Here is a 72,089-nt window from a genome sequence, read left to right on the forward strand (position 1 = left end):
CACGTGAGGAATTTGATAATTCCCTTACAATATTAAAATAGTCTCTTAAAACCTCATTCAAAGGAATGCTCTTCTCTCATAATAATAAAGCCAACATCACATTGGCACTTGCACCTTTAATGGCTCAACCTGAGTTATACAAGGACATAATGAACTTCATAAAACAGGACTGTGAGGATTCACAAGTTTCCAAACATCCCTCATTAAGAATTGTCAGAGGGCCAAGTGTGCTAGTGTACGCATTGGGTACTCTTGAAAAAACTGAGACAGATCCAAACAGAGGATGAAAGTGAATGGGAATATGAAATAGAAACAGGATCTGAAGCTGAAATAATAACCGAAACACCCATGGTTCCTTTGGACGATTCTATCATGGTATGGTTGGATTTTCCTACAGGCAATGATGTTAAGCGCAAACGCCATTGATTAGTCCTCGAGCTAGTCATAACATCATGACAATAGACACTTGGGTGTCATTGGGACAACCTAAACTCATCCCTGCAAGCAATAGTATTGCAAGAGGAGCCAATGGACAAAACATTACTTTAGATACACTACTCAAACAATCGATGGCGATATGGAATTTACATTCCATGTTACCCTAGAATCATTTGAGTATTCTTTGGTGGACCTTAGATAAGTGAATCGTTGTATTCACTAGATGCAAACAGTCACCTTGAACACTCCTATAGGCAATGTACAATTGCTACGGGAGGAAGAAACCTTGCAGGAGCTAGAACTTCCAACATATCTTACTGAAAAGATCCCTAGAATTTTGGTTGGATTGGAAATTGTAAATAAAATCATCACAGCTCAAGCACAGCTTTATCCCCAACACGTGAACACAATCTCATGGCCCTCGAGCTATGGGATTTGTTAGGTCAACCAATACTCACGGCACACTCTGAAAGGATTACCTTTACACAAGACTTGAACATGCCATGTCTGGGGTACGAGAAAATCACCACAGCTCATGTAAATAAAATCACCACAGCTCAAGCACAGTAGCTTTATCCAACACGAGAACACAATCTCATGGCCCTCGAGCTATGGGATTTGTTAGGTCAACCAATAATCATGGCACACTCTGAAAGGATTACCTTTACACAAGACTTGAACATGCCATGTCTGGGGTACTTTGAACATACAATGTATATTGAAACTAACCCCCTCACTTTTTGTAAGTTTTTTGTGGTTGAGTATGTGTTAGAAGTAGATTTGATCTTGGGGCATAAATGGATTGCCCAAGCACCATTGTGCTTTGCTATAGTGATAGAGTCATCATGATGGTCAACGATAAAAAGTTGACAATACCATATTGCGAGAAAGAGGATCCAACTTTAATGGATTTCTATGATGTTGAACGCAAAAGGATAAAAGCCTCTTCCACAAAAGCCCCTCTACACAATGACCTACCATTTGCACAATGACAGACTCCGATAAAGCATCTACTTCTTCAACCCCATCCTCACCTATGAAGTTTGATGCCAAAACCTCACAATCAGCAACTCTTCCTGAAGAAATTCCCAGAGCCAAACCATCTATCTCTAATAGGGAACTCAAAGGAAAGACCCGAAAGCCTATGCATTTTCATCCAAACCTCAAAAAAGGAGATAACCACATGCTCAAAGGAGATAACCACATGCTCAAAAAAGGAGATAACCACATGCTCAAAGGCCTCGTCCATCGATAGATACTCCACAAGAGACTCAAACCTCATCCTCCTCCTCAACAATGCCCATGAGTCTCAAACCCATAGCCTCAACACTAGCCAAAGTCAAGGAAGGCCCCAAACCTTTCACATCACCCTAAAGAAAACTACACGAAGACTCCCACAATCACGATATCTTAATAGTATCACAATGTGGGTGGAGAAGGAGCTACTTGTAGCTCAAGGCTACTATGAAGGTGCCAATCAAATTTGGGTGCCTCGACAGTCAAAACCTCTTCCTCAACGAAGCACTCGAAAGCCAAGGAAGAAGAAGAGTACTCCACAACACCATCCACCAAAGCTTATGCGAGTTCCTCAAAGAACTCCACCAATACAACAAGTGTGGGTACCAAAAACACTGTTGCGCACAAGGGTACTACCAAAGAAATACCAAAGCTTGGGTCCCCAAGCGCATCACAAAGTCCCCTAAGCTTGCACACAAAAAAGAAAGCCTCAACACCAAGCACATCGGCAACCAAATTGTAGTGTTCGTCAAAGATGGGTGCCTATGCATGTACTTCAACAACAAGGATACTATGATGGTAATTCCATCATATGGTTGCCAAAATCGAACAATGTGAAGAAAACCTCACCACCGACTTCAACCCCAACAACTTCACCTATAGTTCGACAAGAATGGAGGCCCAAGCAACAGCAAACAAATCCCTCAACAACCACTCTCGTGCATTCAGCACCAACACACGAGCTTGTATGTTCAAGCAAACAATCAGTGGTCTTCCCTATTGCCTCAATAGCATTTCAGCCAATAAATTCAAGAAGAAATACAGAGACTTAGGAGAACATCAAGAACATAATAACAATTCCCTTGTCACCCCTCTGAAAGTAAGAAATGAGCGATAAGAAGCTGTTGCCTACAAATCATGATCTAGATGACCTATTAAAAAAAAAAGAAAGAGGGTCAAAATCTACAAATTCATGGCATTCCATCTCACGAAATCACAATTCAAGGAGTTCCATCTTACGGCTTAAGAACCTGCACTTTCATGATTTAAGCCTCATCACAGATTAAGCCATATCACACAATAGCCACTATATATTTGTTAAGCTTATTGCTTACTATTCTTTTGGCTAAATTAATGTAGCAGCTACTCCATGAGTACATATCCATACTCATATACTGGAGAACATTTGCACCAAAAGCCTCACCATCGACAACTTCCAAGTATATCTCTGGGACCATGGTGGGTGAAAGCCTAGTCAATGGTACAACCCATCGCCTGGAATTTTCCTTCAAATCACAAACCTCTCCAAATGATGCCACCATATTCACAAATCAATAATATTCAATTCTTAGTGAAGATCTCTATATTAGCCTCACAAGCCGACGTAATTCTTTCAATCCTCACCCCAACAAGTGCCTACTTCAACACAGAGCAGTTCAATAAGAGTCTATATGACTCAATTCTTGTACTTCATGAAAATCTACTTCTAAGAGCACTTAAATATATAAAAAAACATAGAAAGTACATGCCTGATGATTAAGTCTACGCTCCTCTGGATCCTTCTCTCTATTCTCTCCCATTATTAACATCTCTTAGTTTCCCCATTAACAAAAATCACATGTAACCTTGCCGATGATTGCAAAAAACAAAGTGAGCCACAAAAAAAACAGGCTCACACAAATATAAAAATGCAATCATTCGCAAAAAACCCCCACCCTGTTAGGAATTTCCAATACACCACTAACTTCTTTATTCATTAACTAGATTTTCTTATTCCTTCCGGAGGAACAAAGACCATTGAACGTCATTCAACATCAAAGCCATTGACAAAGCTTATTCATTCTCCCCACACAAAGGTCTTTAAGGCAATCACGTGGACATGATCGTCATCACATAGGAAGGAGGGAATGTTAATCCAATTCTAGGATCAACAAGAGCCACCGCCATTATCTTACATCAAGGAGTCACAGTAGATACACCAAAGGGTCATACATTCATGATATGAAGCAATAGTGTCCAAAGCTATAACTTGGACAGGTGCCCGTAATGGTGTGACAGAGTATTTATGGCGATTCCCAAGGTCTCTTATGAGCCTAAGGTGCCCGATCGGCCACAGTTTAAGTGAGTGTGAACACTTATGGCCATGTATATAAGTGAATTTCTCTCATAATACAACAGACTCTCCCATTGTGCAATTGAGTCTTGCTCTTGCTAATCCTCTTGCTAATCTCTCTCCCTAATGCATGCTAGCGAGTGTGTGTGAGTGAAGTGAGGTGAGAGGAGGGACGAGTACCTGTAGTGCAATGCCACCGTGTGACAATGCTCGAGGGAGACACGGTGGAATTGCTTCTCAAGGAGTTGTAGAGCTTGGAGACCTCAAGGGTTACGAGATCGACCATCGACAATTGCGATTCACGAGGTAATCTCTTTTTGGATGTGTTTCAAGGAGGGTTAGGGTGAGCCATAACAGATGTCCAAAAATTTTAAGTTGTTTTTATCTACAAAAAAGTTCATTAATGTAATATTAGCATGAAAGAGATTATATAAGGAAGCCTAATGAAATATTTTAAACTCTTTCCATGCTTGTTCTAAGCATGATTTATGGGCAAGACATTGCTTTCAATCTTGAAATTATCCATGCACTATTAGCAAGAAAGTGATTATGGAAGGAAGAATAATCTTTGAAATTTTGCAATGCTTATGCTAAGCATAAAAACATGCATTTGGAATTTGAAATTAACTTAGATTTCTTAAAGGTTCACCATAAATCTTTTTAGTATGCATAGACTAAAACATGTGAGAATGAATCAATAAACAACATCGTGGTCTTTTGTAGCACTTTGCTACCAAAAACATGTAAAGTTTGGTATAGAAGAAGAAAGGAATTTTGGACTTGCGTAGATGTTTCATTCATTATTTCCACATGGCCATGTTTGATTTGCTCTTTCCACATGGCCATGTGTCATAATGATATCTTAAATTCAACAGCATGATAAATTATTATGTGTAACATAAATCATACAACCCTTTATAAAAAATAACCCATAATGCAGCTTCGCTTTCATAAGCACTTGGATGAAGTACTTGGATTCACTCTCCTTTTTAGATAAGTATTCAGGAAGACTTCTTTTTTTAAGATAAAACATTATCAAGAACATGGTCAAAATATAAGATAAAAAAGAATAACTCAAAAAAGGTGATTTGAGCACTATGCTAGCTCATTCTTTTCTTAGTAGTCAAGTGGTATATTCAATCAATTACTATGTTTTCTAATAAATGCACCGTATTTGTTTTGTATTATTTCTAGTAAATGCACCATAAATGGGCATTAGAATGTCATAAGTCATCAGTACAAACACATGTTTTTTAAGAGTATACGAAGACCATGCATAATAATGCCTATGATTTGGTGTAACATAGGACAATTTATACCAAGTTATATTTGCAATACTTGAAGAGTATTTATATACATAATTAGATTTAAATTTTAAAGTTACATTATGCATGAAATATTTTTATTTACCTATATGTCACATCAATATTTTTTTCTTCAAAGTCACATTAAGCCCCCCGTGGTTACTGTCCAAGTGTTTCATTAGCCGCCAATAACACAGTCCATGGTTTCTCTAGTATTATATAACACTATATAACGTGCACCGCTTGTATATCGCTTCCCTGTCTCATGTACACGTCTATGATGACAGACAAAGCGCCGCTAGTTTGTACAAACCGCCGAATATCTATGGAGCCTGGTTTTACTTAATCATGATCTTAGCCCCCTTGATTTTGTTAAAAATGAAAGGTGGTTGTCGGGCTCTTGGACTACTTACAATATGATTACTTCATGGTAGTGGGCTTCAAGCTTTTAAGAATTTGCTATTTGCCCATCCCTGCTTTTTTTAATCCAATCCACAGTTCCTGGTCATGGAGGGAGTGGGATCTGAGGAACAGGGGTGGAGTAAGGTAAGAGATAGAACTAAACTTTAACTGGGAAATAATCTGAAGTAGGTTAAAGGTGAGGCTTGGAAAAATCAAACCAAAACTGAGAAAAAGGGGGTTGGGGGGTCCAAATCCCTAGAAGGGTTGAGTCCTCCTCTTTACTCCAATCTTTAAGTCCACTAGGAGGAGAGGATAGTGAAACGTCTTCTACTACTACTACTACAAGAGCTTCTATTTCCAACACCTAGTTTCAATGGTACCCGTGTCGTCAAAATAAACATCGAAAAAATCGTCTATGCTTATGTCAAAATAAGCGTCAAAATATTTTTTGTTTTTTTGTCACTTCTAAAAAAATTCAAGTGTTTTTAGTTCTCACAGTCCTTATCAACCCAGTTTTTAGTCACTTTTCAAATAAATACAAAGATGTGTAACAATATCTATAAAAATTAATATGTCAATATTTGTCTGCCAAATCTTGTAATAATAATCCCAAATACAAGGTTATATGTAGCAATATTTACAAGAAATTATGACAATTATCTACTAAAGCTCCCATTAATAGTCCCAAACAAGAAAACTATGACAAAAGCCAAGTATTGCTTAGCAAATAAAAATGAAATATGATGTTATAGCTCATCATTGACTCTTTAGATCCATGGCTCCAAATGCATCTATTTCTAGAAAGGCCTCTCCATCTGCATCTTCGTCAATGGTGGGTGTAGCCTTGTTTGTTGGAGTAGAAGGTAGTTCATCCGTATCATCCTCTTCTATTTCAAGCATTAGGGGTGGTTGTGTTCAAAGTTGTTCTTTTATTTTATCTCGAATTTCGGATTAGCTGTTGTGTTTGCTTTTGGTTCAAGTTCTAGTTGTTGAATTACTATACCTTCATTTGATCCTTCTTCTCGTTGTTCGGCTAGATCAATATCTATTTCTTGTGCTTCTTGAGTGGGTTCCTCGACCTCTACTTCATCTGATATTTCCATATCTTTAAATATTTGTTTACTACGTGGATCAATTTTGGATTACAAACAACCACCTATGATCTCTCGGGTCCACCTTGAAGACGACCTACTCACAATGCTCTGGTAGCACAAATGTGTTCCTTTGGTTTGTCCATATCTTGGTGGAGTCTACTTAAACAAATCTGCTCTTATCTTTGTGCATGGTTGCTTGTGATCCTTGAGTCACCACCTTGAACCACTTCACATCAAAAATAAACATAGAAAACTTTCTAAACTCAACCTTGATAATGTCTTGTATCGTTCCACAGTAATCAAGCATGCCAACTTCACTACTTAGGTCACTTGCACTTGAATGACTTTCTTGCATGAAATTTACCCTGACACCGCAATCAAATGTTATTCTCTTCTTATCTATTCGCTCCACTCAAAAGTGATGACCGCGTGATCAAAGTGCACCGAATTTTCGAGACTACAAGCAAAAGAAGATCATGAAATTGTATCAAGAATAAAAACTTATACAAGACTATGTCTTACGGTTTCTTATGTGTATATATAAAAACTCACTTACATGGTAATCACAACCATATACAAGATCCTCCTCCTCCTCAATGCTCATAACCTCACTACTGTGTTTTACTTGTTACATATGGTTTGTTGAAGCCATCTACTAGAAGAAAATTCTGGAAGTTGAGCAAGTGAATCTGGGTATGGCAATGCTCTTGTTGTTCAACTCTTTCTAAAATTCATATGATCTCAGTCTCTTTCCCTCTTTGCTAGGTTATAACTCTCGATCCATTTCTCTATAGTACATGAGTTGAGAATGCAAAATTTATTAATCTTCTCTCACAATGCCATATCCATTGTTCTTTGAAGGCCTTGTCCTTGAGGCTCTTCCCCAACAAGCCGATCATCCTCTTCCTGTGTCCACAATCATGGCATATCTAGGTCTGATGTACTAAGAAATTCTATTATGTATACAAGAGATTCTTGAACAAGCCATCCTATTGCTAAGATGCCCTCGAGGGGGAGAGCTTTTTGACGAACAAAAAGTTTCAGTGTCTTCATAAATCTCTCGAGGAAAAATATCCATCGGCTATAAACAACACCTACTATAGCAACCTCGTCAACCACATGAACCAGTAGGTGCAATTGAATGGTCAGGAAACTTGTTGGGAAGAATTTCTCTACCATTCTAACTGCTGTAATGGAGTTTAGCCGAGTTGCTTCCAACATATTTCTTCTTATCTCCTTCTTTGATATCCACCATACCACTGCACTAATCTTGTATATTGTCGCTCTTCATCTTTAATGGCTATTGGCAGCACAAACTGTAAGATTTTGTGCCAGTCTCATGAAACTTCAAGCCACTAAGCTCTTCATCCTTTGTGAATGCTCCCTTCAAGCAATGCATACAACCAGTGGGAGTACGAAACTCACTAATGCAATTCTTTACACACCGCTGCTCTTCTTTTAGTTTTGAGACCCAAGGTGCTCTAGGGAGAATCACCTTCCCATCAAGTCTCATGCGTGCCCATAAGTGCTACATACGATCCACCTCTTGTAGATCATCCCTTTGTGCCTTGCTCTTTAGTTTGACGTTTTAGGGTCAAGAAGATGATTAACTAGAAGATCACTCTAGTATGGGAGGAGATGGAAGATGGATAGCCGCTTTATTCCAGGGGGTGGACAACTTGGATCCACTTCCCATGTCCTCCTCCAATCACTTGGCTTTAGCACACGAGGAGGCCTCCCTAGAAATATCTCTCGCAACTCATGGTTGTCGGGGAGATACTTTTTGTGGCCCTTGTAAATAACTTTCCTCAAAGATGTTAAGTACTAGGCCTTTAACCCAGGCCCACATATAGGCATGCATTATTTAACTAGATATTGAAAGCTCTGCCCACAAACATTCTAATCATTGTGATGAGATATGCAAATAATATAGAAATCGTGAAATTAAATATGATTAAGAAATTGTAGAATAATTAACTTACCATAGCACTCTCCATATCCTGAAAAATCATGCATGGTCCACATATGTATTCCTCGCACTATTGCAACCCTTTCTCCAAACCACTTAGATGCATCATGAACTTGGATACCATCCCATAACATGTGTAGCTCGTCAACTAATGGAGCCAAGTAGACGTCCATGTTCTTACCTTGTACTTCCTTAGAACTATCAAGAAAAGTAAAAGGTTTCCCTTCTTTATCGCTAACCATGGGAGCAAGTTATAGTTAACTAGGCAAACGGGCCATGTACTCCATGATGAACTTCATAAGCCAAATGGATTGATTCCATCCATTGCTAGTCCGAGATGAATGTAACGAGGCTCTTCGCCAAAGTCCACCCACTTCTCTTCGATATGCCTCCATGTTGGAGAATCAGCAAGACACATGCATAATGTCATCTGTAGATTGGTGTTCCGAAGCCAAGTCATTAAAGATGCAATCGCGATTTGCATCTAAACATTTTTTGAATATGTGGAATAATGGGGAAGTGTCATAAGACTTTAGCAAAGGACCCTTTGTCCTTGGCCATCTTGCCTATATCTCAATGAACCACATTTTGGACACTTGTGAAGATTGGCATACTCTTTCCAAAAGAGAATACAATTCTTCGGACAAGCATGGTGTGTGTTATAGTAGATCCCTATGGAGTGCAACATTGATTTTACTCGTGCACGGTCCGAAGGCATCTCATTGTCTTCTGGTAGAATTTGATCCTTTAATAACCTGTATGACATAAGAGAACGAATAGTAAAGGAGAAAGTCTTCAAGACACTCATGCAAGCATGTGAAACATAGAGAGGGGAAGGGACACATACTCTATAACTTTTTAAACGCTCGTATATCAGACCACCCATATATTGATTGCAAGTTCAATATGGAGAGGAAAGTGTGCAAAAATGAAACACATGCTCCACGGTAAAGTGGTAGACGGGCAAGCCTACATAGCTCTTTCTCCTCTTGAGAAGCATGCTTCACATGTCATCTGATGTCTTCTATTTCTTGGGCCACTACATACTCCAAAATCATGATCATCTACTCCACGGCTTGTGTCATGTAGGGCATCTATCATGTTGTCCATGTCATGTTCTAGAACTTGATGGTGGCGAGTTCGTCAAAGCTTGCTTGGGTTCCAATCCCATCGAAGTTGTCTTTGCCCTTCCTCTTTTTCTTTGCTCAGGTTGGATATCCATGTGATCAACCGATTTATTATTGTATGGGCAAACATTAAGGCCACTAAAGGAGCCACTAAGTAGATGTTGCAAGTGCTCCACTAGAAATACGCCCCATTTTTTGGAATGCTCGTTGCAAATTCTTCGATGTCGCGACTTGGTACTTGCAAATGACTACATGGGCACAATGTTTTCTACTCTAAATCGATAAATTTGAAAGGTTCATAGCATTCACGGGCTCCATGTATGTTGAGTATGTATGTAAATTTGGGTATAAATGAGGGGGAGCTGGAGTTTCTTTTATAGTTCATGCTTGGGCTAGTCGATATATTCTAATTTTTAATGGAAAAGTGTTAGGCTGCCAAAAAAATTAAAATTTTAATGAGAATTTGCATGAAAAAGTGAACTAAAGTGGGCGTCAAAATAAACATCGAAATAAGCATCAAAAACACAAGCCCAAACTTCAACGTCTTTTTTGATGCTTGTATTGACACTTATTTTGACTCTGGGAAATTTTAGAACTGCGGGACCTCACTTATAGCATTTTTAAAATTTTGGCAATTTCTATTCTCTCCCCCAAATTGATGTTCTCTCCTCTCACCTCCCCCATCCCTACACCCTAAACCTAAGCTCTTCCCTCAACTCTTTCTTGCTTTTGATTTTGTGTATGTGTGTGGTCTTTCTTCATTTGCCAACATGCTATGTTTTTGTTTGTTTTGTATCTTCTAATTGGTCTCATGTTGCAAACCCCAAACCTTTGAGATTCCAGGTAGCCTTTCTCCTTTTCCCTTACTTTTGATTTATTTTCCCTTACTTTTGATTATATGTGTGTGTGGTGTGGGGTGTGTGTGGTCTTTCAAAATTAGCTAACATGATGTGTTTTTTTTGTTTTACAGGCTCATGTAAACCCTAAATCTTTAAGACTCTAGGTAGGCCTTGCTTTTGATCCCTTTACCTTTGCTTTTGATTATATGTGTGTGTGTGTGGTGTGGGGTGTGTGTGCGTGTGATTTCATTTTTTTTGCTAATATGTCTTGTTTATGTTTGTTTTGTAGGTTTTTAGTCATTTTCTCTTGAGGCACAAGATCTCTCTTGGTCTCTCCCACTCAAGCTCTTCTCAAGACTCCAATTAGCTTACAAGTAAGTGAATCTCTCCAGTAAGTGCCTAATCTCATTGTCTTTGGGTTTTTTTTAAAGCATCTTCTTAATTTTGATGTTACCCTCTCCTTATTAGTCATGGCATAAGCATGGGCATGTTCTTGGGCAAACCCATAAGCATGCACATGTTGTGATGGTATGTGTGTGCACACCAGACGACACACCCACATAGAGCCCTAATCTCTCCACCACGCCTACACCACAGGCAATGTCCTCGGGCTAGTTTTATCATTTCATCTTGTAAATGAGCCCCAAGCAAAGGGCTATGGCTCAAGCCTACTTTGGGGGAGGCTCACGAACTTCTGCATAGCCATCACAGCCCACCACCACATAAGACGCACCCTCGAAAACTCCACAGCACGTCACACAAACCCTTCCCATGGCTCGCTCGACTAGTTCTAGTCATAGAAGACAGGATCGCTCGACGGGTTATTGCTGTGGCAGTGGCTTGATAAATGCATCTTCCCCTCACCCACGAATGCCCACCCATTGTTGCTAGTTGTGAGGGGACACCACGCTCACGCTCATCCCACCACTTGGACACAAACCCCTCTACCCCCAATCTGGCTTGTTCTTGATACCAAGTAGAGGCAAAAATGTGATCCTCAATGATGTTGGCAACAATATGAAGTCTCGAATCCATGAGTTATGCCATATAGTCTTTGCCCACGACTTGATGACTACATGGCATAAACTTGATAGCACAAAGAAGGATCTTGTCATTAAATCAAGAGGGAGTTTATGCCAGCACCATGTAGTGAAGAGGTCCATCCTAGATGGATTAAAGATCACATGATGAATATAATGAAGCACTGACGCAGCAACGTCACACGCAAGGTAAAGATAGGGGGAGAAAAGCCTTGGCATTGTACACAAGAGATTTGAGATGAGGAGTGCAGAAAGCACAATGCAAATCCCCGTAGGTATAAGCAGGAGGGGAGGCCATAGCGAAGCGAATAGAGAACGTAGGAAGCTCCCATCTTGGAAGCGGTGTGGGCTGGGATGCTTTCCACACGTACTTTGAAAGTATTAATAGTACCATCACTCACTTTTTTTAGCATAATGATCATTTCATTTTTATTAAGTATTCATGCTTCATGCTTCTAGCAAAGAGTGGTCGGTTGTGCAGCAAGTGATGCAGAGGAAAGGTACATCCTAAAGCATGACACGTATGCCCTCCTTGAGCAACTTGAGCGAGAGGACATCAACGTGAACTTGACGGATGTGGTCAATATGGTAAGCCTCTACATTTTGCACCCATCAAATATTGTTTGCCTCACTTTTCATTTATGAGTTTTTGTGTTATGAATACTCTTGCAGGACGTGCCAAACTCTCAGGACATTAGGTTTAGCCTTGCGTCCAAGGCACTATATATAGGATCAATGCCTCTAAATATATTTTTGTCAGCTCCATGAGCATATTTTGTAAACATCATTTTGTCAGCTCCATGAACTATGTAACTTCTACTTAATAAAGATTCAAGTTTTGTGACCTTTGAGTACAAAATAGGAAAGTACTCTTTAAAACTGGCATAGTGGTGCATTTAGGTGTAGGACTACACCTAGATGTACCATTATTCAAAAAACAACATGTATCCATCGAAATAGGTGTCGCTATGCACATCAAAATATTAGTCGAAATAACAATCGATATCAGCATCGAAAAGTACATCGTAAAAAGCATCAAAAACTATGTCGTAAATCACTGTTCGGATATCAATTTTTTTAACTTTGTTAGCGACATCTACAATAAGGAAACAAATTTATAAAATAGATAAATATTAATAAAATGATACCTCAATGTAAGCCATTGGATTAACCAACATGTCAAAATTATTAATTTTACATTCATAAACTAAACTAGCAAGAGACTGAACTTGATTATTACCTTTTTGCCAGAGTCCCAAACAATCTCTAAACCAACAAAACTCAGAGGTTCAAAACTGCAAATAGAGAAGAGACAAATTTCAGATATTATCAATATATTACATTATCAAGACTACCTATAAAGCAGAAAATAAAAAACTTACCATTTAAAGATTAGCAGACTTTGAATAAAAAGAGAAAGAAAATTTCTTATTACCTTTTCCTTTCCCAAAGCTTCAAAAACTTCACACCAAGAATTTTGAATTTTCCATAGCAAAAGAACAATATATAAGAGAGGATGCAACCTGTAAATTTTTGCCCAAAAAAACAAGAGAAGAAGGACTAAATATTGTGTTATTGTCTCCTTGAAAATTTTGGTTGTTCAAGATGAGAAAATTAAAGGGAGAATGGTAGTGCTGCCATTCTCCCTTCCTCCCTAATCTAATCCAAATTTAATGGGAGAATTGCACCACTGCAATTCTCCCTCTTGTATAAAATGGAGGAAGAATGGCAATGGTGCCATCTTCATTATTAAACTTTCCAATTGAGAATGATAGTTCCGACATCGTCCCTACTTTGATTACAATGAAAGCATGGTTTTGTTTGGTTTGGTGCATTATCATTTTGGGGAGAATAGTAGTGTTGCCGTTCTACCCCCAATCATAATGTCATCTTATCTAGACTTTTCCAAACTCATTCCTCATTAAGGATCCATTCCCCATTGAATATTTGGTTGAGATGAGAAAGGCAGTGGTGCCATTCTCTCTCTTATTAGCTTTGGCTTAGTTTGGTGCATTATCATTGGGGAGAATGGCAGTGGTGCCATTCTCCTCCGAACCAAAATGCCAAACCACTACCGTCCCCTTCTTGGATAATTAGAAGATGGTAATGGAGGAGAAAATAGTGGTGCTATTCAAGAATGACAATGGGAAGAAATGATACATTATCACATTCATATAGATTTTCCTGTCCATTGGTAAAATAATCATGTCTTTCGCTCGCAACACACAAATAAAAAGGACATAAAGTAGAAACATTTGAACTAAATTTCTTGGATTACTTACATATCTCAATTTAAAAAAGACATTTACGAATGGAGTCTTGTTATTACTTCACTATCTCAAATTAAGCATAACAGAGATTCACATGTCTTCAATTGTAACATTAAAAGAAAGACATCAAAGGATTTATATAGAGATATGAATGTGAAAAAGTCAAATTTGTATATTAATAAAAAAATATTCCATAACTCCTAAATTACAACTTGAAGGATAAAAAAGGAACTATTTATGAGCACTTTCAATGTTTGCAATGAATGAAAGTATTCCTCACACAATTAAACATTTTGTTGAAAAGACACAAAAGCATTTATATTCAAAGTGTAAGATTACATTGGCACACAAAACACAAAAAATGACATTTGGTAATGAATGAAAAAGTATTCATAGTGTTATGTCTCCTCACCTATACAAATATCATCTATGGTTTCAACATAAATGTAACCATATTCTACAATGTCTACATTATCCATAGAGATGGACCAAGATGATAACTCATGAGAAAATACCTAACATACATTGGAATTGATACTTGAACTTCTACTACTATTGATATACCCTATCACATTTCCATTTCTAACATCACCAACAATGTACACCATCTCCGTCGATGAGACTTTAGGGTCTTCTACGATGGAATACTTGTTTATCCTTGGATTGAATTTACACATCTTTTTCCAATATTTATATGAGTGTTTATCCCCTCTATAATGAAGGATGATTGTCCCTCTCTTGATAAAACTATGTGAAAAAAGACCAAGTCTAGCGCCTATTATGGTTGACTCCTGGACCTCAAAATTTATGCTTTGGATTTGAAACACTTGCATGACTGGAATAGGAAATGTTGTTATTCGAAGTGGATCACATGACAATATATATCTACTCAAACACGTAGATCTCCACCCCTTTACATTTCTATCATCCCAAAAGTAGCACCAAGAATAAGATCCCATATTCAACATCAAATAAACATATGAGATATAAATAGATAAAAGAATAAAATATTTATACCATGAGGAACCATGTGCAATCCTTAAGGACTTTATGTAATCCTTAGCAGTGTGTGGCTTGATAAATTTTCCTTTGAATCCTAGTTGCTCAACCAGATGAACAGCTTGAATATCTTTCATCTTGGATACTGGAGGTGAATCCCTTAAAAGTCTTAGCTGTGATGAATTGAGTGGAGGACCAAATGTTGCACCACCTAAATCTTTCTTATTGGTTAGAGGATTTCTTATTTGGGATGCAATAGATGTTGACCATTGATGATTATGCTCAACCCATTCCTCAACAACTTCTTTGACACTACCCCAATCAACATGGCTTTCAGACACAGGTAATTGTCCATATTAGTCTCTATGACACTATGCACATCACTAGATTCATTAAGATGTAGCAAGCAAGGTAGAAAATCCCCTAGAAGTAGGGTATCATCCCTATCTTAAACATTAAAAATACAAGGAATATGCAATTTGATGGCAGACAAAGGCAAGCCTTGTATGGAGAGTCATCAATAAGTATGGTCCTTCTAGCATCACATCCAAATAATTTTGAGATTTTTGCCAAGGGCTTGAACTGTGCCTCAACACCACGCTTATTAGGTCAGATGATTCTCTTCTTACTGTACATGTAGCAACCTTCTTGACTCTATATCACAAATAATGGAAGGCTCTCCTTTGCATAGAGTTGCAAGTTTTCTATCATCTCAAAAACATTGTGCTCTTCTACTGTTGACCAAATATTGACATTAAATCTTTCAAGCAAGGCTTTTAGAAATTCAATGCATCCAGGCCGAAGAACCATATATCTTTTGTTGTGACACATTACGGAGGGGTGTATTTGTGACTTAAACCAACAACGTGTCAATAGTAAGCCATTTAGGTCCAATATTATAGACATTTTTATCGTATTAGAATGTAATGGAATCGGAGGTGGATCTTGATTGTCTTCAAAATTTTTATCTCTTGACTCCTCCAAAGATATTTCTTCATCTATCCTTATAGAGTAGTGACAATACTCTCCAAATTACATGCATCATGTAAGCCCCTTGCTGCTACATTATCTCCTATACTTGTAGCTCCCATTCCATCTCTGTTTATTGTATCAATAGCATTCCTCGCGTCCTCCATTTCTGTGAAGTCGAATATTAAAAGTAGTTAGTTAATTACACTTTTATAGAAATACTCACCAACTTTCTATTATCATAACTATCTACACTACATTTTGGTTTAATGGAAGTATAGCACCACATCATTTTCTCCCTTGACTTTATCGGTTTGGTCCACTATCATAGGAGAGATTGGTAGGGTGTTGTTTTCCCATCCTTAACTTGGTTTTGAGAGAGATTGTCATTCTCCACTTTTCCCACTAGAATGGAAGGGTTTAGGATCCTCTATCATTGTGGAGAATGAAAGTGGTGCTATTCTCCAATTCTCTTGGGAAATTTGATTTTAGGGATCAATGATGGATTTGGTACCATTCTCATCTCATTAAGGGGGGAGATGGTAGCCCCATTACTTAGGGAAAAATGGCATCGTGTCATTCTCTCCTTGGAAATTTTGGTTTGAGATGAGAAAATTAAAAGGAGAATGGCAGTGCTACTATTCTCCCATCCTCCCTCCAAAAATAAAAAATTGATGGGAAAATTACACCATTGCTATTCTCCCTCTCGTATAAAATTGAGGAAGAATGGCAATGGTGCCATCCTCAATTTTAATCATTAAACTTTCCAAGGGAGAATTGCAATTCTGCCATTCTCTCTACTCTCAATATAATGAAAGCATGAAGCATGGCTCTGTTTGGTTTGGTGCATTATCATTTTGGGGAGAATGCTAGTGATGCCATTCTATCCCCAATCACAATGTCATCTTAGCTAGACTTTTCCAAACTCACTCCTCATTAAAGGACCCATTCCTCATTGAATATTTGGTTTAAGATGAGAAAAGAAGTGGTGCCATTTTCCCTCCTATTAGATTTGGTTTGGATTGGTGTATTATCATTGGGGAGAATGGCAGTGGTGCCATTCTCCCTCAAACCAAATTGCCAAATCACTACCATCCCCTTCTTGGAAAATTAGTTGTAGTATATGGTAATGTAGGAGGAAAGAGTGGTACTAAGACAATGGAGAGGGATGATGGAGAGGGATGATACATTATCACGTTCATATAGTATATGGTAATGTAGGAGGAAAGAGTGGTACTAAGACAATGGAGAGGGATGATACATTATCACGTTCATATAGATTTTCTTGTCATTGCTAAAATAATCATGTCTTTCGAACACACAAATAAAAAAGAACACAAAGTAGAAACAAACTAGATATTTCTTGCAATATTACTTACATATCTCAACTTAAAAAAGACATTTATGAATGGAGTCTTGTTATTACTCCACTACCTCAAATTAAGCATAACAAAGACTCACATGTATTCTATTGTAACATTAAAAGACATGAAAGGATTTATACAAATATACGAATGTGCAAGAGTGAAAGTTGTATTATAAAAAAAAACATAATCCAATACTTCTAAATTACAACCTGAAGGATAAACAATGAACTATTTGTGAGAACCTTCAATGTCTTCAATGCTTGTGAATTGTGGAACTTTAGCAATCTGCTCTTTGGTTAAAGGCTCCATGGGGTATCTTGGTGGAGATTCTTGGTCAAAATCTTCATTTGCCTCTTCTGCCACATCTCTAGGTGAATCAACCTTCTTGATGCCAACCCACTCCTCAAGGTCTGGATCTTCTGATACAAAATTCACACAATTTTTTTGCATCTCCTTGGCTTAATGATTATTGGTCATTAAAGAAACCACTTTTATGTGGTTTTCCAAAGACCTCCACCCACTTAAGATATCAACAACATGCTGATCTTCTCTACATAAGTTGTTGATTGCAATCACCTATGATGTTATCATTTAGATGACCTTGTGCATTCTCCATATCTTTTATGCGGTTTTCCAAAGACCTCCTCAATGAAACCCACCCACCACTTAAGATATCAACAACATGCTGATCTTCTCTACATAAGTTGTTGATTGCAATCACTTATGACGTTATCTTTTAGATGACCTTGTGCATCCTCCATATCTTCAATATTGAATTGCTATTATATTGTATGGCTAGGTGGCTTCTAGCATGTGCTTGTATCCAGCAAAGCTTTCTTATTGGCTATAGAAGGTAAGCACATTGAATGTCTCTATCTTTCCCATGAAGGGGGACTTGTCTGGATTGATTATTTCCACAAATCTTATGGACCATCTTGCATGTTTACTTACAACATCTTCCAAACTTATAAACTGCCTCAAATTGATAAAAGACAATAGAATGATTTGTTTTGGGACTAATGTAGCCTCCATCAAGCCCTTGATTAACATTCCAAACCTATCTTGATCCCATTCCACATCATTGGTTGGACTCATGGAGGTGTCAAGCACACACAACCCAATTGGAGAAAGCTCTCCATGGAAGTGACGTCCAAGAAACACTTGACCCTCCATCTCCATATTTACCATACAAACCTTCCATGAAAAACAAAATTCGGAGGCAGAGATACCTTCTCTTACATTAATGATCCATTCCACATATTTTACAGTTGCAAGAGGGAACTCGGGTGTTGTCTTTCCTACTTGTAATTTGGCATTAAACCAAGGTTCACAACATGCATGCAAGCACTCATATTGTTCCTTGCCAATTTGATAATATTCTACAAGCTCGCGCCATTGATTGGACACCTTCGATGAGAATTTTGTGTTGAAGACCTTTAGCAATTCTTCTTGTAAGACCTTATCTTGCTTCATTGTCATTGCCCTCTCTGTAATGTCAACAACATTCCTATCTTGTTTGGAATTGAATAATACGATGGTTCCATTCTCGATTTTGTCCTGGATGCACTTGACATTCTCTTCACTCAAGCCCAATAGGCACCTCATATTAGTTATGGTTGGCAACCGCCCACCAAATTTCCTCTCCTTTATTGCCTTCAAAATGTTGATCCACCTCTCATATATGTCGAGAGGATACGTGACCATGTGTGTATCCTTGGTCGCAAAGTCATTACTCATGGATACACTAGCCACTGATATAAAATTCTACAAAAAACAAAAGATATATAAGATACATGCAATCTTAATACCTTAAAAGATTTAGAAGGATAATGACACCATTGTCATTCTCCCTTAGTAAAAATCCCAATGGCACGAGAAGAGAATGGCATCACTGTCATTCTTCCCTTAGTAATGGTTTTGGGAAAGAATGGTAGTGGTGCCACTCTTCCATATTACATTGATTGGAAGGTAGAATGGTAGTGGTGCCACTCTCCTCAAACCATTCTTACCAAGAAGAAATGGCACCACTTCCATTCTCCCCTCATACCATTCTTACTAAGGGATAATGGCATTCTTACTACTAAGAGATAATGGCATTCTTACTACTAAGAGATAATGGCAGTGGTGCTATTCTCCCATCCAAACAATGTACGCAAGGGGATTGGTAGTAGTGATGCCATTCTCCCCTCAAACTATTACTAACCTAGGGAGATTGACAGTGGTGTCATTCTCCCCTCAAACTATTACTAACCTAGGGAGATTGATAGTGGTGTCATTCTCCCCTCATACCAATATTACCAAGGGAGAATGGCATTCTCAGTAAGGGAGAATGTCAATGGTGCCATTCTCCCATCCAAACAATGTAGTCGTAGGGAATGGCAATGCTTTCATTCTCCTTTAGCAACATGGCACCATTGCCATTCCCCTTGCCTACATTGTTTGGATGGAAGAATGGCACCACTGCCATTATCCCTTAGTGAGAATGTCATTCTCCCTTGGTAGGAGTGGTATGAGGGGAGAATGGCACCACTGCCATTCTCCCTTAGTAAGAATCCTATTCTCCCTTGGTAAGAATGGCACGAGGGGAGAAAGGCCCCACTATCATTCTCCCTTAGTAAGAATGGTTTAAGGAGAGAATGGCATCACTACCATTCCCCTTTCCTACGTTGTTTTGGATGGGAGAATGGCACCACTGCCATTCTCTCTTAGTTAGAATGACATTCTCCCTTGGTAAGAATGGTATGAGGGGAGAATGGCAGTGGTGCCATTCTCCCTTGGTAAGAATGGTTTGAGGAGAGAATGGCACCACTGCCATTCTCCCTTCTTACTATACAAGAGAATGGCAGTGGTGCCATTCTCCTATCCAACCAATGTAGGCAAGGGGAATGGAAGTGGTGCCATTCTCCTTTAGCATGGAGAGGAGATCACTTTATAAAAAAGAAAAGATATCAAAATATTGATATAGAAAGGTTTCTACTTACATCCCAATTTAGTGGATCTTTGTGACCTTTCACTAAGCCTTGTGGTGCCTTTGGTGGCCCTCCAAATGCCATCTATTATGCTCGAAGATGCTGCAAGATGTCGATATAGTCTTGATTCTTCATGATAGTTTGTGATTCTATGTTGGCCATGGCTGATATCTTGCAACTTGCCTCCACGAGAGCATCCACCATAATGCGAGCCTTTCTTCTTGTATAAAATGCCCTTCACTTAGCCCACCACTGCTCCCCTCCACAATTCTTCAAGAATCCTTTTACAGCATATATAGAATGTTACCCAACAAGAATCTAATATTTGTATTCCTTTAGTTTTTCCTTCTTCACCTCATGATTAAGCATAGGAGTTTTTGATCCCTTTTCCTTATGGAAAGGCATGAGGTATGCACAGGTGTATGGTGTTTTAACATCATTGTTGCAAAGCTTTGGACAAGTTCATTTATGTAACTTACTGTCAAAGTCCTGTATACATATTGAATAGGAGCCTGGAAACAATTAAATATAGGAAGCATCACCTCACTATCGAGGCCAAATGGAAAGTATTGACCATTCTCCATTAATCCTGTCATGCCTGCATCTCCTTCTTCTCCAACTCCTTCTGGATTGCTTTAAAATCCACTTCATGTGATGATGGTTGATACACAATCATGGCATGCAAAGATCCTACTTCTTCCACCCTTGTATCTTCTCGCTCTTTTCTTGCCCCTCCTTCTTGTGTTGAATCTCCACTTGTCCCTGACTTCTGACTTTAGTCATCACCTGCCTTCATAACTTTGTCACCATTAGCATCCTCATCTTTCTCCTCATGCTTCTTAGTCTTCTATGGTATTTTCTTTGATTTCTTGCCCTTGACTACATTCTCAAAAGTTTTTAGAAGTTGATCAATGTTATATGTATCTAATGTACACCACCCTCTACTTGTCATGCTATCTTTCTTGGAGGAGTCCATCCTCACACCTTCATAGCACTAAGGGTCTAACTTGTATATTGTTCCTCTTTTTGCATGCACAATTATGCAATGTATATCTAATTTTCCTACAACATCACCTTCTTCTAGTTAGTTAATTGACTTGCCTCACATTGCTATACTTACCATGTTGATACACAAATAAGTGAATATGGTGTAGTTTTGGAGAGCACTGTTGTAATTGTCAAGGTACCACCCTTTAGGATCTTAGACACCATCTACATAAGAAACCTCTGTGGATTTTTCTCTTTGCTTTCATCGTCTTTGACATATCTATTCAAAAATGGAAACATAAAAATAATAAGATCATTGTAACACTTATAAATTAAAAATCATTGAAATATAAAGTAAGTGATGCATTGGCAAGATGGGGGTTAGGCAATGATCTGGAAGCTCATGTCTTGGCTGGGCAAGGATCTAGAAGCTCATGTCTTGGTTGTGGTCCCGGCTGTGGTCCACCCCACCTATATTGGAAGGTTAATTTTAGAATTTTGTCATGCAATGCAGTATTCAAGTTTCCCTATGAATTACACTATACCCCTCCAGATAGGACTGGAATTGTTGATTAAAGAGTAATATCCCCCTTTTGGGGCGAGTTCCAATGGCCCTTTTCCCACTTTCTTGCTTTTGAAAATGGTGGTCAAAATCCTGTAGGCTAAAAACCTACAAGATGTCCCTCCCCCTGCCTAGACCCAATATACTCCTCTACGAGTGTGTATACCCAAATGGATGCAAATAATACATCCATAGATGGTGGGTGGACAAGAATAGTCAGGTTTTTGATAGGTTAAGAATTATGAATTTAGGAGTGCAGGTAGTCCATGGGTATTGATTTCCAAACCCATGCGGTCTCGAAGTAAGGAGCTTGTAACACTATACAAGATTTTGCATATTGTGGAAAAATTTGGAAAACTTTTGGCAGTCTCCTTTGTATTTTGGACGAATTTTTAATTTTGACTTGACAAAGTAGCATAAATATGTAATAGATCACAAATAGGGAAAGAAAAAGCTTACCCATTTGAAGAAACTTACCAATTAATTGAGGGGTAGAATGGCACCACTACCATTCCCCTTTACATTCAAGGAAGACTGGCAGTGGCTACAATTCTCAAGGCCCCCCATCACCTTGATTGATGGGGAGAATGGCACCACCGCCATTCTCCCCTTTCGTTCAAGGAAGAATGGTAGTGGTGCCATTCTCAAGGCCTCCCATCACCTTCAAGGGGGGAATGGCACCACTGTAATTCTCCCTTACATTCAAGGAACAATGGTTGTGGTGCGATTCTCTCTTACATTCTAGGAAGAATGGTAGTGGTGCCATTCTCAAGGCCTCCCATCCCATCACCTTGAAGTGGAGAATGGAACCATTGCCATTCTCCTTTACATTAAAGGAATAATGTCAATGGTTCCATTCTCAAGGCCTACCATCTCCCTTATATTCAAGGAGGAGAATGGAACCATTGCCATTCTCCTTTACATTAAAGGAATAATGTCAATGGTTCCATTCTCAAGGCCTACCATCTCCCTTATATTCAAGGAGGAATGGCGGTGGTTGCCATTCTCAAGGCCTCCCATCATTCTCATGGGTATAATGAAACCATCATTATACCCATCATCCTCATGGGTATAATGAAACCACTGTCATTCTTCCTTACATTCGAGGAAGAATGACAGTGGTGCCATTCTCAAGGCCTTCCATCACCTTGAAGTGGAGAATGGCACCATTTTCATTCTCCCTTACAATCAAGGAAGAATGTCAATGGTGCCTTTCTCAAAGCCTCCCATCACCTTGATTGAAAGATATAATGGCACCAATTCCATGCTCAGGGCACGTGAAAGGGGAGATCGGCACCACTACCATTCTCCCTTACATTCAAGGAAGAATGGCAGTAGTGTCATTCTCAAGGTCTCCCATCACCTTGGCACCATTGCCATTCTCCCTTACATTCAAGGAAGAATTGCAGTGATGCCATTCTCAAGCCTCCCATCACTTTGAAGGGGAGAATGGCACCACTGCGATTCTCGCCTACATTCAAGGAAGAATGACACTAGTGCCATTCTCAAGAACTCCCATCACCTTACATTCCCAAGACCTCCCATCACCTTGAAGGGGAGAATGGCTTGGTTGCCATTCTTCATTACATTCAAGGAAGAATGGCAGTGGTGCCATTTTCAAGGCCTCTCATCACCTTAAAGAGGGGAGAATGGCACCACTCTCATTCTCCCTTAAATTCAATGAAGAATGGTAGTGGTGCCATTTTAAAGACATCCCATCACCTTTAAGGGGAGAATGGACCACTGTCATTCTCCCTTACATTCAAGGAAGAATGGTTGTGTTACTATTCTTAAGGCCTCCCATCACCTTAAGGGGAGAATGGCACCACTGTCATTCTCCCTTACATTCGATCAAGAATGGTAGTGATGCCATTCTCAAGGCATCCCATCACCTTAAAGGGGGAAATGGCACCATTGCCATTCTCCCTTGCATTCAAGGAAGAATGGCAATGGTGCCATTCTCAAGGCCTTCCCTAACCTTGATTGGGGGGAGCATGGCACCGCTGCCATTCTCAAGGCCTCCCATCACCCTAAAGGGGAGAATGGCAATGTGGCCATTCTCAGGGCCTCCCATCCCATCACCTTGAAGGGGAGAATGACACCACTTCTTTTGTCCCTTACATTCAAGGAAAAATGGCAGTGGTGCCATTTTTAAGGTCTCCCATCACCTTGAAGGGGGGAATGGCACTGCTGTTATTTTCCCTTACATTCAAGGAACAATGGTAGTGGTGCCATCTTGAGGCATCCCATCATTTTGATTAAAGGGGAGAATGGCACCACTGCCATTCTCAGGGCCTTCCATCACTTGAAAGGGGAGAATGGCACCATTGCCATTCTCAAGGCCTTCCATCCCATCATCTTGATAGGTAGAATGGCACCACTGCCATTCTCCCTTACGTTCAAGGAAGAATGGCAGTGATTGCCATCCTCAAGGCCTCTCATCACCTTGAAGAGGAGAATGGCACCACTGCCATTCTCCATTACATTCAACAAATAATAGCATTGGTGCCATTCTCAGGGCATTCCATCACCTTGAAGGGGGAGAATGGCACTATTGCCTTTCTCTCTTACATTCAAGGAAGAATGGCAGTGGCTCCATTCTCAGGGCATCCCATCATTTTGATTGAAGGGAAGAATGACACCACCACCATTCTGAGGGCCTCCCATCACCTTAAAGGGGAGAGTGACATGATTGCCATTCTAAAGGCCTTCCATCCCATCACCTTGAAGGGAAGAATGAAACCATTTTTATTCGCCCTTACGTTCAAGGAAGAATGGCAGTAGTGCCATTATCAAGGCCTCCCATCACCTTGAAGAAGAGAATGGCACAACTGCTATTCTCCCTTACAGTCAAGGAAGAATGGTAGTGGTGTCATTCTCAAGGAATCTCATCATTTTCATTGAAGGGGATAATGGCACCACTCTGCCATTCTTAGGGCCTCCCATCCCATCATCGTGAGGGGGAGAATGGGACCACTGCCATTCACTCTTACATTTTCAAGGCCTTAAAGTGGAGAATGGGCCTCCCATCCCATCATCTCGTGAAGGGGAGAATGGGACTACTGCCATTCACCCCCCCTTACATTCCCACCACCTTAAAGAGGAGAATGGCACTACTGCCATTCTCAAGGAAGAGTGGTAGTGGTATGATTCTCAAGACCTTCCATTACCTTGAAGGGGAGAATGGTACCACTGCCATTCTACCTTACATTCAAGGAAGAATGGCAGTGGTGTCATTCTCAAGGCATCCCATCATTTTGATTTAAGGGGAGAATGGCACCACTTCCATTATCAAGGCCTCCCATCCCATTACATGTAAGGGGAGAATGGCACCATTTCCATTCTCCCTTACATTCTTTGTAGAATGCTAGTGGTGCCATTCTCAAGGCCTCCCATCACCTTGAAGAGAAAAATTGGCACCATTTCCATTCTCCCTTACATTCAAAGAATAATGGCAGTGGTGCCATTCTCAAGGCCTCACATCACCTTCATGGGGAGAATGACACCACTGCTATTGTCCCTTATATTCAAGGAAGAATAGCAGTGGTGCCATTCTCAAGGCCTCCAATCACCTTCATGTGGGGAGAATCACACCATTACCATTCTCTGTAGCATTCCACGAAGAATGGCAATGGTGCCATTCTCAAGTCCTCCCATCCACTTCAAGGAAGAATGGTAGTGGTGCCATTCTAATGGCTTCCCATCACCTTGAAGGAGGGAATGGCACCACTACCTTTCTATATTACATTCAAGAAAGAATGGCAGTGGTGGCATTCTTAGGGCATCCCATTACTTTGATTGAAGGGGAGAATCACACCACTTCCCATTACCTTTCTATATTACATTCAAGAAAGAATGGCAGTGGTGGCATTCTTAGGGCATCCCATTCTTAGGGGAGAATCACACCACTACCTTTCTATATTACCTTTGATTGAAGGGGAGAATCACACCACTTCCCATTACCTTTCTATATTACATTCAAGAAAGAATGGCAGTGGTGGCATTCTTAGGGCATCCCATTACTTTGATTGAAGGGGAGAATCACACCACTTCCATTCTCACTGCCTCCCATCACCTTAAAGGGGAGAATGGCTCCACTACCATTCTCAAGGCCTTCCATCCCATCACCTTGAAGGGGAGAATGGTACCATTTCTATTCTCCTTTGCGTTTAAGGAAGAATGGCAGTAGTGCCATTCTTAAGGCCTCCCATCACCTTGAAGGGGGGAATGGCACCACTTCCATTCTCCCTTGCATTCAAGGAATAATAGCAAAGGTGTCATTATCAAGGCATCGTATCATGGTGATTGAAGTGGAGAATAGCACCACTGTCATCCTGAGTGCCTTCCAACACATTAAAGAGAAGAATGGCACCACGACCATTCTCAATGCCTCCGATCCCATCACCTAGTGGGGTTATGGTGGCCGACGTTGGTCGGAGATGCATACAGATTTGTAAAGCAGTGCAAAGTGTGTCAAAGTCTTGGGCAACTGACGGAGTGGGACATAATACTGCATAATCTAGTGCTACCTTTGGAACCCTTTATGAAATGGGGCATGGATTTTGTTGGACCATTTAAGCCACATGCCAGATGGACGTGCAATCGGTATATTTTGGTGGCAACGGATTATTATACCAAGTGGGTGGAGGCATGGGCACTCAAAGATAATTCCGCTCCATCGGTAGCCAAATTTTTGTATGAAATGTGACCCACTTTGGTTGTTTGGTAGAATTGATCAGCGACCAAGGTGGACATTTTCTTAATGTGGTGATTAAAGAGCTGGTAACCTAACATTTGATTATTCATAAGAAATCAACTATTTATTATCCGTAGGCCAATGGTCAAGCAGAGTCTAGTAATAATGTGTTGGAGAAAATCATCCCAAAAGGACCTCATAAACAAAGTCAGATACTCCACAAAGATCTCCTTTACCATCCGCCCGCTGAAAAGTGGTCGGGGCATTCTTCAAGCCGAATGTCATTACATTGGAAGCAAAGGCTCCCCACTCAATGATGATGAAAGCCGTCTTCTCCTGATCTTCCAGTGCCATGCAAACCTGGTTGTATCCACTGAACCCATCCAGGAAGGAATACATCTCATGTCCTACCATTGCATCCGTGAAAGGCAAGGGAAAAGGATCGGTGATGGTTGCATCATTTAATTTACGGTAATCCATGCACACCCGGAGCTTCTGATTTTTTTTTTTGGAACAATCACTATGGGTGACAACCAAATGGCACAATCAAGTGGAAAAATAAATCCGACCTAGAGTAGCTTATCCAATTCTTCCTTCACCCTCTTAGCATAATTCGGATTCATTCGATAACATGGCAGACTGGAACAGCATCTTCCCGAAGATTAATTTGGTGCTGATAAAACTGTGGATCAATCCCCTTCAGGTCCTTATAGCTCCATGCAAACACATTCGTGAAGGAGGTCAGTAATTCCTGCAAACTACAGGTGGAACTGCATCCTCCAGACAAACGCTAACCTATACCACCTTTGGTTCTTCTGCTGTGCCGAGATTCATGTCAACCAACTCATCTTCTTTCACCCTCCTAGACTGCTGCAATTCCCGCTCGAAATCTTCTTCTGCTGCTATCACTTCATGGATACGAAAGTGTCCGCCTCCCTGGGGTGGTCTCCATCAATGGTAGGGTCAGCATATCGCCCCCTACTTGGTTCCACCTGGTCACCTTCAGAATCCCCCTCCAAATCCAGCTTTGACTGGTATTTATCTAGAATGGACTCCACATCGACCTCAAACAAACTGACTAGATCCACATTCTGCCCGCAGGTATTCTCTTCCTTATCCTCCAGACCCAGTCCTTCCACCATATTAACCCCCTCCACTACCCGAGGGTGGGCTGGTGGCTCCACTCTATCTAAAAACTACGGATAATTTTAGCTTCTTCTTCCCTTTCCGCATTGTGATCATGTCAGCATGCTAGTCCTGCTTAATGCGAGCCTGCCATAACCATGGACAACCCAAGAGCATAGGGTATGAAAGATCCCTGCCCCCTCCGTGCAACGAATTCGGGGGTACTAGCAGCGGAAGTAGCACTTCTTGTGCAGGCGGGCAGAGCCTCTCACTCGGGGCCTCGCCCACCCACGGATATCCGGACAAGAGACTAATCCCTCGGTTCTTCCAAAACCAAACCCGAAAAAACTTCCCTCACCTAGAAAGCACAGGCGATTCCTCCAGGATATTTTTATTCTAATGTAGTCAAGAGCCTTAACTAACCAAACTGATCCGACCGAACCCGTAAGTCACATGGTCAGATCAAGGAAAAGACTTGCACTTAGATCATAGATACCAACGCTTTTTTCCTCATCGAGAGGCATAGTCGTTGATTCTTTTCCATAGAACAAGGACTGTCCGGGATTTACTTCATCTATTGTACCATAACAAAATTGAGTCTCATTTTAGGGATCCATCAGTCTAGTCCCATGGGTTAGCCAACTGCCCAACCACTGTAGTGATAGGATCCATTTAGGAATTTGGTTATGTTTTGTCCCGGATACCAGGGAAAAGAGTTACCAGGCCCCCTAGACAGCGCTTCATGCAAACTTCAAGATAGTCACACCACTTACACACCCAATATATGAAATTGCCTTTTTCACAGATTCAGTTGTCTTTAAAACAATCTTTTAATGAAACCATAGTATCACTGATCATAATCCTCCAAAATATCTGGTTGAGTTTTAATTTCAAATCATTCCTTCATCGGTGTACCTATGGCATCATTGGCAACAAGAACGCTCACCACCTGTTCACTCAGGGGCCTTTTCAATAGTTCCTAGCTCATAGTACCCAAAAATATATTCACTTATAAAAATCCAAATGGACTCTCCATTTTGAAGATCAGCAAGATGAATCAACAGATCCATATAAAAGAGCCATGGACTCATCCGTTGAGGACTAGCAAGGTCAGTCAACCAGATCCATGCTCGAGTTCAGAAAACAACTCTAACACCTTGTTCCATTTTCTTCCTCAACGCACGCATGGGTATCTTTGGCGACCCAGAGCCCAAGCACCGTATGGTCAGCACCCTCTAGGATCCTTCGCAGATCACCTAGCGCTTCACTCATCATAGGCCGCTTCCTTGGTCCCTCATTCATCCATCGTACCGAAAGCTCACCATTTAAATCGAATCGAGGCTGGTCAAAGACCTCGACTGATCTTGCTACGCGAGACGTCCTCCATTGACTCTCCGTCTCAGCTGTTGCAACTTTATCACTTAGGTCTCCACGACCTCATTCACAAGATGGTCAAAATGCTTCCCCAGCATTCTTGATATAAAACAGTCATTTAAAAACAGGTGATAAATACAGTTTCTAACGAACTCTCATCTTTTCACATCATTCCACATCAATCCACTTTACTTAATCCACGTCTAATCATATGTTTTCTCGTCGTCCTTCATCCATTCTCATCCAATCACATCATATTCCATCTCATCACATCTATCCACATTTATCCTCAATCACATCTCATCCATTCGCATCTACCCATATCCACATCTCATCACATCACATTCATTCACATTTCATCCATTCATATCTATCCCGATCCACATCACATCCATTCATGTCACATCTCATCCATTCACATCTATTCCAATTCACATCACATCACATTACATCCATTCACATCACATCTCATCTATTCATATCTACCCCGATCCACATCACATCCATTCATGTCACATCTCATCCATTCACATCTATCCCAATTCACATCACATCACATTACATCCATTCACATCACATCTCATCTATTCACATCTATCCCAATTCACATCACATCACATCTCATCCATTCACATCTATCCCGATTCACATTATATCACATCATATCCATTCACATCTATTTACATCACGTCGCATTCACATCCATTCACATCTCATCGCATCTATTCACATCCATCGCATCTATTCACATCCATCACATTCATTGCATTCCCATACCATCACATACATTCTATCCACATTACATCACATCCATATCCATCCATACATTCACATTCACATCCACATATATTCACATCACATCACATTTCATCCACATCTCATCACATTCACATCCACATATATTCACATCACATCACATTTCATCCACATCTCATCACATTCACATCCACATCCTTTTATATCACATCACATCCTTTCACATCCACATCCACATTCATTTACATCACATCACATCCTATCACATCCACATTCATTTGCATCACATCACATCCTATCACATCCACATCCACATTCATTTACATCCTATCACATCCACATCCACATTCATTTGCATCACATTACATCCTATCACATCCACATTCACATTCATTTACACATCCTTTCACATATTCTCACATCTCATCCTCATCTCTTCATTCATATCCACATCCATTTATATCACATCCTTTCATATATCCTCACATCTCATTCTCATTCTCATCTCTTCATTCACATCCACATTCATTTATATTACATCCTTTCACATATCCTCCCATCTCATTCTCATCTCTTCTTTCACATCCACATCCATTTCACATTTAGTAACATTTTCTATTTTTGATACCAATAGGACTTCTAATATTTTTGCCAATTGCTTAACCTAGGTAAAGGTTCTTTTTCTCAATGGATATTTTCATATTCTTTCTTAATTTTCTCAAGTGAAATATATTCAATATTCTTCTTTTTGAGTAAAAGATTCATGAGATTTACAAAAATCAATTCTACCCATATTTTCCAATAATGCTCAAAATTTCACTTTTGATAAATACTCATAAATGCTAAAAAAAATTCCATTTAATTTCTTGGATCTCAAATATCATGGGAATTCCTCTTTTTACATTTAATTGATTGAATTCTAAATGTCATGGGAATTTCTCTTTTATCATCAAATCAATTTATCTAAAATTCCTCTTTTCTTTAATAAAAATATCCATTAATTCAATATACTAAGAATTTCACTTTTTCCATTTAAATGATTGAATGTCAAATGTCATGGAAATTTCTCTTTTATCATTTAAATATTTCTCATATATAAAATAAATTTATCTAAAATTTCTCTTTGAATTTTAATAAAAATATCCATTAATTCAATATGCTAAGAATTTCACTTTTTCCATTTAAATGATTGAATTCCAAATGCTAAGAATTTCACTTTTTCCATTTAAATGATTGAATTCCAAATGTCATGGAAATTTCTCTTTTATCATTTAAATAAAATTATCATAATTTTCTCTTTTCTTAATTATTTAATTATGCATAAACCTTAAAAATTAGTTTTCCATTGAATGTGATGAAAACCATTCTTTTAGCATAGGATGACCAAGAATATGGTAGAAAGTCCTCTTTTCATGTTATCCATAAGAATAAATTATGTATCAATTTCTTAAAAAATTTACCATAGCTTTGCTACTATTACTCATAGTTTTTAATATTTTTGAAAAGAATAAACTTAGTAATACAATTATGATAGTATAACTATCTTCTAAACTTAAATCCAATTTATGGATTTAAATCATAAGATTATCATAATTTTAGAAGCATAAAAGTATAAAAAGCCACTTTCTTAACCTCTAGCTTCACAAGCCTAGAGTTTGATTTGTGAATTGAGAATTTATTAATGAGAAGCATCATTTGAATAGAGAATTGGTCATAGGAATGACCATTCTTTTGGGGAGAGAGAGATAAACATAAAAAACATCCTAATTACGCATAAATGTAAACTTTTCTTAATTATTCATTACAACTCTTAAGAAAAGCTTGATTTACATTATAAACACTTAATTTAGAAACTTCTCAAGCTTGAGAGGGGTTGAGAAGTGAAAACATTGAGAATAGTAGAGAAAAACCATGAAACTACATCTTAACTCTTGATTTTGCTTGCTTCTCTATCTTAGAAGAAGCCCCCAACCAATCAATTGGTTAGTGTGTTGAGAGGAAAGCTCCAAGGATGGTTGAAGAGAGAGAGAAGCTCCACTCTCTCCAAAAGTAGAGGATTTTTAAGGGATAATAAAAAATATCATTATTTTAATGTAATACTGGCATGGTTTAGCTCAAAGATGAGAATACAAAAGAATGAGGGTCTATTTATAGGTGAGGGAGACCACTAAACTGAGTCCAACTAAGTTCTAGAATTTTTCAGCTTCAGTTTGGCTGAATTTGGACAAGATTTGGATCAGTTTGGTTTCCTTTTTTATTTGGTTTGATCCAGGAGAGAGGAGAGATAAAAATATCTTAATATTTTTTATTTAAAAACTCATTCACATGTGTGAAATTGGCGCCTCCTTAAAGTCTCCCGCCCTCCTTACCAAGGTGTCAAAAATGTATCATTATACCGAAATATCTCATTTTTTTAGTAATATCTCATAGTTTTTACTAATAAACCTTGTACTCAGTCAACTCTTCATCTTATGTGAGCATTTACTCAATTTTGGGTATTTTCTTTTATTCTTTGGATTTATCTCATCCCCACACTTGGATTAATCCAATTGGTCCATAGGAACCTTAATATTGGACCATATTCCAGAAATTTCTGAAAATCTTGACCCTTAGGCTAAGGTCCTTTATACACATTTTCAATTAATTCCAAATGCACATTTGGAAAGTTCTTTTTGAATTTTTGTTTTACGGAAAACCATTTTAGACACTAGGAGGATTTTTATATCCAAAAATATCTCAATTTTGGATTACCTCTCTCTAGACATTTTCTCTCTCTAGGCCAAAACAGGGCAAAACAAGATCTTTTCTTTTATTTTAGAGAGGGGAATAATTACAAGAACAGAAGGGGAGGTTCTTACACCTTTACACCTCAAAAGCTGGAGGGAGAAATCTTACATCCTATCCCACTTAAAAAACGCGAGATGTCCTCATCTCGCAGGTGGAGTATAATCTCTTTCATCTTCTTCTTCTTCAATCACTTCCAGCGTTACTGCTTTGGAAGTGGACGATCGATTTGGGAACATCTCTCTTTGACTTCCCTTATTCTGAGAGGCGGAGGTCTTGCATTACTTTGGATTGAAATTGAGGGTTGGTTAGAGGGTCTACCTCTGGGATTTCCCTGATTTTAGCAGAAAGGAACTTGATTACTCTTGAAGGAAGGAGCTGGAGTCTAGAATCTTGGTCCCTGATTTTCTCACCCGAAAACCTTGATCCAAAAGGAGTTGGGCAATCCATACTACTGCGATGTCCAAATCCTTGATAGTTATAGCATTTCACTTCCTTGTTCAAGGATGGAATTTCTGAAGTTGAATTCCAGGGGATTGAGTTCCGCGAAAAGGATCTTTCTTCCATTCTAGAACTTTCCATATTCTGAGCTTGACCTTGTTGTCTCTTAGGCGGTGGAAGGTTGAAATCACCTTCTGGAGTTAGAAATCTTTTGAAGGATGATGGTGTTGGCTTCGATGGGACCTTGACATCAAAGGCCTTGGCGAAATCCTTCGCCATCCGCACTGCTTGGGCCATGGAAACTGGCTTGGCATTCTTCACTAGGATATTCAAAGGTTCGTTCAGTCCTCGAATGAACCTAGCCTGTTCTTCATCCACAGCGGTGGCGAGTACTTGAGGAGGAGAGCAAATGCTTGGTGATACACTTCAATAGTTCTGTTCCCCTGGGATAACTCTAAGAACTCGTTCATCTTGGTTTCCAAAAAGCCAGGAGGACAGAATCTCTTCCTTAGGTAAATTTTAAGCTCATTCCATGTCTAAGTGTTCCAATCCAGATGGTTTGCCTCGCAGTGGTTTCTCCATGCCACTTTGGCTGTTTCTACTATCTTCAGCCTTGCAAGAGCCATTTTACTTTTCTCGTACCCGGTGACATCGAAGTATTCTTCCATTACTTCGATCCACTTCTCCACAGCCTCGCCCAAGTTTTCCCCTTCACCCTTGAAAGGTCCAGGCTGCGATCTATGAAGAGTTTTACGAACATCCAAGTCGAGTTCTTCCTCATCGAGTTGGGGTTATCATTCCTACCACGACGACCTCGATCCATGATCCTATCAATACGAAAATTCTTGTTAAGTTCCTTTATTTATAATTCAAATCCGACTTTAGATCCAACTGATTCTGGGGTTCTTTAGATTGGTCTGAAAGGATGCAGGGGGGAAGAGAACTTGAGCTCTTGCAAGCACACACACACTCACAAAACCCTAATAGAGAACACACAAGGTGAGAGGCTGAAAATCTTCTTCTTCTTCACTCAACACTCAACACACAATATACAAAGATAAGAGTACTCATAATATGAAAGGTACTCAACCAATACATACACGGGTTCTCTATAGTGTGAACCCAACTAAATGAGCTGGCGCTATAACTATGCCAGTATCTAGAATGGCTGTCACACAGCCTGTCATCCCACTGGCCGCATATCACCCATGATCTCACCAACCATGCCAATGGTGTAAGTGTGGGGCCTATCCCCCAGGCGGGTCATCAGTGTCCACCACCTCACTAGACGAGCTCGATATCTCAACACTCCCCCTCGAGCTCAACTCCATCTCATGTACACCAAGTGAAGCCCTGAATTTGCGGAGCTTCTCTGTACCCAATGCTTTGGTGAAGATGTCAGCTACCTGATCCTCTGTGCTAACACAACTGTATACTGCTAATGTTGTCACAGAAAATGACAACTTGTCTATCCACTGATAGACCCAAATTTGCAAGTAGCTTTCTCAACCAAGCTACCTCACATGCTAGCATAGCAGCTCCTCTGTACTCGGCCTGTACTCGGCCTCTGTACTGGATAGAGCAACCGTAGACTGCTTCTTGCTGCTCCAAGTCACAGCAGCACTCCCCAAAGAAAACATGAATCCACTGGTAGATCTTCTATCTGAGATACTACCAGCCCAATCAGCATCTGTGTACCCATGTACACATATCTCTGTCCCAGTCTCATAGAATAGTCCACAATGCAAAGTAGACCTCACATACCTTAGTATGCGTCTCAATGCATCCAAATGCGGTTTCCGTGGAACCTGCATAAACTGACTCACCAACCCAACAGCATAGCTCAAATCTGGTCTCGTGATCGTCATGTAGATCAAGCTTCCTACTATGCGCCTATACATAGTAGGATCCTCCAAAATCTCTCCTGAGTCTGCACTCAACTTGCCATTCTGATCCAATGGCACTGAGATAGGCTTACAGCCTATCATACCATACTTGGACAACATGTCCAAGCCATACTGTCTCTGCAGTAATCCAATACCATGTGGTGACCTAATCACCTCAATGCCCAAGAAATATCTGAGCTCCCCCAGATCCTTCATCTCAAACTTCTGTCTAAGCAAGATCCTTACTTCAAAGATCTCTGCATCATGGTCCCCCATAATGATCAAGTCATCTACATAGATGACAATAAGCACAACCCCTCTATCACCATGTCTCACATACAGCGAGAAATCTGCATTGGCTACATGAAAGCCAATAGTGACAAGATATTCAGAAATCTTGCAGACCATGCTCTTGGTGCTTGCTTTAAGCCATACAAGGCTTTCTTCAACCTGCAAACATGCTCGGGGTGACTCACATCCTCATAACCAGGTGACTGCAACATATACACCTCATCTTGCAAATCCCCATGCAAGAATGCATTCTTTACATCCATCTGATGTAAAGACCATTGCTTTGACGCAGCCACTGCTATCACAACTCTCACTGTTGCCATCTTGGCAACTGGGCTGAAAGTTTCCTCATAATCAATGCCATATGTCTGCGCATATCCTTTGGCTACCAATCTAGCCTTGTACCTGTTTATGCTTCCATCACTGTTATGTTTTACTTTATATACCCACTTGCATCCAATGGCTTTCTTGCCTTCAGACAATTGCACTAAATCCCAAGTCTCATTTCCATATAGTGCATTCATCTCCTCATCCATAGCTTTCTCCCAACACACATTTCCAAGAGCCTCATCAATGCATGTGGGCTCTACAACCTACACAACCTTTGCCATATATGCATAGTGATGTGCCACATAACCATCATAGGTAAATCTCTACACAGGATTTTTCATTCTCCCATATCTTCGTAGCTTTTCATTCATGGCTTCCATAGCCTTCTTTACACCAGGTGTTCTCATAGCTGGGATCCCAAGCTCCTCATCAAGGCTCATATCTGAGCCACTAGACTCTCCATCAACATGAGAATGCCCTGCAGAAATGTTAGGCATACCAAGGGGCTCAACCACTTTCTCTTTTCCTTTACGTGATGTACTAATCACATTTGCAGGACTGGTATTATGACGCAGCCTGCCACTCCATGGTCTATCAAACAACAGACCCACTAGATGAGGACTCTCCTGGTCCACTCAAAGACTGTGATTGCTGTCCTGCATTCTGTGCAACCACACTTCCACTCACATCAGTCCCAACAGCTTCTTTTTCAGCAGCATACCAGCTGCTCATCTCATCAAAGACATCCCTGCTTACCCTCAACTCACGTGTAGCAAGGTTATAACACATGTATCCCTGTTGCTCAAGGGAATATCCAATAAACACACATTTTTCAGCTTTCGGATCCAGCTTAGTTCTCAACTCATCTGGCACATGCACATATGCAATGCATCCAAAGACTTTCAGATGAGACAAATCTGGTTTTCTGCTAGTAAACCTCTCCTCTGGAGTTACATCATGCATGGCTGCAGTTGGAGTCCTGTTCATGATGTATACTGCTGTAGAAACAGCCTCAGCCCAATAGCTATGCGACATATTTTTCTCTTCCATCAATGCTCGCGCAATCTCAGCAATGTGCCTGTTTTTCCGCTCAGTAACTCCATTTTGCTGCGGAGTGTATCTGCATGTAAACTGTCTCCGAATACCATTCTTCAAAAATTCAGAGAACTCATTGGAGAAGTACTCTCCCCCTCCATCTGACCTTAGGCACTTTACATATTTCCTTGTTTGCTTTTCAACCAAAACTCTGAAATTCTGAAAGTGAGTGAACACCTCACTCTTCTCCTTCATGAAATATACCCACACTTTCCTTGTGTGGTCATCAATGAATGTCACATAATACCTGCAGCCTCCCATAGAAATGGTTTTGGTAGGACCCCATACATCTGAATGCACAACATCTAGTGCATTTCTGCTCACATATCTGTTACGTGGAAACACATGCTTTGTTTGCTTCCCAAATTGGCATGCTTCACATATTCTCTGCATACCTTCCACTTTAAATTTTGGTAGCCCTGTCACAATTCCTTTAGTCTGCATAGACTTCATTCTCTACACATTCATATGTCCAATTCTTTTATGCCAAATGTCTGTGTCTGCAACAATTCCTGAACCATTTGCAAACATCGCAGCACTCATTTCAAGCATATCTACATTCAACGTAAACATTCTGCCCACTCTGTTGCCTTTTGCAACCAACCTGCACTTGTCTTTAAAGTCTTCAACATAACAACCATCAGAGTTAAACGGAACCTGCAAACCCTGCTCAATCATCTGGCCAACTGAAACCAGATTCTTTGTTATGTTCGGAACGTGAAGTACATCTGCAAGGTACTTCACTTTGCCATCCTGCATAGACAATGACACATCTCCAACATGGGCGATTGGATGAGCAGTGTCATCCCCTGTTTCCACAAAACCTGGTCTTTCCAGGTTTTTCATCTCCTTGAACCACTCCCCATGACTTGTCATGTGATTCGAAGCACCTGAATCCACATACCACATCATCTTTTTGTGTTGCTTCAACATTTTCAGACATGGCATTCACGACATGCTACATAACAAACAACCTTTCATTATCCTCATTATTTCTGCTTGAGAATGCATAGTTGTTTTGCTGCACTTTCCCATTTTGCATGTTAGCCTGCTTCTTATAACATTCTGCCTGCACATGTCCAGGCTTACCACAATAATAGCATTCACGTGCATCATTATACTGCCTTTGCCAATTTCCACGGCCTCTTTGACTCCCCCTGCCTCTGAATTTGCCTCTTCCACCTGCGTGTTGTTGTTGTTGTTGTTGTGTATTTTGGGACTGTTGTTGTTGCTGCTACTACTGGCCATAATTCTGATTACCTGTTCGGACACCTCCTTGACCGCGTCCACGACCTCCTCTACCTCGTCCTCTTCCCTAAACTTGTGTAGAAGGCCTGTTGCTCTGAACTGTTTTTGTTTTGTGAAGACTGTTGGTCTTCACCCAAGCTCTTCTCTTCTATAATCAGCATAGACACCAAATCTGTAAAGTTGGGAATGTTTTCCCGAGTCTGAATAGACGTCTTGAACGCCTTGTATTGTGGCCCGAGACCACGTAGACAGACTTCCACCTTGTCATCATCATCTACTGACACACCAATAGATGTAAGGGATTCCACAATACCCTTTATCTTCAACACATAGTCATTCACAGATATGCTCTTTTTCTCCTCAGTATGAAGTTCATTCTTCAACTGTATCTTACGTGCCTTGGTATTTGTTTCATAGAGTTTAACCAAGGTGTCCCACGCCTCCTTGGGGGACTTGGCATCCTGAATGTGCCCAATCATGGTGTCCTGTATACTAATGGAGAGCCAATACATAACTTTCCTGGCTCCTTGGTTCCAGTCTTTAAACTCTTTCACATCTGCAGCAGTCGGATTTATGTCCGGTATCTCCGGTGCCTCTTCATGCTCACCTTCTATGTAGTCCCAATAGCCCTTTCCCATCAAGAAATTCGTCAACCTGAACCTCCAAGCATGGAAGTTATTCTTATCAAGCTTCTCAGCCACAATCTGGGTTATCCCATCATTTGACATCTTGCCAAACACACAATTTTACCAGAAACAGCACTCTGGTTTGTCCTGCACAAACTGCTGTATTTTCTGCAGCGGTACTGTAGTACTCTCAAATGTCACAACCAGTGACTTCAATATGCATACATACACCCAATGGCAACTGTTGACCTCTTTGCAGCACACACTGTGTCTGCACAGCCAATCTGTCTTCCTGCAGTTCTTAAAACAGAGTTCTGCAGAGAATCGATGACTTACCCGCAGTGCTCGAAATCGCCTGCTTTCTAAAAAACGAAGGTCCAGACGCGCCCGAAACGCTTTTTCGGCCTAGAACATTCTGTCCAATAGGACACCAATAGGACAGCATAGTTGCCCTATAGCTTTACTCCCGCAAAGAAAGCTCCTCAATCAGAGATCGTTTGCCGGTGCCTCCCGTAGAGCTCCTGACAAGGGTGTAGTCACCAACACAAATAGGAAAGAGTAGTTGAAGCTCTTACCCTCATACCACTTCCTGTGGTTCTCTTGCTTGCAGCTCAGCCCTTAGCACGAACCAGACTCTGATACCATGAAAGGATGCAGGGGGGAAGAGAACTTGAGCTCTTGCAAGCGCACACACACTCACAAAACCCTAATAGAGAACACACAAGGTGAGAGGCTGAAAATCTTCTTCTTCTTCACTCAACACTCAACACACAATATACAAAGATAAGAGTACTCATAATATGAAAGGTACTCAACCAATACATACACGGGTTCTCTATAGTGTGAACCCAACTAAATGAGCTGGCGCTATAACTATGCCAATCTCTAGAATGGCTGTCACACAGCCTGTCATCCCACTGGCCGCATATCACCCATGATCTCACCAACCATGCCAGTGGTGTAAGTGTGGGGCCTATCCCCCAGGCGGGTCATCAGTGTCCACCGCCTCACTAGACGAGCTCGATATCTCAACATGGTCAGCCCCCCACATAATCATGGGGGGATAAAGATCCCTTCTAACAGAAGAACATACAGAACTCATTATCAGAGAATAATTCATTCATGTTTTTAACACAGTAATGGTCCATCAGACCGAAAATTCCATCTGTTCATTCCTCCTCGCTCGGGAATTTCACTTATACAGGTTTTCAATTTGTCATCCCTTAATTAGATCCACTGGGTCAAGGGTCAAACAGCAGCAATCTGTAAGCACAATCCACTAATCTCATAGTGATTTGCTAAAGTCTTTCAATCAGAATCTAAATCAACTCATCAATTCTCAACCAGAATTCTAAAATCATATCAACCACCATTCGAATTCATCATCTAGACAGCATTTTTGCTTATAATTTCAAGGTCTTAGATTTACTCTTATGTACTGCCAATAAAGAGCTACAGTTATACCCTCGGTATATACGGGTAGTCACGGTCCTTGCCTCAAGCAAGTCAAGGATTCCATACAATTGCGGTACTTCCATCTAAAGACCCAATTACCTATTTATGAATCTTCATTTTGAATATTAATTTGTATGAATTTCATCACACAATTACAACCTTTTACTGCTACTTCATAAATTTTTGACATTTCTGGCTTCTCGGTTGATCCACTTTAGCCAATTCGCTTTGATAATACCAGCTGAAAGATCCATGCCCCCTCCGTGCAACGAATTCGGGGGGTGCTAGCAGCGGAAGTAGCACTTCTTGCACAAGACAGAGCCTCTCACTCAGGGCCTCGTCCACAGATATCTAGACAAGAGACTAATCCCTCAGTTCTTCCAAAACCGCACCCACAAAAACTTCCCTCGCCTAGAAAGCACGGGCGATTCCTCCAGGATATTTTTATTCTAACGTAGTCAAGAGCCTTAACTAACCGAACTGATCCGACCGAACCTGTAAGTCACATGGTCAAATCAAGGAAAAGACTTGCACTTGGAACATAGAGACCAACGCTTTTTTCCTCATCGAGAGGCACAGCCGTTGATTATTTTCCATAGAACAAGGACTGTTCGGGATTTACTTCATCTATCGTACCATAACAGAATTGAGTCTCATTTTAGGGATCCATCAATCCAACCTAACCCTATCCTGTCCCATGGGTTAGCCAAAAGCCCCAACCACTATAGTGATAGGATCCATTTAGTAATTTGGTTATGTTTTGTCCTGGGTACCAGGGAAAAGAGTTCAGGCCCCCTAGCCGACGCTTCATGCAAACTTCAAGATAGTCACACCACTTACACGCCCAATATAAAATTGCCTTTTTCACAGATTCAGCTGTCTTTAAAACAATCTTTTAATGAAACCATAGTATCATTGATCATAATCCTCCAAAATATCTGGTTGAATTCTAATTTCCAAAATCATTCCTTCATCGGTGTACCTATGGCATCATTGGCAACCAGAACGCTCACCACCTGTCCACTCAAGGGCCTTTTTAATAGTTCCTAGCTCATAGTACCTAGAAATATATTTACTTATAAAAATCCAGATTGACTCTCCATTGAAGATCAGCAAGATCAACCAACAGATCCATATAAAAGAGCCATGGACTCATCCGTTGAGGACCAACAAGGTCAGTCAACCAGATACATGCTTGAGTTTAGAACGGTGCAAGTTCCCATGTCATCAGACCTAACTTTTCACACATCATATGAGACTGAATGTTAACTCTGGATCCTCCGTCCAATAAAACGTCGAGAATCTGTTCACCCGCGAACATCACAATAATGACCGGAACAGCTTCGTCAAACACCAGAGCTTTAACTCTAGAATCGGAAACATCAGCCTCCGCCACGTCCACCTGTACTAACGGCTTATCCAGCATTCCGCTAGCGGGCTCCTCTGCGTCCATAAGGTGGCGGATCAACTGATGTCAAAACGTCACTACCAAAGTGAGCAACTGCTCCACTGTCATGTGAATTGGCTATTTTTTCAGCGCCTCCCATAAATCATATGTCAGACTACCGTCTCTACCCTTGTCAGGATCGGTCGTCAAAACATCACTACCAAAGTGAGCAACTGCTCCACTGTCATGTGAATTGGCTATTTTTTCAGCACCTCCCATAAATCATATGTCAGACTACCGTCTCTACCCTTGTCAGGATCGATCGTTGTTGGAATCTTTGTTACCTTTGGCTCCACCACGACCGGTGGTACCCTCAGACCAGAGCCTCCACTTGGCCGCCCAGAGGACTCAAAAGGCTAAATCTCTGTGACCCATTCCATGACCTAAGTCTGAATCTTATCCAGATCCTACCAATCCATTGATGGCCGCTTTCCTTTCCTACCCAGAGCACCATCCTCCGTGGGCTGCATAGGCGGTATGCCTCCGAGCGGGTGATAGCCATTACCCGCTCCGGAGCCATCATCGAGGGCTCCTAGTTGGACTGATCTTCGTCCATCACTTCCAGTTTATCTAGAGCCACAATCTCCACCACACTCACCATAGGCTATTTGGAGGACAATGGTTCACCTGTTCCCCGGCTGTTGTTCTTCTCCGCCTTGTATCGTTTCCACAGCTCACACTCCTACTTGTGGTGGCCCGGAGCCTCACAAAAGAAGCACACCATCTTTCGTGCCACTATTTTCTCATCCTGTCCGGCACCAGCAGCAAACCACACACATGGCCGGAAAGGACGGTGCACCTGCTCATCAGGTTGAGCAACAGGAGCCACCGGAGATGTCGGCCATCGACAATGCGGCAATCGGTGCTCCAACTGTAGACTGCATAGCTCACCGCCCGTTATATCTGCAAGCATCAGTGGAGTGCATCACCGTCTAACAAATCGCACACCACAAGTCATTCAAGCCACATTCTTCCGCCATATGGCCAAGGTTCCGACAGCAAGTACACCATGCTCCTGACCGGGTACGCTGAGAAGTTCCTACACCACCTTCAGAATCCCAAGCTCCGATCACAGACCCTTCGAACCGATTTCCCGACCTTCTTGCTTGAGTTCTTCCGCTCATGGCACTTCTCCTCCTCATCATTCGACCCATCACTGGTCTCCGATTCATCCGAATCCCGATTCTCCTTATCATCCGAGGAATCCGTAAGAGAATGCTTGGATTTGCCTTTACTCTTCTGCTTAGTGGTGGTTCACCAAGACTCGTTCAGCACAAACAACCGCTTCCACTAGATCTTCCAAGGTTGCAGCAGCCAGGTCACTAGCCACCACTGCCCGCTTCAAAGGTTTGCTCAACCCTTTAATGAAATAAGAATTGAGGATCTTCGCCACCGGCTAATTGGTCGGATCCGGCCGCCGTAGGAGCATTCAAAACTTGGCGACGTAATCCTCCACCGTAAGATCTTTCTGATTCATCCAGCCCAACTTGTCGAGCACATGAACGGAGGTCTTCTGCTCCTGGTGGGCGGGCCAAAAAAGCATCGCGCAGCGCATCTTAAGTCAAAAAATGACCCGTGCCATACTGCGCGATCCAAACAGCCACCTTCTTGCAGAGGGTCGGAACAAAGGTTGCCTTCTTCAACTGTTGATTTCTAGTGACAGAGTGCAACCAACGACCATAGATTTTGAATGGATTTGTTATGAAGCACACGGGATGCTAGGTCAACTGGTAAAATCCTTTCACCTACGCTATTGAAAGCTCAATAGGGCTATATATATTCCGGTGTACTTGAAGATCATCTGTATCAAAGTTTCAATGGTAATGAGCTTACAATTATAAGTTGAAATTGTCTTATCCATTAATCATACGATTGTGGTTAATGCCAACCATATATTTAATATGTAGTGCTTGCCCTTGATACTCCGTGATGCTTGATTTCCAAATAAAACAAGGTAGATAAACATTAGACTCCTAGATGGAAGGGAGAAAAACAAGGTAGATAAACATTAGACACCTAGATGGGAGGGAGAAAAACAAGGTAGATAAATATTTACATCACACATAGATGTTCCAGTCATTCATGACATCACATCGTACAAGTCGAAAAGCACGCACACAGTAAGAATATTTTTAAGAAATGGCATGGATTAAGTGTATAGGACCACCTATAGTTTAAGTTTACCTCGGTTTTTTTTTAATGAGGATTGTTACTAAATTGATGCGTCATCTTCTTAACAAGAGGTGTTTGGGCCCTGGGGTGCGACAGAACACACGGGTGAGAGCCCACCAATCATTCATGTCTCAAGCGTCAACCATTCATGCATCATCTTAGTTGATTACATACATTCAAAAATATTCAGCCGGCACGTGCCCCAGTTCAGTTGCTGTTAACTTGTTGCCCATAAGGGGACATACTTATAGCCGACAAAGAGTCTCACCAATTGGACATTGCAATAGGAGATATAGTCAAAAGACATTGCCGAAACTAAATAGTCATCCCACAAAACAAATCAAAACTGCCCACCTTGCCTAGCTGCCCTGGGGATTCTTTAAATCCTCACTTGAGCATACTGTGAACAAGGTGAGAGACAACCCTTTACTGCACTCGGAATCTTTCTACAATTGAAAAACTATTTATATATATATTGAACGAGAAAACTCTAATAATCCCCAATTAATGGCCACTTTTGGTTCTGGCAAAGAATCTGCTGAAGCCAGAAGAGCCATGCTTCTCTGCAGGCTCATTGTCCCCATGCTTAGAAGCCTCGTGGGCATTGACGTTCTTACTTCTCAAGCTTAAGAACCTTGCAGGAGACCTCAGAGGCGAGCTCACCACAGGCTCTACTGTGATAATAGTGGTATCATCCTGGTTTTCCTCACGGGTTGGTGATGGAAACCTGTTGCAGCCCTTATTGTTGTTGGTGTACAGATCAAGAGGCTGTGTTTGTCTTCCATACCTTCCGTTAGCTTGCCCTCCCCTTCTAGCTGCAGGGGTTCCAGGATCTCCTTCCCGAAATCTCCCCGTGTGATGACTGTTTTTTAAAGGCTTGATTACCCCTTCTTGTTCTTGTTTTCGCTGCCTTTCACTTTTCAACACAGAATTTGCCCTTGGTTCGTCATTGCATTGCATCTCATCACTCAAGTCGCTCACGGATGAATGCACTTGATTGCTTGCACTAAAAAGCCTGTGTGTAGTTGTGGCTGAGGATATCGTATGAGGCAATGCAGGCGATTCTGCTGGACTAGTGAAGGATGCATCCAACACATCTTTTGAAACACCTAGAGCCTTCAGCTGCTTTCCCAAATCCAGAATGGTTTGCTGACATTCTGCCAGTTTTTCTGCTGCTGCAGCTATTTCCTGCTCCTGTACCAACCAGTGACAAGCCCGTTTGTTACCCATATGTAAAAACAGGAGCACTTAATCTCAACCGCACAAGTGCTAAACAAAGTAACCTAGGTCATTGGGAACTTCAAGTGTGAAACGTATGCAACATGACTGAGTATGCAAAACAGAGGCAACATCACAAAATGCCTTCATATGTCTAATCAATGGGAAATGTGACAGACTACCACAAGGTTTAATATGCCCAGCGTTATAAGCAAATAATTGTTGAAGGACTGGCTAGACCTCCTGCTGAATGTTTACACCAACAAAAGCTGTTGCATTACAAAGAAGTGCTGCTGAATAGTGGCCTGACTACTGGGAGTCAAGTGCTTAAGGGTGGAAACTGAGATGACTTGGTCTCCCCTCTTCTCACCAACTGTCTAGAAATCAAGCTGAGGTGTGGACACCCTAGTTGGAACAACAGCTAGCATCTCAGCTCCTCTCACCAACTGTCTAGAAGTCCCAAGTTTTGGATTATCCATAAGCCTGTTTCATCTAATCCAATCTAAAAGCTAGCACCGATTGGTTCATCACCTTCGTTTTAAGAGAAGAAAAGTGGCTCACATAGCAAAATGGTGGATATATTCGCATTGATTAAATTCTAGATATAATTTTGCAAATCAGTAATCCCTTTGACATTAAATTGCACTGTATATGTGACCAAAGACAAGCAATCCACACACCAAAAAAAACAACATCGTGCATGGATAGGTTTTGATGATTAGGCTCTTGACAATCAAGCAAGTTTCTTTTGACATTTATATTTCATCATCCATGTGAAGGATGGTAAACACACTAAGAAGCTATCCCAAAAAGTTGTATGACAAACAGAAAGGAAATGTTTAATACCTTCTTCAGCCTTGTTGCTTCATCATCTGCTGAAGATCCTGAATTAGTTAGCTCATGTGTGCTCCTTTCCCTACACAATTAAATTGGTGAGTTTACACATCTTAAGTGAAGGCATGGGTGTGATTTTACACTATTGCCAGTGGGCTCTAGCACAAGTGGTAACACCCTGGCCTGCCAACACACAGATCCAGGATTTGAACCCTTGCGTCTAAATGTAATTGATCTCTCAAAATTAAAAAACAATTCTACGCTCAATTATCAGCACAGAGATGTTTCATATGATGTGCAACAAAATGAGAAGATGATTACCCTTGGTGTAGCTCCTGCTCTTGCTTGAGTTCTAGAAATTGCATCTCGACCTCCTTGCGGCATCTAATCTCCTCATTGAGCTCCTCATCCAGACCTAAGACCTTCCTCTCAAGTACTTCCACATTTTCTCTGGCATTCTGGAGTTCAGACTCCAGGGCATCCTTGGCATACTCAAGATCTGCAACTAAGTCCTCTACAGATTGTTTCTGGTCCAAGATTTCTCTAAGTTGAGATTGCAGGTCAGCCGATCGATTCTCCGACTCCAGAAGCTCATTGGTTAAGTTCTGAAGTATTCGGTTTGCTTCACATAGTTGAGAATCTAGATCTGCAAGCTTCTCCATGGTAAGCTCGTGATTGTGTTCAAGTTGGTCATTCACTAGCTTCAGCCGCAAAATCTCACTTTCATATCTGTTCGCCTTTCTAACTTCAGCCTCCAGACTCGTCCTGAGAGCCGCTTTTTCAGATGCAATTTTAGACAGGTCTTCCTCATGAGTGGATGATTCAGAAAATTGGAAACTCAAGTTGGAAATAGAGCTCTGATCAGGAAGTACATCCTGCGACTCGGTGGCTTTAGCTTCCTCCATGTCACTTGCATTGTGGAGTACTTGAGCAGGGCTACTGCCTGCACTGGTCAGCTCAGATTCACTGCTATCAACCTGTTCTTTGCAGTTCTGAGCATGCCTTTGGCTGCAATTCCTTGAAGGCGACTTGTCTGGAAGTGCGAATATCAGACCAACTAGCCAATCCAAAGCAGATGCAACCTCTGCAATGAAATCAATGATATCTACTTTTCCTTGCACCAGACTATTGCAGAGATTGATAAGGCTTTCTACACAAGCATCCAGACCAGAACTCCTCCATTGCTTTCCAGGACTTGCAAACTCATGATCCTCGTCATTTTCAAGGGTAGGATCTGAAATCCATTGAGAATAAGGGAAATTGTAATCAGTCTGACCAATTCCCTCCACTATGTCAAGTACCTTCCGTACAGCTGCAGCCAGGTCTGCACCTACACCACGAAATTCCATATCAGATGCTCCTTGGGGAGCTGAGTCTAGTTGAGAAGTGTAGCTGGATGACCAGATATTCTGTTTTTCACCCTCACTTCCTGCAAATAGTTTACTGCATTCCCCACCAAGATTAGTTAGGTGTTCAGTTACTGCATTCTTTTCACGTTCAATTGCAAGCCTGGCAGCCTCTACAGCCTTGCTTAAGATTATCCCCTCTGCTTCCACATCAAACTTCAAAGCCAGCAGCTGCTGAAGCTGGTTGATTGTGGCATCACTTGCAGACTGTTTTGCCTGCAAAGCATTGAGTTGATCTTTCAGCTTTTTACATGGCTCATCAACTGACTCAAATTCCTGCACATTGCTCCATTCACCTCCTTCGGTATCTTCAACTTTCCCTTGACAATTCACCGAGTTTTCAGCAGGATCCCTCCCCAGCTGTTGAGACTTCTCGAGCTTTTCCTGCTTACTACTACCATCTGGAGAAGATAGAGATGCCAGCTTTTCCATCTCTGCAAAATCATCCATCATATCAAAGCTAAGAGAATCCTGCACCCTATCAGAAACAGGGCTTTTGTTGTCCTTTTTGAACTGTGCCAACTCTGCAATAAGGGCCGAGGCCCATGATTCCGCACAAACATCCTCTGCTCCTGATTCGCCTGATACTGAAGCGATGCTGGGTTCGATGCTGACACCATTAGCTTGCCGTGAAAGCCTAGCCCCAGTAGCAGATTTGATTGAACAACAGGAGCAGGAGTGAGTTTCTAATTGCTCCTCCACAATGGAGAGCTTGCTAGCTGTTCTGGCACACATCAACCTTGCAGATTGGAGCTCACTATCCTTCTTAGCAAGCGACTCTCTCAAAGACTTGGCTTCATCTTGTGCGGCTAGAAACCTATCAGATAAGAGCCTATTCTCTTCCCTTAGTCCATCATCAAAACCAAACTCAGCTGCAGCAATCTCAGCAGCCTTGAGAGGAAGGGATGTGGTGTTTCTGCGACAAGGAGACCGCCTTCTGCTCTTATCATTCGCGAGCAGATCCGTTTCACCTTTCATGTGAGACATGGAAGCTGGGCTGGGGTGTCTTTTCTTCACAAGAAGCCTGAGCCTCTGGCACTCTTCTTCAAGCTTTGCCATCTTCTTTGAGCTCTCCAAGTTATGCTTGCTTGCTGCTTCCCCTGCTCTCTTGCTGTACTCACGTTCTTCATTTCGAAGCTCCAGCTCCTTGCTCAGCACATGGAGCTCATATTTGAACCTGACATTCTCCTTCTCCACAGAAGCCAGGCGGGCCTGCAATACATTGGTGTCAGCTTCGAGACAAGCATTGGTATCAGAGATTTCTGCTATGGTTTTTGCACGCTCCTGAAGAGACTTGGACATGGCCTGGTTTTCTGCCAGGGCCTCACACAGCTCGTTGGTTGCATCCTCTAGCCTTGCTTCCAAATCTGTGCGAACCTTCTCCCACTCCCTTGTTTTCTTCACCACTGTATCATGGATCTTCTGCTCCTGATCTTCCCGCACGTGCCTCAGCTGCTTCATACACTCTTTCAAGGCCCCATCCAGATGAGAGACCCTGTCCTCTGTTGCTAGTTTCTGCTGAAGTGCCACTTCTAGCTTCTCCTTCAAATCAGCAGCTTCTGCTTCTGCTTTCTCCCAGCCTGCAAAGCAAAAGGGGAGGCCAAACTGTGATTAACCTTAATCTCTACAACGATACTGCAGAATTTTGTGAGAAGACATTTAATTTGGGAGCAAAAGCCTCTAATAAACAACAAATTACATAACAAAACCTTTCATTTGTGCAAAATTGTGCTAACACCTCGGACTAGTGTGCAAAGGCTTCTAGTCACAGGTGTTCTAAGAAACGAGGAGAGTACCTGCCACAGCCTCTTCAGCAATTTTCATGTGCTGCTTGACCAAGTCATCCTTGGCATCCACACCTGCCATGGCAACTGAGATCTGGTTGCTGGTAGTTTTCGAGTTTGAATCTGCCTCATCAGAGGGAGGGGCAGTGCCACATGGAGCTGCAGAAGCTTCAAGCTAAAAAGGCAAAATCAAACAGTACCACTTAAGAGACAACTTTGGGCAGATTAAGCAAAGAGAAGAATTAGTTTGAGAGGCAAAACATAATTGTTCTGTTGATGGGAGAGACACGCTAAAAGGGGGAGAGAGAGAGAGAGAGAGAGAGAGAGAGAGAGAGAGAGAGAGAGACCTGCTCTTCAGCTTGTTTTATAGCAGAGCCTTGCGAAAAATCAGCAGGCTCCGGAGGTGAAGACATTTTATCAGACAATTTCTTCTTCCAGGGCCAGCTTTTCTTGTCCATAGCTGCTTACAGAGACGGCTAGAGATTCCTACACTGCATTTTCAGTTGGATTGTAGGTAATCATACAAAAATATCCAAAGAATGATAAGCTCTGCCACAATTTTTCCAAAGCTTGGCAAGCTTGAAGCCCTCATTTGGGATTCGAGAAAACGTTTGAAACCAGGTGTCTAATTGCGTCCTTAGAGTTGCTGTGCGTGGCTAACAGTCACAATCAATGCAGGCTCTTTCAAGGCTTTGGGGCAAGAGGGGGGGCACGGTCTCTCTTGGAACTTGGACTGATAAAAAATTTTACTGCAAAATGGCCACCTGACCTACAGTTTTTTGGACCACACATTCAGACTCCAGAGTCCAGTTGTGTACAAAGCAGTACCATTTCAAATTTGAATATAACTTGCAAGCAACCTCGCATTCTGCAACTCACATTAGTCCAAGGTATCGTTTTCAGATGTCACTTGTGCAAACGGTGACATTAAATGCTACCACTTGACAAATCACGGATGATGAGAGCCATGAGACCGATTGCCTCTAATTACATTCCGTAAAAAGCCACATTTCGGCCATGAAAACTTAGCGTTAAGAGTAACAAACACATTCTTTTGAATGTTACCTTGCCTTGACCTTCTGCAGCTTGCAGAGACCTTTGAAACGTAGCTTGAATGCAAAAGAACACCTCCGGAGTCTGCACAAAAAAGCTCCCTTCACGAGCGCAAAATCTGTTGTGGATCTAGATGAAAAAGCAAATCCAGTGCTGCAAAGTAGTGGGTTGGTGCTGCAAAGTAGTGGATTAAGGAGATGAAATACTACTTAACAAGCAAATCAGAAGGATTAAGGGAGAGCTACAAAGGTAAGAGAACTGTATCAGTGGAGAAAGTGGAACTGGAAAAGCAGCGGGATGGTGGGGGGGGGGCGCGGAGGGCGCCGGGGGAATCTCTTGGAACGAGTAAGCGCGAGAAGCAGTTAGGCTAATGATAAAGCAGCATGTGCCATCGCCATAGCCAGCAAAGAGTAAAGCTTCGCTAGCAGCTCAAGGTTCCCAATCATGACCTCCCGGCTAAAAGCCTGCTGTGTTGTTGAGTGGGGACGATGACCTGAACCTCTTTTGCCAGTGCGAGTAGGGGGGCGGACCGGCCGAGCCCGTCGCCCACCGCCCACGCGGCGGTTCCTTCAGAATCCTATCCCCCTCTCTCTCCACGTGCTACCGCCAGGTGCTCTGCCATTTTTTGAAATTGCCGGTTTGGAGGGAAGCCTTACACGCTGTTCGAACTTCGAAGCATTTGAAAGGCTCCGTTAATTTTCATTTAATTTGGATAATCAATTAATTAACGGCTGTTTTCGCGGCCGCGCCGGGTTCGGATCCCAACATCTTTTCTAATCCATAGTTTAAGTGCGTTTGACCCGTCATCCATAATTTGAATTTGTTTTAGAAGACTAGAACCTAGATGCCTCCCTAGGCTAATTATATATTATTTTAACCTAGCATTACATCAATATCTTTTCACGCGATTTGAAGTAATTTTTTGAACAAGCATTTTCTTCACATTTTAATATAAATCTTTGAATTTTCCTTGTCCCATGGGAGAAAATTGTTCAATCAAAGTTCTTGGGCTCACTCATCAAGCAATCCAAGGGTGGAGGTTTATTTTGCAATTTCTCTTCTTGAAAATTCTTCAATTTGGTGTAGCATTTATTGTTTGTGTAAGTATAGTTATTGTTAATGGTAAAATGTCAATCATCAAGTGATCCAAGGGTGGAGGTTTCTTTTTTAAAAAAATAGATTTTGTGTAGATATTTTTTGTTTATTAGCATTTATTGTGTGTGTAAGTGTACTTATTGTTTGTTATAAAAACACCACATGGTGGCATTCCCCCTTTTGCAAAGAGGTGTTTGCAAGAGTAGAGTTCAACACTCTACCCTTGCAAAGAGGAATTTGCAAGGGTAGAGTTCGACACTCTCCCACTGCCCTATAGTCTCCACCCCTTTCTCCCATTCGTTTGAGAAAGCCTTTTTAAGGATTGAATGAATTCATGAACCCTCCTTCCGAAAACACCAGTGAAAATAAAGAGAAGTCTTGACCTTAGTGGTTTTTCTATCAAAAACCTATACTATACATCCATCGGCTTCATAACAAAATTGCCAAAATCTCAACATTAATTTCAAGACCAACCAAAGTTTCAAGTGGTGTTTTGCATAACATGAACAAGGCAAGGCTACCAAAAGCCTCCCACCATAGCTAGTTCCCATTTCAATAGGGAAGAACTCTTAGGGAAATTAGAGTCAACTACGACTAGCCACCCCTTGTAAAAAAGTATGCCCACATAGAACCACACCTCTCACATTCGTATACAATTGGTCATGAGTTACCAAAGATAGGACAAGCAAGTGCTAAAAGAAAACCACTAGACTACATAAAGTTGTTGCATCAACATTACATGTGGGTGCTCTTTGGGCAAAAGCTACGAGGAATGACACACACCGCATGATCGCACATGCATGGATGGGTCCTCATGAGAAGGAGTTGTAAAGGTCAAAACCATTAAACCACATAGTGTTTGGTGCTTTTAAAGCTCACAACAGTTGAAATCTCTTGGGCAAGCAATGCCCTTGATAAATGCCATGCCCCAATAATTGCCCATTGTTGGATCTATCAAATGGCCAAGGTCATAGGTGTTTTTCAAGCCACTCTCTAATAATTGCCACCCATTTGGATTTGTCAAATGGGCAAGGTCATGGTGCATTTTTTCAAACCATGTCCCAATAATTGCCACCCATTGTTGAATCTATCAAATGGGCAAGATCATGGTTGTTTCGAGCCTAGTTTGCTCACCTAAACTATATCCTAAAATGTAACTATGCATGGCTTTATTTCTTTTGCATCCCATATCATTATGACAAGCACCTCATTATGGGAACATGATTGCAAGTCCAAACTTTCTAATAGAGATATTGTCTAAGTGCGATAACATGTTGCCTCAACCTAAGACATGTGGAAATAAAAAAACAGTAACGTATCATGCCATCCAAACAACCTTCGGCAAAACCCTAACAAGTTGATCCATTTGAAGCATTAGACTTCAAGCGCTACTTGGAGCAAGGTAGATACACTCCCCCACCCCTTCCCCCCCCAAAAAAAAAAATCCTTGCGATGCAGTATGCCACTACTACCTGTCACTTCTATTGAGCTAGAATGCAAAAAGGGTGTTGTCTTAAAATGTTTGCCAAGCTTCCAATAAAGAAGTTGGGGTGTTACCAACCTTCAAGGCCGTCGTCTCTATATCGATGTCCAAAAAAAATGACCTTCATGCAACTTTCACCTAAAACTATCAATATTATAAAAGGATATATTATTTAGATCTTCAATCTTCCTTGGATGTTTATAAAGAACTTAAAACGTTTTTAAACACTCGTGTCACACCTAAGCAAGAAAAAGTTTCTTTTTTCCCACCGCTATTAGCACTATATAAAGGTTTGTTTATTATTGTGGGGCCGTGGCAATTAGTTAGAGCATTGTTCAAGTCTAATAGTTTCAAAGAGGCCACTTCTTGGAAGTTTATTCTACAAGTAAAGGTTTTGGATCTCTAGAAAACAAGTTATAGAAAATTTGAAAGGGATAACCTAAAACTACAGCAAACTTGAAGCACATCAATCAAGTCTTCTTATCAGTCTTTAATTAAGTCTTTGACTAGTGACTTCTTTATGCTAGCGATACATGAATTGACTGCTCGACCACCATGCATCAACAAATTTTAGTGTAGAGCAAAAATGGAACTATAAAGAATCTTAGGATCATGGCTTCAAGTAAACTTGTACTAAAACATAAATGATAAATTAAGGCCAATTATGGACACTTTATGTGGCATGTCATACAATACAGTGTTATGATGAGTTTTAAAACCCTAACCACCATGTGTTCCCACATTCTTCAAAGTGCGATCAAGCTCTTTACCCAATTTGTTACATTTTGTGTAGCTACCCATAAATTTTTAATATTGTTATCTTCTAAGGGGTGGTACATTACTTTCGAGATAAATTTTCTTTTCCACTTTGAAAATTAGATATGCAATCTCTTGTGATAATATCATTTTATTTAATCACTCATGCAAGTTAAAGGCATAAAGCCATTTTTACGCATATTTTCTCATGGTCTACTCCTAGATATGGAAAACCATGGAGAGAGCCTAGAGTTCCAAAGCGAAGTCCTTTCCTTGGTCTTCTTGGAATTCCCAAACCACTTTAGCTATCCCATCAATTGTTTAACTTTAAAACTTTATATCAAGCAATGTACTTGTAATCGTGTAGTATTTTAATAATAATATATACCATGACTAGTAGCCAAGTTTGAAAACTTTGCCTTTCTTTTTTCATTTTTAAAAGAATTTGCACTTTTACTAGATTTCTACAGTTTAGTTTGCACAAAAATAGAATGAAGTATTCTTATGCATTGAATGTCTTTTCAAGCCTAGTAGTACATATTCATGACATCCTTTTTCAGTCTCGACAACATCACATGCTTCATCGGTGATTTCCAAATCATGTGACTCTTTTTCTCTTTAAAAAGTGGATAATGACTATGAAACAACTCATATGCTATTGGAGATCTACAATTATACCCATCACAAGTTGATCTATATAACATTCTTTGCCTTCCACTACATCTAAAGAAAATTCAAACCAACTCAAAGCCATGAGAAGTTGACCTCGTTTGTCATCTTATTGATGTCATTTCTTTATTCTTCAAGTAAATGATGCTGAATGCTAAAGCACACATACACATGAAATTTTATGTTAATAGTCCTTTTATAAAAAAAAAAGTTAAAATTTTATGTCAATAGTCCTACCAAAAAATGCTTAAACTTGCATCTTTTATAAACACAAAGGCTTGCATGATTCTCATCTTTCTAAATATAAATCTATGCATGCAATCAAAAATCTAAATAAAATAAGAAACTGATAGAGTGTGTTCTTGACATCATATTCATGCCTCAATGCATGTGAAGTTATATATTTATCATCATTACAGAAGTTTGTTGCTGCCCATTACTTATGATATCACAAAGTAGCCTTGACGTTAAGTTATTTTACACATTCCAATTCATATCATGGGGAGTAATTGAGTGTGTTTGCAATCAAGCCTTATAATGAAAAAAGGTAAGACTTCTTTGCAATGTTCTAAACTAACTTTACTCCATTTATGCATGGCTTAGTAATAAATCCTTGAAACTAGCTAAAATTGTAAAAGTATATTTTTTATAACCTTAAAATTTGATCCTAACCTTATTGAAAATTTTAATTTGATGTCTAGGTACCCTCTCTAAACTTAAGCCTATACTTATGGATACTTTTTATTTATTGTCGATATATCTTCTATAAAAGGTCATATTTTTTAATTTTTTGCTTATAAAGAAGGCCTAGTGTTGCATTGCTTCAATGTGGTTATTAGAGTGAGATGCCTCAAACACCAACAATTCAAGATCTAAACTCTAATGTTGGTTAGTGTTATTCTCCTATGGTGTTGTGATTAGTCATGTTTATCATCAACTAAGTAGTTGTTTCTATATAAGTTTGTGGCAATGAAATCCCTGATCTTATGCGAGAAAATAAAACCACTTCTCTTTTTTTAATAACAATTATGCATGGTCCACAATATATATGTTTAGAACCAATGGCTTGGATTTTAAATAAAATATGCAAGTAACTATGTAACAAAGTTGATTTTGTATGTGAACTTTTTAAGGGGGTGAGGAGATAAAAATGTCTCAAAGAAGGCCCTAATGATGGGATAATTACGAAAGTGAACTCCTTGATCTTATACCAAAAATATAAAACCACTTCTCTTTTTTTTCTCTCTGTCCATGGTCCATAATTTATACGTTTAGAACTAATGAATTGGATTTTAAATAAAATATGTAGGTAACTATGTAACAATGCTTATATAGTATGTGAACTTTTTAAGGGGGCAAGGAGATGAAAATATTTCAAAGAAGGCATAAATGATGAGATAAATATGAAAGTGGCTTCCAGAAAAGTATATATGATTAGCTAATTATGTTTCTTATCAACCCTTTTCTCAAATGTTTTGCTAAAATTAATAGTATAGGATTAATCTTAAGGTGGTGTTAAGTGTGAGATTTTTCCCTCTACTTCAACATCTTGGTTTTAATACAACTATCTCCAGAGAAATATGCTTTGAGACTACCATTTAAAACTATAATAACTTTTGGTCTTTATATAAAAGTGCTTCAAAAGTTTTTGTAGGGCAACAAAGTCAAAGGTCAACAAGGAAATGGATGCAGGTGTGACACCAAGAACACAAGGACTAGCTAAGATAGTAGTGTGTGCAGTAGCCTAATCAAAAGGATTAAGCACATGATGGATGTTCAATGTATGGATGAGTGCATCCAAGATAGCTCCACATGGATGATGCCAATCCAAGGTTTAAATATGATCATTTAAGGTTCTAAATTAAAATATGGTCATTTAACAAAAAAGAGTGCAATGCCCCAAATTAGAATCCAATGGTATGATGAAAAGCCATTAGCTTTGCCTTAGAACCGAAAAATGTAACTTCTTGGTTATGAGTGTGCTGCCCCTATCATCCAAATCCTCACACCATTATCACACCAGCCAGTTCCATAGAGTGTGGAGGAAGAGTTTGATCCACCTTGATGGAGGTGAGAAGAAGGTTCCCTACACAAGAAGGTTCCCTACACAAGAGGTGGGATTGAGAGGGGAAGCTCATGCAAGATCCTACAACTAACCCTAGCCATGCATGCATCTAAATCAAGGTATGAAAAGATTCAAAAGTACACAAGCAAGAGAGTAGGGGAAAGAGGGAAGAGAGCTCACAAGTATTCTATGCAAGGAAAGTGAGATTATCAATGTGAGAATAATGAGTCCATTGTTATCAACACACTTGAGCAAACATGTTAGCACATCAACAAAAAGATTGCCATCATGAATAATGTCTTCGAACAAAAGGTTTGCAAATGACTAAGAAAAAAACACTACCAAGCTGGATTGCCACCATGAATAATGTCTTCGGACAAAAGGTTTGCAAATGACTAAGAAAGAAACACTACTAAGCTGGAGGCATCATGAGGTGCTACAAACACAACCCATTGATGCTCTATGGCTAAGATACGTCGAGGCTACTGAGATTCAAGAAGAGTTCTCTAAGAAGAATCGGGGAGAAGATTTGAGATAAATTGAGTCGAGTGTGGTGATGATGAAGGAGAAGGAAGCCAAGAAGTTTATGGCTTGAAAGGATGATGAGGAGCCATATTTAGGTAAGGTTCCTAAACACTTCAAGACCTTCGACACATCGATGAGAAGAGCACAGTCCATTTGAGAGCACATCCCTCAAAAGATGGGAGGACGTCGTATTAGTTGAGTGATGATTTATTTGTGCCATGTCTTACACATATGATTGAGAAATTTTCAAAATAATCACACTAAATTGCTTAATGTATTTTTCCAAGCTCATAACAAGCTATGAATAAAAATACCATAATTGTATCATGTTCTTTACAATGACATGGATGAAGCATAAAAGGTAATAAATACATCAAATATTTTATCATTTGCAACATGCAAAACAAAAATGCCATCATCATATTGTATTCTTCAATAATGACATAGACAAAGCATACAAGATGAAATCAATTGTAACTATCATATATGAAACACATGGAAAAAAAATGCTATAGCTATATTATGTTCTTCATAATGAGATGGATGTAGCAAACAAGGCAATACATAATAGCCTTTATTAGCATGCTACTCCTTGCCACAGTCGTGTCAATATAAGGGTTTATGTCACAACATCTCACAAACACCAACATGGAAGACCTTAACTACACAATCATAAAGTAAATAAAATGACGAGGCTTTCTCCTACAAGGTTTTGCTAAGTTTTGAGCCCACTGCATCATTGATGAGTACGTTGTTCAATTGAATTGTGACTTTGGCCGCTTCATCGTGTCTGGATGCGGGGGATTCTTCGGCTTGCATATTGCTGCATTCCGGGGTTTCTTCTTCTAGTGAGTGCTTCAGTTCCTTGCTCTGTCCTTCAATGCCTGCCCATTAGGATTTTGGCCTTAAATCTTGGACATAAGTCCAAAACTTGTCTGAGCTACTGGACTTGTCTATCCAGCAGCATTGACACTACATTGCTTTGCAACCAGTTGGTATTCCTCTAGCTTTCTTCCAAGCATTCCTCATTGAGGTGCTCTACATGCTTGCTTTAACTTGTTTCCGGGGAAGATTTGCGATGATTTCACGTGAGCCATCCTCTTTTTGCTTACCTTGCCTTCTCTCTATTTCCTTAGTAGTTTGGATCCTCACCTTTTCTTGCTGTTCCCTATCCACAGTTGCCTTCTTGTACAGGCTTTGGGTGAGTTTATTATCTAGCGGAGTTATTACTACACCAGATTCATTAGCTTTAGCCCTTGTGACTACCAAGATGTCATGAACCTCCATCTGTATATCTACCTGCATCATGTTTGGCACTTGGCGGATTTTCTTTGAGCTGCATCAATTCTTCTTGTCTTTCTTCATCATGCTTTTTTTTTCATGGTACATTATGCTTTGGTGTATCCAGGTTGTTGGTAATAGAAGCATGTGAAGGTTGTAGAACCATCGGCACATTCTTGGCCTCTTCTTCTTGAATAATTTGTGCGGCCTCTATTCCCATATCTTCCCATTTCTGGGGGTCTTCTTTCCGCTCCTTCCATGCTGTTCACCATGGGAGCTCTATTTTTCATGTTGTACCTGCAGTTCCATGTACTATGATTGTACATGTTACAAATGGTACAAGTTGGTGGCACAATGCATTCCTCCTTGAGGTGACCTTCTTGTTTACATTGGGAACATAACACATTTTTGCGAAAATTTGAGCCCTTTCTCTTTTTCATTTCTTGCATCATCTCTCTGGGGCTTGCTTGTGCCTTCCCAGTTTTCTTCTTTTTGTCTTTATTTTTCTTTACCGCCACCACTGGAGTGTCCTGCGAGGAGTCACTTGAATCATCCTCTTCAGTGGTGACACTCTTCCTGGGCTTCCTCTTTTGTCTTCTTTCTCGACTTCTTTTTTTTGCCATTTTGGCCAGCTCAACCAGTTCCTCGAGCTCCTCTTGAGTTTCTGCTTGCTTTGTGATGACAGCTGCATGAATATTGGCTTAAGCCCTTAGACAAACCAATCTGTAACAATTTGCATAGAGGGTCGGGTTTGTTCTGCCACTCTCTATCTCAAGATTAGCAGCTTTTTTGCATAGGCTTCTACATCCTACTTCAATAATTCCAAGAGCCTTCCTCTGAATTCTTGATTCAGTTGGGCACTGATTCTTACTATCTTTGGCTCTTGGTCGTCCCCTAGGTTTACTTCTTCGAGTTCTTCTTCTTGGACTCTGATGTTCCGCTTCTTGAGTTGGGGTTCCTTTTGCTTGAGGTCTAGCATTGCTCATTCCTACTCAGCCTGCAACTCTGCCACACTGTCATTTATGTCCTCCCCCTCTCCTTGTGCACTTTCTTCATTTATCAACACTTCCAGATGAGTCACCAAGAATTCTAGATCATACCTTTGTACAATCCTCTCTATGTCTGCCTTAAATAGCGATAGCAAATCTAGATTCTCCTTCATGATCTACTCTTCTTTGCCATCTTCTACCCTTCTAAGTAGTTTAGGCTCTCTACGTGCATCGGTCGACTTGTCGGGTTTAGCCTATCTTTTCCTATAACAACTAAAATACAAAGTTTCTTTTTGCCTCTCCTGATAGTGATCTTGTCCATATCCCAGTTGTGCTTTATCCTTCCACTCCTAAGCCACGGTCTTCCTAGGAGCATGGGATATGCACTTGTTATCTCAGTCATCTTGAGAACTATGAACACAATAGTGAACATGCATCCTGCCACTTCTATTTGTTCTCCTTTGATTATCCCAACAAGTCATACCCTTCTCTGGTCAGCCATGCAGATTTGGAACGGAGCTCGTTGCATGTCAGTAATTCTTAGCTTTTTAACCAGACTATCTGATATTATATTTAACCTTGACCCTCTATCCAGAATGACCCTTGTCACTGTCGCTTCTCTTATCTTGATGGTCACGTCTGGAATGGACGTATCACAGTCCTAGGCTATTTCCACATTCCTGCATTCAGTTGTGCCAAGTTTTCTAGTTCCTACAAAGGCATCTGCAGAGCAGATTCTCATTCGGCACTCTGCCTTAAAGTAACTTTTTCCTATAAATTGGGAACCAGATTCAGCATCTGATCTAGCATGATGTTCAATTTCATCTTGCTGAGGTCCTTTCACAGGTCGTATTCCTTTCTGTTTATCAGTGTGGCATGCCTTGGTTTTTGTACATCCTTCCTTCTTTCTCTTTTGCTTCCCTTTCCTGTTCTTTACTTCCTCATATTAGATTTTTGGTCTGGATTCCTTTCAGATTTCCTTCCTTTTCTTCTCTCGAGACACTTCTATTGCTCTGGGCTATAATTGGCTCCAGTTGGCAGTTTGACATTGGCTTCTTTCCTGTGTCAATCTCCTCTCTTTTCTTGACGAGGTTTTTCTTGTCCAGGGACAAGGGGCAAGCTTTCCTGCATTGTCCTCACCATCCTTTGTGTGCTCTGTAGTACTAACTTGGTGATTTGTTCTCGGACCCTTTGCTGCCATGTCCACTATTTTTGGCTTCTTTTTCTATTTCGGCTTGGCATTCTTGCATGTTAGCGCCCTTGTGATCTTTTCATAGCCATCGCCTACTCTGGTGATTTCTCTTGTTCTTTTCCTACCCCATGGTCTACTTTTACCATATTCACAGCAACATCAGCTCCTGCCAGGTTTGCCTCTCTTTGCGGCCTTGTCTTTTGTAGTTCTGCTGATGGTGCTGAAAGACGGTCCAGTCATTTTATCTATGTCCTAGACCATTGCAGTAAAAGAAGCTCCCCCCTTGGTCCAAATCTTCCACCTCCCCTTCCATAAGGTATGTTAACTTGAGGTCCTGTGGCAACCTGGTTAATGGCTGGAGCTTGTTGCCTTTCCATTACCCTTCGGATTTCTGTTCCAGATATTATAGTAAAACATCTCTCTGTATTGATTATTCCTCCCACAGATATTGCATGCTTGCTGAGTGTTTCTTAACTGTCACTTCTCTTTCATGTGCCCTTGATTGTTACACCTCGTGCACCAGACGGTTGGTCTAAGTCCGGATCCTGTGTGTCCTCCAGCAGTCTAGGCTAGGGCGGCCTTAAGTTCTTCCTAAACATTTACTACTTGCTTCTTGTCTTTCCTTTTTTAGGGCTTCCTCTCTTTGGAATCCAACTCCTAATTGGACTCTGACTCTGAGGTGTCTTCTCCAGAATCTGTTTTGAGGTTTCTTCCTCTTTCTTCTTCCTTTTGTCCTTCTCTTTCTTCTTGGAGTCTTTGCTTGTTTGCTTTAGGATCCCTTCAGCTCTAGTAGATCTTGCCCCCACCACTTGTTCAAACGTAAGGGGATCCAAGTTGTATGAGGCTACTACTGTGTGAAGCTTTTCGCTCAGTCCTCTCACAAACCACTGGCTCAAAGGACGGTTGGGCTGATCCAGGTGCATCAACATTGCTCGAAATTCAGCTGCATATTCTTCCATTGACCTCTTTTTCTACATCAGCGTCTACAGCTTTTCCAGCACCTCTATTATGGTCTTGTCTTTCCTAAATCTTTTTAGGAAAGCCTTCTTCAGTTCTTCAAATGTCTGGAAGTTCTCTAGGCCTATTGTGCATACCAGCTGGTGGCTTTGCCACCTAATGTTGTCGCAAAATACTCTGTCTTCATGGAAATGGAGCTCTAGTGGCCAGGTTCATGGTTTCGAAGGCAAACATGTGGGCATCTGGATCCTCCTCGCTCTTGCCCTAATACTTGAGGGGAATCCTGCCCACAGCTGCTAGTTTTTCTCCTTCATGAGCATCTTGCCTTCTATTTGGTGGTTTCTGGTGATCTTCTTCTTGGTTTCTTAGTGGTTCTTGAATTTGTCTTTCCAACTGCCATGGAATCCCTTCTATTGGTCTTCTTGGATGATGCAATTGTCCTTCATGCTCTGCAACCTTGGCTTGTCCGGCAGTGCCGCATTGCTATGTTTAACTACCTTCATTCTCCATGCATGCTTCATTGTACTCTTATAACTCTCTCTTGAACATTCCTAACTTCAGTATGTGTGCACTCCCCTTTTCTTGGTTCATTCCAACTAGCTTCACTTTTTAACTAACTGTGCAGGACTGACCTATGACTAACCTCTATTTTATCACCCCCTACCTAACATACCAGATCCCAGTAGGATCACCAAAAGTGTTGGTGTTTGGTTAGAACTTGGAACTTACGTGGTTCCAGACCACGTAGTCTACTCCGGAGGAGACGTGAGTAATGTAGTTGCATCCAATGCTATAAGCTAACACGTAGATGTTGAGGTACCATCTGCCGAAGTGCAGGGAAGTTGAGCATGAATGCAAGCAGGTTAGTCCCTATGGCTATCCAGATTCCAAACAACCTATTACATCCAGATAGGAATAACTTATCACAAGATTGAACACAACACAGATAGAGATGAATAGATAAAAAGAAACAATGAGATGAGACACAATCCATTCCTGAATATTATAGTACAATGCCTTATAAGAACTATGCCCACCATGAACTACCCTCTTGACTCTCCTGAGTCCCTATTCAGTACTATTCCTCTCCTCATATCCTAAGTAAATTCTACATGTATCTCTATCCATACAGTGATGCACCACCTTCTATAGTCTCAACTCTACATGTATCTCTATCCATACAGTGATGTATCTCTATCCATACAGTGATGCACCACCTTCTATAGTCTCAATTAGGTAGACTAGCCTTACTCTCACTCCTCTATCTCATTATCTTGACTAATCCCCCTCTTTCCATTACAACCACAGTACTCGTTCATCAAGAAGTTATTATAAGTTTGTTACAAAACAAGAAGACCCGGTTTGCTGCATGGTCAATCCAGCAAGCGGTGGGGCCAAATGGGCTATTTGGCCACCAACAATGATATCAAGCTTTATAAGGCTATGCTAACAACAATAAGAAAAACAAGCCAACAAGCATGGGAAACAAGCCACGACATCGTGGCATGTTTCCTATGCTTGTTAGCCTTTTTTTGTTGATTTTATGCTAAGGTTCTGCTAATGAGCTTTTCTTTGCTTGTAATTGCTATGGGCTGATGGCTTGTAATAACAACAAAACCAGATAGGCAGCTTGTGACAACAACAAAACCAAAAGGCAAAAGATCTTTGAGCTTTTGCATAGAGAAACTAGGACCAAGGAAGTACATGAATAGGTATGCATTATCAAACTAGTTTGCATGATCTTCTAATAAGATATTTGAAGGATGAGCATTAAGAAGTGTATCAAAAAATAAGATACTTGAAGGATGCTTATGCTTGTTGGTTAATTCGGATATGCTTTTATCATACAAAAAAGGCCAACAAGCATGGGAAATAAGCTGCAACATCACAGCCTATTTCCCATGCTTGTTGGCATTTTTTATAATGCTAAGTGGCCAAATCTTTGCTCTGTGTGGCTAAGTGGTCAACTTGATAGCTATGAGAGCCGATAAGAGATATGGAGATAGCTATGGAGATGGCAAAAAAAGGGCTCACATGGGCAAACAACCTTCTTCATGAAATGGATACAAAAGTGCATCCTCTTTGCTAAGATAAAGTACCTAGTTCATCAAAGATCTCAAATAGCCAACAATCTTTTGCTATGGCTATGCTAACATTAAAAAAAGGCCAGCAAGCATGGGATATAGGCCGTGAATCATGGCCTATTTCCCATATACTTTGGCCTTTTTTGTTTGTCCTTAAGCGCTTCTCATTTTCTCTTGTTAAAGCCTTATGTTTACCTTGTTGTAGGCTTTTGTTTGCCTTGAACCTTTCCTTATGTTTGCCTTATGCCGTGTGTTTGCTATGTGTTTGCCTCAAAGTCTTGTGTTTGCTTTGTTTTTTACTTGTGTTGGCTATGTGTATGTCATATGTATTCTGTTTACCTTTTTTGTTTGGCCTTGTGTGCTCCTCTAGCCTTGTGTTTTTCTTGTGTGCTCCTTAAGCTCTGTGTTTGCTTGTGTATTGTGTTTGCCTTGTGGTTTCCTTATGTTAGCAACAACTAAACTTACTTGTGTGTAAGCAGCTAGAAAATTATGCACACCTATTTCCCATTCTTTGTGAGCTTGGTGTTGTGATTTTTTACCAAACCTAAATCACGTAAAAAAGGGTCAAATCACATTGAAAATACGAGGTGACATGGCCACTTTTGTTTACACTTGTGTGCTCCTCATGCTCTCTAGTTAATGCCTTCTTTTACATGCATGGAAGCCATGCTCACTTATACATTGCTTTGAGTTTGCTTATGTAGTGTGTGTGCCTTTTATAAGCAATTTGGAATCTTGTGCATAACCTTAGAACCTCATGCAAGAAAGCTATTCAGCACAAACAAGAGAGGTTGTACTTGTGAGAGGTTTTGATAATGAGGGAATTTAAGCTTTGTGGTGATCTTTTAGACCATAAGAAAAGGTCAAATAGCATGGAAAATAGGCCATGACACCACGATTGTTTTCGATGCTCTTTGGCCACTTTCCTTAAGCGCTCTTCATTTCCTCTTGTTAAAGCCTTGTGTTTGCCTTTTGTTTACCTTGAGCCTTAAATCCTTATGTTTGCCTTATGCCATGTGTTTTCTATGTGTGTGCCTTGTGTTTGCCTCAAGTCTTGTGTTTGCTTTATGATTTCCTTGTGTTAGCTATATGTTTGCTATGTGTATGTCATATGTTAGCTTGTGTATTGTGTTTACCTTGAGTAAACATTTTTCTATCCTTGTGAGCTCCTCTAGCCATCATGACATCATGACATGTTTTCTATGCTCTTTGGCAACTTTTGTTTACACTGGTGTGCTCCTTATACTCTATGGTTAATGCCTTATTTTACATGCATGGAAGCCATGCTCACTTATACATTGCTTTGAGTTTGTTTATGTAGTGTATGTTTCTTTTATAATCATTTTTCTTTCTTTTACATTCATGGAAGGCATTCTCACTTATACATTGCTTTGAGTTTGCTTGTGTAGTGTATGTGCCTTTTATAAGCATTTTTGGAATCTTGTGCATAGCCTTGGAACCTCAAGCAAGAAAGCTATTCCAGCACAACAAGAGAGATTGTGCTTGTGAGAGGTTTTGATAATGAAGGCATGTAAGTTTTTTTAGACCATAAAAATAGGTTTTGATAACGAGGGCATGTAAGATTTGTGTTGAGATTTTAGACCATATAAATAGGTCAAATAGCATGGGAAACATGACATGACATCATGGCATGTATCCCATGCTCTTTGGCTGCTTTTGTTTGTCCTTAAGTGCTCCTTATTTCCTCTTGTTAAAGCCTTCTATTTGCCTTGTGGAAGCCTTCTGTTTGCCTTGAGACGTGAGCCTTTCCTTATGTTTGCCTTATGCCATGTGTTTGCCATGTGTTTGCTACATGTTTTCCATGTGTTTGCCTTGTGTTTGTCTCAAGTCTTGTGTTTTCCTTGTGTTAGCTATGTGTATGTCATATGCTAGTGTGTGTATTGTGTTTGCCTTGGGTAAACATTCTTCTTGCCTTGTGAGCTCCTCTAGCCTTGTGTTTTCCGTGTGTGCTCCTTAAGCTCTATGTTTGCTTGTGTATTGTGTTTGCCTTGGGTAAACATTCTTCTTGCCTTGTGAGCTCCTCTAGCCTTGTGTTTTCTGTGTGTGCTCCTTAAGCTCTATGTTTGCTTGTGTATGTGTTTGCTTGTATTGTCATTTCTTGAATTTTGTGCATAGTCTGCCTCAAGAAAATAAATCTATTCAACATAGACAAGAGAGGTTATACTTGTGTGAGAGGTTTTCATAAATGAGGGCATTTAAGCTTTGTGTTGAGCTTTTAGACCATAAAAAAAGGCCAATTAGCATGGGAAACAGCTTGTGACATCATGGCTTATTTCTTATACTCTTTGGCCACTTTTGTTTGTACTTAAGCGATTCACATGCCATCATTCATTCACATCCCTTATCATTCATTCATATCACAATTCACATGCCATCACATTCCTTCACATCCTACACCATTCATTCACATCCTAATTCACAGGACATCACATCCATTCATCCATTTTCATTTATATGATTCATATCACTTCCATCCATCCATTTACATCTATCTGATTCCTATCACATCTATTTATAGAATGTAAGAGAATTCTAATTTTTTGATATAAAGATTCTTTACGCATCTAATTAGGCTTAAAGATAACTTTAGTAGGAATAACACTTTTATAAAAATCCTTTTATGCATCTATTTAGGCATAAATTCAATTTTAAGAAAAATAACACTTTCGAATTAAAAATAAACCTTTTATGCATTTTACTATGCATAAATTCCATTTTAATGAGAATAACACTTTCAAAATAAAAATAAATCTTTTATGCATTTTACTATGCATAAATTCCATTTTAATGAGAATAACACTTTCAAAATAAAAATAAATCTTTTATGCATCTTTCTATGCATAAAATCAAAATTGATGAAAATAACTCTTTTGAATTAAAAATAAAATTCTTTATGCATCTATTTATGCATACAATCAAAATTGATGAAAATAACTCTTTTGAATTAAAAATAAAATTCTTTATGCATTTATTTATGAATAAAATAAAATTGATGAAAATAACTCTTTTGAAATAAAAATAGATTTCTTTATGCATCTTTCTATGCATAAAATCAAAATTGATGAAAATAACTCTTTTGAATTAAAAATAAAATTCTTTATGCATTTATTTATGCATAAAATCAAAATTGATGAAAATAACTCTTTTGAAATAAAAATAGATTTCTTTATGCATCTTTCTATGCATAAAATCAAAATTGATAAGAATAACTCTTTTGGAATAAAAATAAAATTCTTTATGCATCTATTTATGCATAAAATCAAATCAAAATTGATGAAAATAACTCTTTTGAATTAAAAATAAAATTCTTTATGCATAAAATCAAAATTGATGAAAATAACTCTTTTGAAATAAAAATATATTTCTTTATGCATCTTTCTATGCATAAAATCAAAATTGATGAAAATAACTCTTTTGAATTAAAAATAAAATTCTTTATGCATTTATTTATGCATAAAATCAAAATTGATGAAAATAACTCTTTTGAAATAAAAATATATTTCTTTTTGCATCTTTCTATGCATAAAATCAAAATTGATAAGAATAACTCTTTTGGAATAAAAATAAAATTCTTTATGCATCTATTTATGCATAAAATCAAAATTGATAAAAAATAACTCTTTTGAATTAAAAATAAAATTCTTTATGTATTTATTTATGCATAAAATTAAAATTGATGAAAATAACTCTTTTGAAATAAAAATAGATTTCTTTATGCATCTTTCTATGCATAAAATCAAAATTGATGAGAATAACACTTTTGGATTAAAATAAATTCTTTATACATCTTTCCATACATAAATCCAATTTAGTAGGAATTACACTTTTAGAATAAAAGAATTTCTCTTATGCATCTAATTTATGCATAAAATCCATTTATGATGAAAATCACACTTTTAATATAAAAATAAATCTTTTATGCATATGTTTATGCATACAAATCATTTATGATAAAAATCACACTTTTAATATATAAAAAATCTTTTATGCATAAGTTTATGCAAAAAAATTATTTATGATGAAAAACTCTCTTTTAATATAAAAGAATTTCTTTTATGCATCCATTTATGCATAAAATCATTTATGATGAATATAACACTTTTATAATCAAATTAACAATTTCAATATGCTTCCTTCTATGCATAGAATTTAATTCTAAAGAAAGTAACACTTTTTTAATAAAATACTTTTAGTATGCATTTTTCTATACCTAGGATGAAAAATAACACTTTAAGAATACATATACGATGGCAATTACTCTTTTTGAATTAAAAAAAAAGTAAAACTTATTTTACACAATTTTAAAAAATTTTGCCATAACCTCCTTTGTATGGCTGACCATTTTTTAATTTTTAACTCTCTAAAATTAATTAGAATTACACCAAGAGTATTTATATCAATCTAATGTAAACATTTTCTACTTATTTAAGAGAAACATTATGAAAAACTTGATTTTATCCATTAATCATTCATCTAGGATAAAGAATGGTTGGATTTACTAAAGAAGAGAGAGGAATGCCTTTTTTCAATGAGGCATAACATCATATTCATTTTAGAGAAGACAAAAATCATAAAAACCATTAAAATTAAGCATAAATGGGAATTTATATATTTTCTTACTACCACTCATCAATTAACTTCAATAGCATTAAAAAGTCATTCGAATGAAGCTTCTCAAGCTTGAGAGGGGTTGAGAAGAGAGAAACATTGAGAATTTAAAGAAAAAGAGAAAAATTCATCCTTTACCTTACAAATTGCTTGATTCTTTGATCTCACGGTAGAGGCCCCCAACCAATCAATTGGTTTGGTATGTTGATGGAGCCACCAATGGAGATTGAAGAAGGAGGGAAGCTCCAATTTCTTCAATTTGGAGAGAATTTTAGAGAATAGTAAAAATTATCATTATTTCAGCATAATTATGACATAGTATAATTCTCCTATTTTTCTACAAAGGCTCAGGTTCTATTTATAGAAGAGGGAGGCTCTAACGAAGACCAATTGATTTCCAGAATTTTCCAGATTTAATTTGGTTGAATTTGAACCAGATTTGGACCTAGTTTGGTTCTTTTTTGATTCGGTTTGATCCAAGAGAGAGGAGAGAGAAAAATATCACATTATTTTTGAGTTTAAAACTCATTTAAGCATGTGAAGTAGGCGCCTCCTTGAAGGGACTCCCCTTTCTTACACATGTGTCAAAATGGAATCATTATACCCAAAATATCTCATTTTTTTAGTAATACTCATAGTTTTTTACTAATAACCCTTGTACATAGTCAACTCTTTATCTTATGTGAGCATTTACTCATTTTTGGGTATTTTTCTTTTACAAATTGGATTTATCTCCTCCCCACACATGGATTGATCTTATTGGCCCATAGGAACCTTAATTTAAATTTTTGAAAAAATCTTGACCCCTAGGATAAGGCCTCTTGAACAGATTATACTTGATTTCTAATGCACCTTCTGAAAATGTTTTTGAACTTCTATTTCGGGGGAACTTATTTAAATACAAAGAGATATTTTTCCATCCAAAAATATCTAAAATCTGAATAACCTCTCTCTAGAATATTTTCTCTCTCTAGGCCAAAACAGCAGGTAGAAACAAGATCTTTTATATTTCTGAAGAGGGATTTGACTACAGGGGAAGATACTGGACATCCTGAAAGGCTGGGGAGGAATCTTACATTCTACCCCACTTAAAAAACGCGAGATGTCCTCATCTCGCAGGTGGAGTATGATCTCTTTCATCTTCTTCTTCTTTTTCAATCACTTCCAGCGTTACTGCCTTGGAAGTGGACGGCCGATTTGGAAACAACTCTCTTTGACTTCCGTTATTCTGAGGTGGAGGTCTTGCATTACTTTGGATTGAAACTGCAAGTTGGATAGAGGGTCTACCTCTGGGATTTCCTTGATTTTGGCAGATAGAATCCTGATTACTGGGGCTGGAGTCTGGAATCTTGATCCCTGATTTTCTTGCCCTGACAAAATTGATCCAAAAGGAGTTGGGCAATCCATGCTGTGATGTCCAAACCCTTGACAGTTATAGCATTTCACTCTCTTGTTCAAGGGTGGAACTTCTGAAGTTGAAATCCAGGGGATTGAGTTTCGGGAAAAGGACATTTCTTCCATTCTGGAACTTCCCATATCTTGGGTTTGACCCTGATATCTCTTAGGTGGAGGAAGGTTGGAATCATATTCTGGGAATAAAAACCTTTTGAAAGGTGATGGTGCTGGTTTGGCGAGACTTTGACATCAAAGGCTTTGGCAAAATCCTTCACCATCCGAACTGCTTCGGCCATGGAAACTGGCTTGGCATTCTTCACCAGGATATTCAAAGGTTCGTTCAGTCCCCAGCGGAGGCGAGTATCTGAGGAGGAGGGCGAATGCTTGGTGATATGCTTCAATAGTTCTACTCCCCTTGGTTAACTCTAAGAATTCGTTCATCTTTGTTTCTAAAAAACCGGGAGGACAGAACCTCGTCCTTAGGTAAATTTTGAGATCAGTCCAGGTTTGGGTATTTCGATCGAGACGAGCACAATCCACTAATCTCATAGTGATTGGCTGAAGTCATTAACGTCATTCCAGTTAAGAACATCATCACAGGGACTCATCCCATTCATCCTCATTGTGGTTTCGCTCAGCTTATTACATTCATCCTCATTGTGGTTTCGCTCAGCTTATTACATTTCAACCAAATTTTAGGGATCATCATTTTTCAATCAGAATCCAAATCAACTCATCAGTTCTCAACCAGAATTTAAAAATCATATCAACCACATTCGAATTCATCATCTGGATAGTATTAATGCTTATAATTTCAAGTCTTAGATTTACTCGTATATACTGCCAGTAAGAGCTGCAGTTATACCCTCGGTATATACTGGTAGTCATGGTTCTTAGAGCTATAAGATAAATACCATCATGTCTAGGCCTGAAGCAAGTCAAGGATTCCATACAATTGCTGTACTTCCATGTGAAGACCCAATTACCAATTTACGAATTTCAGTTTGAATATCAAATTGTATGAATTTTATCACACAATTACAGTCTTTTAGTGCTTCTTGATAAATTTTTGACATATTTGGCTTCTCGGTTGATCCTCATTAGCCAAATAGCTCTGATACACCAACTGTAATATCCCTGTCCCCACCGCACAACAATTTCAGGGGTGCTAGCAGCAGAAGTAGCACTTCTTGCACGGGACAGGGTCCCACACTCGGAGCCTCGCCCACCACGGATATCTGGACAAGAGACTAATTCATCGGTTTTTCCAAAACCGATCCCGGAAAAACTTCCTTTGCCCGGAAAGCACGAGCAATTCCACCAGGATAACAGGCGATTCCACCAGGATAACTTTTCCCTAACGTAGTCAAAAGCCTTAACTAACTGAGCTCATCTGACCGAACCCGTAAGTCCTATAGTCAGATCAGGGAAAAAGACTGTACTTGGATCATAGAGACCAACGCTTTTTTCCTCATTAAGAGGCACAGACATTGATTCTTTTCCATAGAATAATTTTTGTTCGGAATCTACTTCATCTATCGAACTAAACAGAAACTGAGTCTCGATTTACGGATCCATCAGTCCAGCCTAACCCCATCCAGTCCCATGGGTTAGCCAACCGCCCAACCACTGTAGTGATGGGATCCAATTAGGAATTTGGTTAGGTTTTGTCCCGGGTACCAGGGAAAAGAGTTCCCAGGCCCCCTAGTGATGTTCATGCAAACATAAAACTAGTCACACCACTTACACACCCAATATAAAATTGCCTTTTTCTCAGTATCAGCTATCTTTAAAACAATCCTTTAATGAAACCATTGTGTCACTGATCACAATCCTCCAAATCTCTGGTTGAATCCTTATTTCCAATTATTCCTTCATCGGTGTACTTATGGCATCATTGGCAACCAAAACGCTCACCACCTGTTCACACAGGGGCCTTTTCGATAGTTCCTAGCTCATAGTAACCGACAATATATTCACCTAACAAAATGGAATCTCCGTGGAAGATCAGCAAGATCAACCAACGGATCCATATAAAAGAGTCATGGACTCATCCGTTGAGGACCAGCAAGGTCAATCAACCAGATCCATGCCCGGTTTTAGAAAATAACTCTTACTCCTTGATTCAATATCTTCCCCGACGTACTTGTGGGTATCTTCGGCGGGGCGACCCAGAGCCCGAGCACCGTATGGTCAGCACTCTCTAGGGTCCTTTGCAGGTCACCTAGTGCTTCACTCATAGGCCGCTTCCTTGGTTCCTCATCCACCGTACCGGAAGCTCACCATTTAAATCAAACCGAGGTTAGTCAAGACCTCGGCCGACCTTGCTATATGAGACGTCCTCCATTGACTCTCCGTCAATCAACTTTATCAGTTAGGTCTCCACGACCTTAATCATAAGACGGTCAAAATGCTTCCCCAGCATTCTTGACATAAAACAGTCATTTACAAACAGGTCACAAATATAGTTTCTATAATGAACTCTCGTCTTTCCACATTATCCCTCATCAGTCCACATTACTTATTCCACATTCCATTCATATGTGTACTTATTCTCATCCAATCACATCGTTTTCCATCTCATCACCTCAGATTCATTCACATCACATATCATTTATTCACATCCCAATTCACATGTCATCACATCTCATCCCAATTCACATGTCATCACCTCTCATCCATTCACTCATATCGACATCACATCATTTCACATATACATTCGCATTCATTATTCTACATACACATCCACATTCGTACATCCACTTCCACATCCGCATTCATACATACACATCCATACATCCACATCCACATTCATACATCCACATCCACATCCATACATCCATTTCCACATCCTCATCCACATCCATACATCCATTTTCACATCCATATCCACATCCACATTCATACATCCACATCCCCATTCACATTCATACATCCACATGCACATTCACATTCATACATCCACATCCACATCTACATTCATACATCCACGTATCCATTTCCACATCCATATTCATACATCCACATCCACATCCACATCCACATCCACATTCATACATCCATATCCACATCCACATCCACATCCACATCCATACATCCATTTCCACATCCACATCCACATCCACATTCACATTCATACATCCACATCCACATCCACATTCACATTCATACATCCATATCCACATCCACATTCATACATCCACATCCACATTCATACATCCACATCCACATCCACATCCACATCCACATTCGCATTCATACAT

The 72,089-nt window shown here is 40.0% G+C and overlaps 1 protein-coding gene across 4 annotated transcripts; it reads right to left on the reverse strand.

Annotated features, from left to right (window-relative positions):
• Window positions 1-43,538: 43,538 nt before the first annotated feature.
• LOC147617575 (filament-like plant protein 7) lies at window positions 43,539-50,360 on the reverse strand. 4 transcript variants are annotated; one of them, XM_086775861.1, is made up of 6 exons: window positions 49,719-50,360; window positions 49,001-49,422; window positions 48,666-48,828; window positions 45,785-48,449; window positions 45,476-45,545; window positions 43,539-44,605 (listed from the first exon to the last, which is right to left on the reverse strand). In XM_086775861.1, exons 2-6 carry the CDS (start codon window positions 49,109-49,111, stop codon window positions 43,916-43,918), a joined length of 3,699 nt encoding a protein of 1,232 aa, XP_086631987.1. In that variant the 5' UTR covers window positions 49,112-49,422; window positions 49,719-50,360; the 3' UTR covers window positions 43,539-43,915. The 4 variants fall into 4 exon arrangements, with proteins under 4 accessions (XP_086631987.1, XP_086631990.1, XP_086631989.1 ...); XM_086775864.1 differs by having other exon boundaries at window positions 49,001-49,144; window positions 49,719-50,189; XM_086775863.1 differs by having other exon boundaries at window positions 49,001-49,521; window positions 49,719-50,189.
• Between the last annotated feature and the right edge of the window lie 21,729 nt (window positions 50,361-72,089).

The sequence above is a fragment of the Cibotium barometz genome, chromosome 36 (assembly GCF_041138505.1).
Source record: "Cibotium barometz isolate CiBa-2024 chromosome 36, ASM4113850v1, whole genome shotgun sequence".
In the NCBI taxonomy this organism is placed as follows: domain Eukaryota; kingdom Viridiplantae; phylum Streptophyta; class Polypodiopsida; order Cyatheales; family Cibotiaceae; genus Cibotium; species Cibotium barometz.

Coding starts and splice junctions, on each gene's coding strand:
- LOC147617575 (XM_086775861.1), bottom strand. CDS start 49,111: ATGGACAAGAAAAGCTGGCCCTGGAAGAAGAAATTGTCTGATAAAATG. Junction 48,829..49,000: donor TAAAACAAGCTGAAGAGCAG/GTCTCTCTCTCT, acceptor TTGCCTTTTTAG/CTTGAAGCTTCTGCAGCTCC. Junction 45,546..45,784: donor GAGCAGGAGCTACACCAAGG/GTAATCATCTTC, acceptor TTAATTGTGTAG/GGAAAGGAGCACACATGAGC.